This window comes from Bacillus rossius, chromosome 3, assembly GCF_032445375.1.
Source record: "Bacillus rossius redtenbacheri isolate Brsri chromosome 3, Brsri_v3, whole genome shotgun sequence".
NCBI lineage: Eukaryota > Metazoa > Arthropoda > Insecta > Phasmatodea > Bacillidae > Bacillus > Bacillus rossius.
The window spans coordinates 43,097,036-43,169,124 of NC_086332.1; the positions used below are offsets into that span (position 1 = coordinate 43,097,036).

The window sequence follows — 72,089 nt, forward strand, 5'->3', positions numbered from 1 at the left end:
TTTGCACTATTTTTTTCTTATAGGCATTGTTTACACATTTAACTTTGGTCGTATCTACTGCTGCAGACTCCCTACACATAGTTTTGCCAACAAGATTGTTGCGATCCTTAAACCGTTGTAGCCAACCATTGCTGAACTTGAAGTCTGAAATTCCTAACCTCAATGCTAGGTAGTCTGCCTCCTTCTGAATCATAGGTCCAGAAATAGGCAAGTTTGCTGCACGCATTTCTTCAAACCACTGCAACAAGGTAGCTTCCATTTCTTGTTGATAATTTGCACGAACTCGCAAAAGCCGATTCAATCTTTTCACGATTTTTTAGTATTGAAGACAACGAAGATTGCGGGATGTTAAATTCTCTCGCAATTTCAGTTTTCGTTCTCTTTCCATTGTCTACTTCTTCGATAATTTTAACTTTAACTTGCAATGTAAAGTCGTTGCGTTTACGTTTCGCAGTCATATTACAAAACAACTCACTCAAAATTGAGGTTAAGAGACATGTGAGTGAATACAGGAAAATATCAAAAATTTTTTCCATAGACTGTTTAAACTTCTACGTATGTACACTTCCAACGACTAATCTTAAGGTATAGAGTACTTGCCTTTTCGTTTTCCGTTTACAACATGGCATCTTTTCTAAGTTTAGTTACTAACATCGTCACTAGAGTTGAACTTTTCATCTTGTTTTTCGACCATTTTGCGCTGTAGGATACATACATGTATCTTTGGAGAAACGTTTGTTTACATGACGGTTATGAAGACGTGATTTACTTTAGACTTCAGCTGTGAAATTCGTATTAACCGTTTACTTATACACGTTAACAGCTACTTGAGGGATCAAAACAACTTCGTAATTCATATTAACCGTATTTCGTATTAAAAGTACTGAATAACATAGGAAAGCATAACTTATTTCCTGGGACTGTGAAAGTACTTCGCATAGATGGGAATTTCGTACTAAGCTGATTCGTATTAATGAGGTTTGACTGTATTTTGTATCTTAAGCTGGCTTTGAGCTATTTATGCATCTTGAGCATTGGCTTGAGCTTTGTACAGTTGTCCTAAATACATCATAATTACTTTTGCCCATATAAAATCATTTGGCCCAAACTACTTCCATGGGAACTACAGCGAAACCCCTTATTTACGTTACCGTTATTTACGTTTTCCCGTTATTTGCACTATCTTCTTCAGGTCCCGTTTAGTTCCCATTTAGTCCAATACAATACTTTCCCGCGAATTACGTCTCAAAAATCTAATCCATCCTGCTATTTACGTCACGTAACAACCATAAACAACCAAAAAATACAGTGGAGCTAGTAGGCCTAAAAACATAGTGAAAAACTTAATGTTTATAGTCGGCAATGAACATTTTAAATTCGCAAAAATACATATTTTATAACATGAAAAGTTGCTTTTATTTCTAAACATGTAATAATTTAAGCCTAGGCGTGTAAAAGTACGAGTAATTATAGCAGGAGACAATCTAAAATGCACGAGGGAAAAACGTAAACTCACGAATGTATAAACGTGGCTGCGTGTAAGTTCTGATACTGTATTTATGTCACAACTTAGCCAAAATACTGGTACGAGACATAAACTTCACAAGATAAAATGAGCGGAGTCTTGGTAACTGTTTTATACGTCTTTTATAATTTCGGAAGTATTGTACAGTTGACGCATATTTTTTAAACTAACCATTTATTTCTGGGGATCGTAAATAATTAATTATTGGTATCAAGACATCACGATAAACGTAAACTTAAACATGTCACAGCAGCGAGAAAACTGGTGCGTATACCAATAAACTGGTATTAGAACTGGATAAAATTGGTACACGGGAGGTGGAGATTATTTTTTTTCCGCTAAGCTCGCGTCTATTGGCTGGCTGCTGATGGCAGGTCATGAGTCTGGGCGGAGCATAGAGTGAGTTACACTGCGCATGCGCCGCGGCGTTGTTACAGCAGCTGACCGAGTACAATGACTTTTCTCAGCATACGGCGCGCTATTGACAGTAAATTTCAATCTATTTGCGGCTTTTTTCTCTTTTTTTTTTTTTTTTTTAAATATTACTGTGAGCACTGTGTATGTAGCCCGTATTTGTTATAAACCCTGCCGGTTGCAACTGTATTTATAATTTGGAGAGGCAAATAATCTCCTTGAACAGCCAAAAAGCAAGCTGAGAAAATTTCAAATTTTTTTGTTAGGAAGTAATCAGAAAAACATTTTGGCTTTCATTCTTTTTTTTATTTTTGTCAAATGTGGTAAATTAATAATTGATTAAATACTAAAGTAAAATTTGTTGTTAGTGTGTTTGTACCTGCATTATAGTATGTGCTATTAAACAAAAGGAAGAAAAAAAATTCTAAATAAGGTAAAGTGTACTCCTTTTTATACTTTTCCCTTTATTTACACTTTCCCGCTTTTTACACTTTTTTACTTTGTCCCCATGAAAAGTGCAAATAAGGGGTTTTGCTGTAGTTTGAACATGCTGAACCAATTAATAATCTGCTTCTGAAGAGGAATGTTATATTTCTCAAAATAATGATCTGAGTAAATAAATAGTTTTATTGTACTATCTTTAAACATGATTATTCTTTATAATTATATCTTTTACGTTGCAAGACTTTGCAAACTTTAAAGAATTATAAATGAAATAATTTTTGAATGTGATTTTACCCAAATTCACAGTGGATTACTACGACTAAATTAAAATAAGTTTAAAAGCAACATAACCAAATTGCTGTAAATCAGCGTTCTTGTGCGTGTTTAGCGATGCTTGTTTTACATTAGAAATATTTTGGAAAGGCAGTTGGCAAATCTGAATTTCCAAACATTGCTGCTGAAACGTTTGTAAATTTTTATTACTAAACATAAACAATCTTTTGAAATAGTTGTGTTTAACAGAATTTTTTCCGATAAATTTTTGAAATGAATTAAATGTTAAAACACTCAATTATTTGAAGAGTTTAAATATTTTGTGTAAGAAAATCTCACCATAAAATGTGGACATTTTGATGCTTAAACATGCACAGATCTTTCTTACTCAAGAACAAAAAATTTATTTTCTCTTTAACGGTTGTGAAGAACTGCAAGACTGGTTGGATTTATTCTTTTCACCAAGTGAGATAATAAAGTTCTAGTTAATATATTAAAAAGTAAGTATCTCTGAAATTTTATTTTAGTGTGGTGCACATTTGTTTCCATCATAATGAGATAGTAAAGTTTTAATTTTTTTTTGCCCTGGTCCCTTGAAATATGTATAAATGAGGTTATATTTTCATTTTATTTGGATCATTATTTAGGTAGTTGTGCTTGAAAATAAAATTCTTAACCTAACAGTACAAACCCTCTTTTTTTTTTTTTACAATAAATTGAGTTGATAATGTAAGGTATCTAAAGTTGGTTAAGTTATATCATTATTTACAATTTGTCATAAGACATCTTTGATTATTGGCAGTGTTTGACACTTGTTTAGTCTAACTATATGCACACTTAAAGGCCAAATTGTGCTAGAAATTCAAGGTAGCGTTACTTTGTTACGGTGCCACTCGTGGCGGCACCTCTTGATACGGGGGCTGTAGTCTCTGATATTTACTGACTGAATTTTACTGCGTGCTCGGGTTTTATGGGCGCCACCGTGCCACATGCACGGACCAATGTGAGAATCTTTCCCAGGGTCGTGACGTCGCCCATGTGAGGCGTGATTTTAATTTCCCCCTGAATACACTTAGCACGGATCCTGGCCTGCTCTCAGCATCTGGCACGCTATCACCTACGCAGTGGGCTCTCGGGCGTCCCACACGCCGTCATACTCACGTGGTCGAACAGACATAAATAAGAAAATAATACATTTGATTTACACACCTGATTTATTCGGCAAATGCAACTTTCACACGTACACGATTGAAGCTGTTTAAAATGCCCGCGGCATGAATCGGTTTAGGTGTGAAGACCCCCAGGTGGTCACATCTCACATTACATAGTATAAAGGAGAAAAGACTGTTACTGGTCGTAAGACAATTATTTATGCAGTCCCCCGACCGAGAGGAGCTCAGAGGACGAAAAGAAAACTATTTATACGGAATTAAATTGAAACAGAATTACTTGGCGGTGAAACAAGCGGTGAGGTCCCCGGAGTGCTGAAGCGTCTACTCTCGGTCGTTGATGGCGGCTGACTGGGATGAGATCATGGCTCGACTAGACTAACATGGCGTCCTCCCGCCGAAACAATTGCAGTTAGATATTAATGAATTTGTGCTACGGGAAACTAAATTAACATGACAAAAATGAATTAAAAATTACGTGACATTTTTTGAATAAAGAGAGGATTGTACAAATTATAATTATTAAGATTTAAATTTAATTATTGTCTGGCTTCGGGTTTCCTCGGGAATGTCCGGAAACGCTATTCTATTTTGTTACCTTATTTTAATTAAAAGTACATAAAACCCTCCCGGCCGATCTGCTGTCACGTTGCACTTGGGGAATATAAAAACAAATAACACAATTATATTTACTTAGTTTTAGGGGTGCTGCGCACTGACTCGACAGCGCCCTCTTGCCAGGCAAACACACATGCACACAGTCGTACGCACGGGTAGGCGGGAGGTTTGAATGGAGGGTGGGTGGTGTTTGGGCGGTGGCATATCGGACTTAAAAGGGGCCGCAGGCCTGGATGATGTCAACTCAATGGTAATGAACATGCTTTTTAACATTATATAAGCTGTATATAATGTTAATTTCTGCACAGAAAATGAAACACAATGCTATTACATTTTTAAAATCATAAACAACCTTTTTTTCTGAGTATGTATATTACTCTGTTGAACATTGTCAGATAAAAATTAAGGAATCTGATTTGAAGAATCGACCCAACACTAGTCTATAGAATGCATAAACCCATAAGTTTTGAGAAAATAAACAAGCCAGCTGCACCCAATAATTTGGGATAAGATTTTATGGTTTGGTTTTAAGACAATTGTGTTTTAAATAGATTTCAGTGTTATATTGTCTTTATTCATTAAAAGAAACTATTCAACAAATACAAATTAAAAATATTTCTTAATACTTATTTCACCTAAATATTCTATTTTTATTGACACTTGAAACATACGTTACTGTAATACCATTAGCAATATGCACGTCTAGAACAGAACTACTAAAAAAAATAAAAATAAACCAGCAAATATTTATGTAATTGAATCATGTTATGTCATTAATGTAAAAATATGTTACTAATTCAAGATTAAACAATATAATTTTTTCCAATCCATTTAGGTCATACATTCTGGTACAATATTCATACTGAATAAATTACATTTAATGAATTTACCATGATAAAATATAAGGGTTCTGTAATTTGAGTTACATTTTATTGAATTCCTGAATGATTTTTTTATGTTTCCAGTTACATTTTGATGCTAAATGGTGTATTAACTTACATTTTGTTGCTGTATGTTGTATTCACAAGCTTTATGATGTTACTAGCTCCCCGACCCGGCTTCGCACGGCTATACTAGTGGAAGAAAATTAAGCCACATCTCCCATTTACAGTAATGGTAAATAAAAAAAAAATTCAGTGAAAATTTATTACAATGCTGTATAATGTACCGGAGAGAAAATGAATAGCACCAATGGTTTCCCAACTCGTGCACGCAACGTACAACTGATGTACCCGTACTTCGCTATGGCAGTCTACAGGCAGATCACTCTTGCTCCGCTCATTTTACCTGCCCCTCCTTGTGGGTACGCCACTGCCGCGCGATGCCCGTTGCCATGGAGACGCAGAAGGCATGAACAATGCAAAATCCTGTTCTCATGCAGATGAAGTACCCACTGTTGCCTGGTTTTAACCACCCATGGGATCTAATTTTCGTAAAATGTCATCCTGCGTAACATAAGGAACATTACTGTGAAGTTTCAAGTCTGTAAAATATATATACTTGAAAAAAAAAGGGCAATAAAAAAACAAATTAAACACAGAGAGAGGAAAAAAACAATAGTTATGAGGGTACTGATTGCTTCGATGTTAATATCACACGGGTGTTTTTTACTTGTATGGGAAAATTAAGAATGATCAGGCATCTAGTGCGTGGCAACAATGTTAATAGGCAATAGGAAAAAAAAACTTGTAGCGCCTGCGGCATTGTCGACACGCTGCGTATGTGTACTGCATGTTGTATCTAACCCCCTCCAATGCATTTGATTCTAAATTGGACTTTGAGTAAGGATCCCTAATGTTATTGATAATATAATATAGCCTTCCTTGATAAATGTACTATCCAACACTGAAAGAATTTTTCAAATCGGACCAGTGGTTCCTGAGATTAGCGCGTTCATACAAACAAACTCTTCAGCTTTATACATAATATTAGTATAGAAGTATAGATAACATCTGTTATTAGAAACTCATTTTTACATTATGATGTCTGTGCATTTCTCAAACAATACCTGTAGATTAATTTTTATTGTTCCTAGTGCATTAACTGTCTGTTACTGTTTTGGTGAAATATGTATCATAAAACATTTGTGTTGAATAATATACTATCTTTATGAATAAACAGAATATAATAAATAAATAAAAATGTAAACACAAAAATCTCCTGTTTTAAAAATGAATATTGTTTAAATATAAAACCATAAAATCTTAAATGTACTAATAAGTCAATTGTGTTTGAGTGACCAGATCACTCCCCTACCACGAAGGAGATCTATCTGGGTCAGACATGTACCGTATTTTCTCGCATAATCGTCACACGTGCGACGATTATGCGGAAAAAATATTTTTGTTAGGTAAAGTTATTCATAAAAACAAAACCTGTTCATGGAAAGTACGTTTATTTTAAAAAAAAGTGGAGTATACAAGAGCACGCCAAACAATTTATATTAATAATTCATTAAACAAAAACCTTTCTTCAACTTTAAATAGAACAACCAAAACTAACGCGAACGCAAGCCACTTGAATCTGACGTGAACTAACGTGTCGTAGTACACACTTGCCACGAAAGAATGCGGGCTATCAAATGTAGTTAACTTGGCACCTGACAGAGAGCGCGTGTTGCATCCAATCTGAGAGATATTGATATTCGACTACGTGAGCGCGCGCTATACAGGAAACAACTTAACCAAACATGAATGATGTGCTGGCTACATTTTTATAAGCGCTACGCCGCGGCAACGCAGACAATCGGATAAAGGAAATAATGTTTAAAAAGTCTTTAAAATAAAATCTACTCATCAGACAACTACGTATTTTTCCGTTAATTAAATAAGTACGTGGTAATGACCGAATAAATATTAGATTTCTACTTTAAAATACATAGTTTTATACGGAAAAGATACCTAAACAAAGCGCTCGGCATCTACTAGCGGGACCAAAAACATCACGCGAGAAGTTTTTTTTATCCCAATTTTGACGGCCTAAAATATGGGTGCGACGATTATGCGATAAAAGAGGGTATGTTTTATGTTTTGCCACAGGTAAGTGTGACTGGTACCAGTATTGTTGTGAGCTGGAGCACTCTATTATTTTTTTTTTCAATAATGTATCCCGTTGACTGCTCCATCCCGATTCCACCTCACATCCGTTGAATGACTAGTCGTACACTAAATCTGAATTTATGGTTAGGTATCCTAATGTTAAGAGTTCTCTTTTAACATAGCGTAGTTCATTATTATTTTGAAAAACCACACAATCCATGGAGACTGCATATGTATAGGCATCACAAACTTTTGATTTCTTAGCAGCCAAGCAGATTACACAGTATAGCAAGTCCTCTATTAATGGACAGGTTACATTTCTGGAAATTCTCCGCTAAACAAAATGTCAGTTATTTAAATGCTGTTTCTCCATAAGATACAATGTTAATGTTTTCACAAAACTTGTTTTGAAAGTACATTTAATTAAAAAGCAGAGTAGTCAGTCATGCAACAAAAAAATATTAGGTTTAACTTAAAATAGAACTAAAAATGTGAGCCATAATAGCCAAATAGCACAGGCTATCAAATGTACTTGGCACGAGACAGCGTGTGTTGCAACCTGTGAGCTATCTCTAGATATGACTACGTTCACGCACTATATAGGCATCAATGTAACCAAATGTAATTTCCCATTACAACTACCACATTGCCTGGCGGCTACTTGAAAATTACTGTAGCAGGTTCTTTGTCCCGTGATCTTTGTCAAGGTACATCAATCCCTTGGCAAGTCTTCCAATATGGAGTGAAAAGGACCAAATGTTTTTATGTCCGCGCATATGCAGCTGGGCCAAAATGTTGTTGCCTGGCTACATACTGGGCTGTGATGTACTTCAGTCTAGCCATTGGCAGGAAACTTGCACGCTCAAACACAAAGCAATGACTGTCCATTCGTCTGCTGGTACTATACGTTCGCAAGCACCTGCACATGGAATCATATTGGAATCATGGCTTCGAAGTGAGAGTGTAATGCATCGTGTTAAAGTTTGCTAGACAAAATTAGAAGTTTTACGGTGTGCAGAATGTCATGAAGGCTACACTTATGTTGGTCACACTTTAGTTTTAAGCAAGTCAACTGTGAAATGGACTCTTATCAAATGTTATTTACGTTAGCTGGAATATATTTGACTTAGATACGGGAACAAACTGAACAGTTACTTCACATGGAAAAGGTTATTAAATAAAAGGGGTAAAAAAAATCACTAGCTTTATAGGATTGGCATGAAACAAGCAGTGATTCATGAATAAGCAGTTTAATTTTTGATAGTTAAAATGTAATTATACAGACAGTAATATTGGTTTCACTGCCAGTAAAGGATGATTTGGAGATTTCGTGGAAAAACTATATAACGTGAATTAAAAGGTCGTGCCCAGCGGGCTAGCCAACCAGCCGACTGATAAGTACATATAAATATGTAACTACAATCTTACCTTACGCAATGTCATATTTGTCATACAAAGTATTTGATGGTAGGCTTATAAAGATAAATGTTGTGACTTATTTATCATGTTATTCTACGTGTTTATATTATGTAAAGAATATTTCCCTACACATTTTGGAACACATTTAATATGCCTTGCTATTTATGGAGACTAATGCTTCAGAATACGCAACTTCGAATAACACTAAAACAATTTTAGAAATGCTTTAGTTGTGCTAAGTGAGGGATTGGTGTATTGTTAACTATCTACACAAAGTGCTTGGAACCTAACGGCAGGATCAAAAACATCATGTAACGTTTATGCGAGAATTTTTCTCTTCAAATTTTGACTCTTAAAATAACTGTGTGATGAAACATTGCTTGAGAAAAGATGTGCACACTTTTGAAACTAGTATATATGCATGTAATAATTATTCATGTGTACGGAGTGCAGCGTTTAAATGTGAGTGCATATACAGTGTATTAAAGTAGTACCTCCAACTATTCGTAAGTGGCAATGCGGAAATGTCCGCAGTAATGAGTTTGAAGCCTGTTAAGTTGTAGGAAACAAAATATAGTGTCCATTAAATAAGCATCCATCAATAGTGTACCGGCATGTAATGTGTAACTTGAACAAATATAGGGCTTTTTCACATGGTATACTATTTAAGGAAGTGTACTTGTACATTTAAATAACATTTCAACTTGATTTTGTCAAATGAGACATAGTCTGAGATAAAACCAACCTTGCAATAGTTAATGAATCTAGTAAAAACCAAACTATGTTAGTGTTATTATAATAAGTGAAGCAAAAAGTATTAAAAAATTTTAATTTAATGATTAATAGTTGATCCTGGGGTTCAGTTCTCAGCATTGTGAAGTACAGTAGAACCCTGTTATGTTCCTGCTTATGTCATATTTTTTAAGTACCAACATTTGGTGAACAATGTATATACTTCCTGCATGTTTCCTTAATAGTGCAATTCCTGCTTATATAAAAGTATGATTTCTAAAATTCAACAAATGCAAAAAAAAGTTATTAGTACCTAACTATTCCACAAAAGCAAAAAAGAAAAAAAAAACTAAAGTGTTTTCTATTGCTGATGAGAGTTAATTTCATTCGTAGGTAGGAATCCCAAAATTACACATTTTCCAGTGGCGAAGGAATTTTAAATAGTCATTCCCACTCTAAACATCACCATGAATCATGAAGACAATTTTACTGAACTGTGGTGGCGTGTCTTTAAAGACAAAATAGAAGTTGGAAGCATGAGAAATTTGAAAAATTCTTGGCTTGGCTAAGCAAATTTGAGAATTGAGTGTACCCATCAGTGGTTTTAACATTACGTAAATTTTTTTCCATAGCTCGAGTCTCGTGGTAAAACATTCAAGTGCTTAATTTATATTTCCTGATTGTAATGTTTTTTCTTTATGCCCCAATGAAAAAGTTATCACAGAGTTCCACTGTAATGCCTGAAATCAATGAAAAAACATTCTTTGTGCTGTCCCAACCCTTTTTTAATATCACGACCATACCGAAATAAGAGTTTTAGCCCAAATACAGCAAAAAAATTTGTTTAGGTTTACTTTAATTTGAAACAGCTGCTATTTACCAAGGTAATTATTCATATAAGTTAAAAGAGTCTACAGTAATTTAAGATTAATGCTCTGAAAGCACAGAGAAAAATGATCTGTGAACTGGGAACACTTCAATATGAAAACCATTGTTTCAATAAATAAGTAATACATGAATCTTCAACATAATCATTCATTTAGGTACTACATACAAGTATAACACATTCTGTGACAATGCTCAACAAATGCCAACTACGCAGATGCATGCGGCAGTTGAACCTTGGCCAGGTTGGACCGGACGACGAGGATGCTGTCCAACACGGCAGTGACGATGCCCGTGGCCACGGTCATGCGGTTCTCCCTGATGGTGAAGCTCTGGCCAGATGTCATGACCATGCCACGCAGCAAGGTGAGGTAGAGGTGGGTATGCTCCCCAGGCATCGCCATCTTGGACGCATCCTGCAGGTCCACGCGGCACGGGATGTTCCAGGTGCGACTGAACAGCTGCTGGATGTAGCCGGAGGTGACCGGCTTGGCCCGCCCCCCCTCGGAGCGCGACAGGAAGTACACGCTCGCCTCGTAGTGGTTGCTGAGGCGCATGCTGGCCCGCGCGCACAGCAGCATGCCTCGCTGCACGTCGTGTATCTTGACTCCGCGCAGGAGCGCACCTAGGTTCTCTCCAGCACACGCCTCCGGCACGGCCTGCCTGAACACCTGCACCTCGGTGACGGTGGTGCGCGCGCTAGCGTCGAAGCCCAGCAGGTCCGCCTCGACGCCCCGGCGTAAGACGCCCCTGGAGAGGGTGCCCACCACCACCGTGCCACGGCCCGGCACCGTGAAGGCATTGTCGATGGGCAGCAAGAAGGGCGCTGCCAGGTCGCGGGTGGGTACGGCCACCGTGTCGTCCAGGGCATCCAGAAGTCGCCGCACCGAGGGCTCCCCCAGGGGCGAGGCATCCCCCCGTAGCGCCAACAGCGCCGAGCCGAACAACACGGGCGCGCCCGCCCCGTCGTAGCCGAAGTCGGTGAGCAGCTCCCGCAGCTCTATCTCCACCAGCTCTAGCACGTCCTGCTCCACGAGCTCAGCCTTGTTCACGAACACCACCACGCTAGTCACGCCCACCTGCTTGGCCAGCAGCAGGTGCTCGCGCGTCTGCGGCATCTGTCCATCCGTCGCCGCCACCACCAGGATCGCGCCGTCCATCTGCGACGCCCCGGAGATCATGTTCTTCACAAAGTCTACGTGCCCGGGGCAGTCCGTGTGCGCGTAGTGGCGTCTCCGCGTGCTGTACTCCACGTGCGTGGCGTTGATCGTGATGCCGCGCGCCTTCTCCTCTGGCGCCCTGTCGATCTGCTCGTAAGAGACATACTTCGATAAACCGTCTCTCTCCAAAACCTTTGTGATCGCAGCTGTCAGTGTTGTTTTGCCATGGTCTACGTGCCCAATAGTTCCTACATTACAGTGTTTTCGCACTTCGTCGGTGTTCCTTTCATGTCTTGAAGACCATCGCTTGCCTAAACATTTGTTAACGCACCAAGACGGACGCGTCAGTTTTTGGAATGAATAGTTAAATTTAGAAATATGTAAAAGTGATTCATGCCTACATTCATTGATGTTTTTCTTGGAGTAAGAATTTATTATAGAAAACAATAGTTGCCGTCTGCAGCAAGCCATTTTTGTAAACTTCAGTAGCACCAATATTTGAACATTAAAATTATTTATTTGTAGGTTTTGATTATTTACAATTTAAGTTAAAGATACAGATTTATTTAAGATACCTGAAAAGCGTATTAATATAGTTAAAAACGCTTTGATATGTTTGTATTTGGCTATTTGTTTTTACTATTTTCTTAGATTTACGTGGAGTCCTTGTTAAATCTCAGATAAACGGCTGTGAAAAAAAAAAATGAGCCATTAGCAGAAACCCGGAGCTAGCAATGGCCGACGAAAGATGTTTATTTTTGTATAACCATAGTCCATTCGTAATCTCAAATCCAACATGACATTAAAACACTTTTAAATCGTTTACTTATAAACTATTCTACGTTTTAAGCCAAGTATGAGTAGGCAATGGAAATATTTCCTTGTGTTGTTGTGGTTCTCTTACATCTTCGTTAGCGGTGTTGTACTGTTCATGCGAGGTTTCTTGCTGCACAAGAAAGTCTACCTGGACAAATCCACGTGCGAGTCGCAGGCGGGAAGCACCTGCAGCAAGGAGCACGGCTGGTGCCGGGACGAGGCGGCCGCGTGCCGGGAGACGAGCACGAGAGTCGTGCTGCTGCTGGTGGACGCGCTGAGGTACGATTTCGCCGAGTGGCAGGGCGACGATGAGACGGACGCGCCGCCGTACCACAACAAGCTGCGCGTTCTGCGCGAGCTGCTGGCCCGCGAGCCGGGCCACGCGCGGCTGTGGCGCTTCCTCGCCGACCCGCCCACCACGACGGCGCAGCGCCTCAAGGCGCTCGCCACCGGCAGCCTGCCCACCTTCGTGGACGCCGGTGCCAACTTCGCGGCCCCCGAGCTGCGCGAGGACAACGTGGTGGACCAGCTGGTGGCGCACGGCCGCCCCGTCGTGCTGATGGGCGACGACACGTGGACGGGCCTGCTGCCCGGGCGCTTCGTGCGCCAGTACCCTTTCCCGTCGTTCGACGTGCGTGACCTGGACTCGGTGGACGAGGGCGTGCGCCGGCACCTGGGCGCCGAGCTGGCGCGGCGCGACTGGGCGCTGCTGGTGGCGCACCTGCTGGGCGTGGACCACTGTGGCCACCGCTACGGGCCGCACCACCCCGAGATGGCGCGCAAGCTGCGCGAGGTGGACCAGCTCGTCAGGTGCGCTCTCGTGAAACACAATTAATAAAATATAAACATTATCAAAGTGTCATTAAATTGTAAACAGGCTTCTGTTATAACGTCGTGTGAGAAAATGAAAAAAATTTCTCCCTCTATATTTGAGACACACATTGAGCTGTAACAACTTACTCTCTTACAAAAATCTATCCTCTGAAACATATATATTAATGAAATATAATATGTAACACCCGATACTATGAAATTTGAAGAAAAATAGTGACTCACACCTTTGCAACAACTTGCAATTGCTCAATACATGCAAACGTCCTGTTTCAAATCAATTTAACATGATATAAACCATATCCTGTGAAAAATAATTCTGTCCCAGGTAATAAAATTATATGGCTGTGCAGTTCGACAGAATAATTAGAAATAGGTCAGGTATTAAAATAGGCAGTTTCAGATATCTATTTGCCTTTTTTAGGATGTGTTTGGATGTGATACCACATTCTGTACTGCATCACCTATCAAGCTGCTCATGTTCAAATTTTTTCGGGTGGTTTTTAGGTGTCTGTTAAGCCGAATGCAATGTGATATTAGAAAATTTTTTTTGTAGCAATAGCGATCATATGCCATATAGCAGAATTACATAATTTTTTTTTTGTACTTGGGGAGCATACACAGAATTCCATTCCTTGCTTACATTCCTGATTGTAATGAGTCCCAGTTTATCAGTTCAAGTATTGACACCAACCTTGTTGAGTCGAATTACCAGCATTGTTTTCCTACTTATGAGATTTTCTTCACAAACCATATATTGTACTGTATAATCTGGCAAAATCAGTAATTCCAGCAATGCCATGGTTCTGAAGGTTCTGTATTAAAGAGTCTTACTGTGTACATACCTAACACTATGAATGTTCCCGCGAGGGGCCATGTCGAGTGACCAGATTACGCAAATCCCAGCAAAGTAATTCAGGTTCCATTGCTAGAAAGGTGAAAACAGAATATTTTGGTAGTGAGAAATTTGGCCACAAACTAGTGGGATTTCTCTTTGACTGCTTACAGCAACATTTTGTGTCTCAAATTTTAAAGAGTTACCTAGCAGATGTGTTGTCACGAATGACAGTTTACAGTGTGGAAAAACCCGAGGCAAGACTTTGCATTCAGTAAAGCCTAGGCTACATTCGTGATAGCATGCAAACAGCATATAAATAACACAAAAGTCGAAGCAACATTCATACACAACACAGCAGTTCGAATCATCCTAACAGATTTTTCCCTTATTTACTCCTGCCAAAATTTTCATTTCCAAACGTTTGAATTTTGACAGCTATTACTTACAGAAGCAGTTGTTTATCTAAATCCAAGTATTTAATTTCACAGTTTTGTTTTTTACATTTAGGAATAATAAACTACAAAGAATTTCCTGGTAAATTAATACATATATTCAAATTTATTTCACTCTTTATCTTTGAAATGCAGTCATCAAAACAAGTTAGTTATTCTATGCCACTGACGTAGTCTACTTTGACCGCAAACAGAAATTGGCACACATCACACAAAAAGTTAAAAGTTTGACAACTTTATGTGTGCCCTGCGCGTGCTGTTTTGCTGTGTGTGTGCTATTTTCCAATGTGTCAGCTGCTATCTGTTTGTGTACATTCAACTTACCTGCGACTGTGCTGTGCGTGTACGTTTGCTGATGCAAAATTTTTCTTTTGAGTTAATATTTTTAACAGTACAGTAATGTATATTTTTGCAGTTTATTTTTATGTTTATTTTTAGTACAATATTTATTAGTTAAATAATTGTAGGTTGTTCTGATTGCAGGGAGGTTGCTGAAGCCATGGACAACAACACTCTACTGTTTGTGGTGGGAGACCACGGCATGACAAGCACAGGTTAGTTCTGTGTGTTTTTGACACTTTTGGATGTGCAAGTACTCTCCATTTTACCAATTAGTCATTTCATAGCTTATAGTAAATACTTAGTCCACTTCTTGTATTTAGTAAATTTTTAAAATTTTACATACTTAATCATACTTGTGTTCCCATGGATCGACTTGTTGGGTTGTACATATTTTTTAAATTTTATAATAAAATTAAGTGTTCTGATGATACATTTTTTGTCTTTGCAACCCTGCAATAAAAACCATAAAAATTCAGATTTATATGTAATTTTACCTTAATATTTATTACTCATTTTTGAGATATGTAGGTACTTAAAATAACAGTAGAAAAATTTATTTTATATCATTTCTAAATAAGTAAATACACAGTTTTTAAATGATTCTTTATGTGTTAATTATACTAATAATCAAACCCACTTTTCTGTGATCAGCTCAATTGAAAAATTCGTCATTATAATGATACATATGTGGAAATACTTGAATTGTGATAATTTGAAACTACTTTACATCCTGAATTGAGATAAAGCATCTTATGTTAAATTTTGTAGTTACTAAGCTACTGCTATGGTATAGGTGAGCTGTGAAGTGTCACATACTAGCTGTCCTGGAAAAAAGCAGCATAGTGTAGTGCCTCTTGTATTAAAGCTGGCCTCGGCTGCTCGCAGGGGACCACGGAGGCGACAGCGAGGCAGAAGTGACCTCCGCCATGTTCGTGTACTCCAAGAGGCCACTACTCAGCGAGGAGCTAGAGGGGCCACTGGAGTCCATCAACCAGGTGGATCTGGTGCCGACCCTGGCCGCCGCTCTCGGCGTGCCGATCCCGTTCTCGAGTCTGGGGCGGCTGGTGCTGGCGGCCCTGCCCTCGTCGGGGGATGCCGCCCGGGACCGCAGGCTGGCGGCCTCTGCGATGCGCAGCAACGTGGAGCAGGTGGCACGGTTCGTGGCGGTGCATGCGGAGCGGTCGGGCCAGTTCCCGGAGGACCAGCTGCATGCCCTGGCTGACCAGCTCGCTCTCCTGGAGAGGAATGGGGACAGCCCGGAGGGGCTAGTGCACGAGGCACGGACATACGTGCGACTGGCCAAGAAGATGTGCGAAGAGGTGTGGGTTCAGTTCGACACGTGGCTGATGTCCCGCGGGCTGCTGATAGTGCTGCTCGCCCTCCTGCTGGTGTACTGGGTGGGTGTGGGCCTGCCCCAGGAGCAGCTAGGGCGAGCACTGGACGGCCGACCGGGCGTGGCAGGCGCCGGGGCGGTGGTGCTGGCCGCGGTGTGCGGGGCCCTGTGGAGCCCGGGCGACCGCGTGACGGTGGCTTGCTCCTGGTCGGGGCTGGCATCCCTGCTGGTGTTGGCAGGCGTGGGCTGGCAGCATCGCCGGGAGATAGCGGCGCACCACGAGGCACGTCGGGGCCTCTCGGACAGCCTGGTGCTGGCGGCCAGCCTGTGCGTGTCGCTGTCCAACAGCTACGTGCAAGAGGAGGCGGGCGTGCTGAGCTACTTGCTGCTGACGGTGGTGTGGCTGCAGCTGTGGCGCGGGCGAGCGAGCCCGGTCGCGGCCGCGCTGGTGCTGGGGCTGAGCGTCGCGGTGCGGCTGTCGCACGCCTTCTGGGCCGGCCGGGACGGCCAGCGCAAGCCGCGGCCCTCCGCCGTGCTGGTGGCTCCCGTGGCTCTGGGACTGGTGGTGACCGTGGCTCGCATGTGGATGCGCAGCTGTGGCAACCTGGTGGGGTTCTCGCCCACCGTGGTGGTGGCGCGCTACCTGCCCAGCGTGGTGGTGGTGTGCACGGGTGGCTACTGGGCCCTGCAAGGCCTGCCTCGTCGCCTGCTGCTGCCTTGGCACCTGCAGCTGCTGCCCTGGGTGGCTTACGCCCTGGTGGCGATCGCGCTGGTGTGCCTGTGTGCGCGCCCCCTGTGCGTGTTCTGCGCGCCCCAGCGAGAGGTGACCTACGGGCAGGAGGACGCAGTGCCACGCCTGTTCCAGCACGTGAAGGAGCTGATGCAGGAGGGGGACGAGCGGAGTACGCCGGTGGTGTACGGCCTGGCAACTGCGTACAGTGCTGCCTTCGGGGTGGCAGGCTTGTTTGTGTGCCTGTTGGCAGCCCTGCTGTTGGGCAGCGTGTATGCCCAGGGCCTGGTGCTGTTCGTGGCGGCAGAGGTGCTACTGCTGGTCGTGATGACGGAGCTCCGGCCAGAGGCTAAACTCTCAGTCGGTGAGTGTAGTTGTATCGTCGAGGTAACGGCTGCTTTTGCTATAGGCAATTGTAATATATGGTTTAGAGTACTTGGTTGTACCTACATTGTAGGGATCTCTGAGTAGCTGACCACATTAAAGTCTAAAAACTTGAAAATAGTATTTCAAATTATGGAAAAAATTCTTAAGCAAGGCTTTTGCACAAAACAACATTTTTCCTGTTGAAGAAAGAATGTTTTCATAGCTGTAACATTGACCATAATTTTGACTTATAGGATGAGATAGCATATAACATGAGGACAGGTTTTTAGTAATAAAAATTGGAATCATATTTACACTTTCATATAAAATGTGAGGTTACTTGTTCTACCCTATAGCCAAAATATGAAGATTCCTGGAACTTATTGTTATTGACCAGCAGTTAGAAAAAAGGAAAGATGAAACATCAGCTAACTATGTACTTGGTTTTTTTTTTTTTTTTTTTTTAATTCTGCAGAATATAACAAAAACACCATGTAAATAAAATCCTGATAGCTACAGATCTCCAACACACAGAGGTTGTAAAATACAGGCTCATGCTATGTTCAGTCATTCTAAAAGTACTAGCGCTTTCCCATTTTATTTTTACCCTACTGTCCCTCTGTAACAGACTCACTGAGTGCAGACTCCATTAAATGATGACATAAATACAGTCACATAAGGTAATCTGTCATGTAAGATGATTAGCAGCTTTAAAATTTTCATGCTCATCATCTAACTTCTGGAAAACACTGTGAATTTTCATTAATAAAGGACAGAATGTTATTAAAAAGGAATTATCTTATTTCAAATTTTACTCATTTGACTGAGATAATGTTGTTTTAAGAAATTATGTATTGGGAACAATTCTGTTTTTATTGGGTGTAGTGGTGTTTGTCACATCTACTGGTCATTATTACAGTGTAGGTATTGGAAATAAACCACCAGTTATTCTGTTAGGATTTAGTTATGTGTGTAAAGTTTCAATAATTTTACATATTATATGAAAAACATTTTTTTGTTTCAATTACTAATGAATATGTTATGTAATACCGTGTTTACTCAAATCTAAACCTAAAGTTTTTCTGAAACAAACTTGTGGATGTACTTCACTTTAAGTGACACTTTTATTTGAAACAGGTGAATGGTAGCAATGGTGCATAGTTTTTCTAAGTATTTGCTAACACCACAGCACTGTCCTAGCAGTTTTTGTGCACAGGTTGGTTTTTTTTTCTTTTAATTTAATTACGTAGTTACTTCAAGCTTAAGTAAGGAGAGGTTGTTCTTTGACTTGTAAAGTGCTCGGTGTCTTTATGAAATCAACACGACCCTCACTTACATAGTGCTTCTGTTATTATTGGAATTTTTACTTAAATGTAGGGATGGGCCGGTCGAATCCTCGAATCCCACCGAATCTCTGGTATTCGAAAGATTCGAAATTCGAGGGAAAAGATTCTGGATTCTAGGAAAAATGTTGATGTAAATTTAGTACTTTAAAAACTTAAATGCTTACAATTTAGTTGGCCTGTTTACGTTTTCCTTGGAACACATCCTATTGAGGTACAGTAGAACCTCGTTAATACGTGATGGTCAGGGCCGAGATAATCACGGATTATAGAATTTCACGGACTAGCGATTAAAAGCCCGGAAGCTCTTGTCAAGCTTCTGACACCGGCGTGAAGCTGGGTTAAGGCCGTTCACGGTAAGGGCCGGCCGTCTTCGAATTAGTGTCTCGGCTTAAAAAAATACAGCACTGCCTAGCCATTAGTTCACGGTCATTTACAACAGCCGAAGAGAGAAAGATAAGATCGTGCTGGCCTTGCACCCCCCCCCCCCCCCCCCCCCCGCCTCCTTGTACAGCCGAATGCCAGCCAGACACGTCACTCGCCAGGCGCCTGCCGTGCGTTGGCGGGTGGAAACAAACAAAGGGAGACGGGAAGCAGAAGTCAGGACATCCCCCTCAAGTTTAAAGAGTGACAAATGTGACAGCTGAAAGGGGGGTGACACAAAGGGTCGGTACAAACAGCGTTGCAGAGTTTGGCGGCCCACGCGATGGCTTGTAGTGTTTGCCAGCCGCCGGCCCGCGTGACGTTAATTTTAAGCGCTGACAATTTTTACTTCTTTTTTTTCTTCTCTTTTAAATCGTCCCGGATTATCCGATCCCCGAATTAGCGCATCACGGATTAACGAGGTTCTACTGTATTGTACTTTTAATTCGTTATTAAATAAAAAAAAATTATGAAGCATGTACTGATTTGGGAAACTTACTTTATATTCATGAACATTGATGCATTGTCGCTACATTGGCATTAAATAAGGCATAAATCACATATGTATTCTCAGAATATGCTAAAAAATAAAATAAAGCACATTTAGGATCTAGACTAAATATGAATCTTGTTTTTTTTTTTAAATAACTTTACTGAGAAATCTGTTACTTAGTAATACAACAATAATGCCGACTTTCATCACAAGTTACGGTCGCACATGTAGTAATAACAATGAAATAATTAATGACAAAAATTAATACATTATACAATTATTATTTTAATCGCAATTCAATTTTAAATATTCTGATACACGTTCTATTTATGAAGCCCCCTCCAAAAGCATCTGGGTCCACTATTGTTTTAGTGTTTGCCTTGATAAAGCCTAGCCTCAGCTGGGTCAAGCCCCTCCCAAACCAAAATCCTGGATCCTTCACTGATCTGAGAATTCCATGATGGCCAACCAATGAATTTGTTAGCCAATCATTTTGAGCAACGTAAAAAATAACTAATATTAATATAAAAAACTTTAATGGGTAAACTAGAGAAAACACCCCGTCACTTTTAACTTCGGGCATATTAATCACTATGCTTTATTGAGGCTTAATTTTAAAAGACGCACAACAATATTTCTTATGGCCTAAAACCATTCAAGCCAAGATGGCGCCTTTCAGTTTCCATTAAATATTTCAGGAAAGCGTTTACCTTCATTTGGGACTTTAAACAAATGTCAAGTTGGTAACTACAAAATATTGTTCCGTCGGATGTTGAATTTCGTTTTCCGATTTCCGTGGATACATGAATCACTGTACTCACAGATAATGCCTGAATGCCTTAAATCCACCAAGTCGGATTCTACAGCAATTGATGAAGTGACCAGATTCTTACGTGATCTACAGTTAACCCAGAAATAAACATTCTCGAATACTGGAAAACTGTCTGCGTGTTCACCCAAGCTACATAAACTGTCCAAAAAATATTTGTGTTCACCACCTGCGGCAGTGTTCTCTGAACGTTTGTTCAGCACTGCAGGAAACATATGTGACCAAAATCGGAATCGTCTTGATCCAGACCGTGTCAAAATCCTTGTTTTTTTAAATAAAAATTTAAAGGGTTAAATAATTCTGCATAATGTTTAATTATTTTCTCTTAACTTATAAATTATTTTATAATTAACCCTTGAGAACTGGATTCGGATTCGAGGGGTGGATTCGAGGTACTGTTTGGGATTCGGATTCGAGATTCGGATTCGAGAAAAATGGGATTCGAACCATCACTACTTAAATGTGACTATCTTTCCCTGTTTCTTGTACCACATCCTGTAATACCATCTAGATATGTAACTTTCCGTATTCTGCACTTACACAAATGTTGATGAGTTTGCTTGAAAATGTAAGCAGCCATCAATATTGTAAGCTGCGCCTCATTTTCAAATTTCAAATAGTTGCAACTTAAATAAGAATATAATCTGCAGTTAAGAATTGCTATTGCATTGTTTGATGCACCCTATCTTCTGGCTTGAAGAATTTTCAAAGGTGTGCACTACAATCAATTAAATTTAGTAAGTATTGATTGACATTGTCCCGAGCTGCACCCTTCTGAGCCTGATGTGCCACCACCTCTCCCCTTACATGCTGCGAGCCCCCTCCTTCCACCACCACCACCACCCTCTACAACCGCCTGCCGAAGTGTGTGTGTGTGTGTGTGTGTGCGTGCGTGTGTGTGTCGGCCCGCGCCCGCCAATGTGACGTCAGTGCTCCGCTCCTGAGAGTTGCCGAGCGAGGACGAACGGTCAGTGAGTCGCGAGCGCTGCGAGAGGAAGGAGCTTCATGCACCTGTCATCGTATTTCTTTAACATGTCTATAGGTTTTAGCTCTTAAAATATGATTTAATGTTACCCAAGTGGTTAGTATGACAGAGGTTAAGTTACCCAATAAACTAAGTATTATTATTTTATCTATTAATGAATTGCTCAGTTATCATGGCCAATTGTTTGTATACCGTGTTTTCTCGCATAATCGTCGCACATTTTATTCTAAAATCAAGTTTGAAAAGTAGGGGTGCGTCAATTATGGGGAAAAAAAAATTTTTGTTACGAAAAGTTATTCATGAAAACAAAACCTATTCATGGAAAGTACGTTTATTTAAAAAGGGAAGTTTAAAAGAGCACGCCAAACAATTTAAATTAATAATTCATACAACAAAAACCTTTCTTCAACTTTAAATAGAAAAACAAAATCTGTGATGCGAACGCAAGCCACTTGAATCTGTGTCGTGAACTAACACGTAACTTGCCACGAAAGAGTGCGGGTCGTCAAATGTAGTTAACTTGGCACCTGACAGAGAGCGCGCGTTGCATGCAGTTGGCAAGATATTGATATTCGACTACATGCGCACGCTCTATACGGACAGCAACATAACCAAACACGAATGATGCCAACTAGCGCTGGCTAAATGTTTATAAGCGGTACACCGTGGCGACGCAGACGATCAGATAAAGGTTATAACATTTAAAAACTTCTTTAAAAGAAAATTTACATGCCAGACAATTTGTTTTTCCGTTAATTAAATAAGTAAGTGATAATGTCCGAATAAATATTAGATTTCTACATTAAAATACATTGTTTTATACGGAAAAGATACCTACACAAAGCGCTCGGCATCTAATATCGGGACCAAAAACATCATGCAACGTTTATGCGATAAGTTTTTTTATCCCAATTTTGACGCCCTAAAATTTGGGTGCGATGATTATGTGATAAAAGAGGGTATTTCTTTCTTTTGAGTATCACTGTTGTCATTGAAAATTAGGTATTGTTACTTTGATGTCTTCACTTTTTACTGTACGACATTTATGTAGTGACTCAGTTGAATGCCTTAATATTTTGTAATCTATTATGTGGCAAAAAAAAAAAATACTGTTTTGTGTGACTATTGGATTGTATCCTATTTGTGTGCTGATCATGCAAAATTTAAATTGTTTATAATAAATATACAGAGGTCATCAGAGTGGAAATATTTTCTTGTCTGTTGGCCATACATAATAAACTGGTTAAAGAGGCCTCACTGTGTGAAATTTAAGGGTGGCTGCAGTGGTTAATCGGACATACCACATGCCTTCCCACCATGTTGATCCAGGTTTAATTTTCACTGGGGTGACAACTGGATATTTCGCATGTGGGTCACATGGCGGACAATTTCGTGATCTGGCGGGTATTCTTGGAGCGTACAGCCGTTTCCCCCACCATTGCATTCCGATGGATGTTCCACGCTCGCCTCATCATTCCACCACCTTGCGCATTCTTCAGGTTAGCTAGTAGGACCAGTAGCGGATCCAGAGGGGGGGCAAAGGGGCTCAAGCCCCCTCCAAAAGCATCTGGATCCACTATGGTTTTAGTGTTTGCCTTGATAAAGCCTAGCGTCAGCTGGGTCAAGCCCCTCCCAAACCAAAATCCTGGATCCGCCACTGAGTAGGACAGCTGGCTACATGCAGACCCTGCCTTTGGTGGGATGCTGCATGAGGACGTTCAGTTTCTTGGAATGTAAGGCAGGGGAGTAGTTGGATCGAAGCGTAGCGTCCAGGGCTAAGGGTATATCCGGAAGTTTGTCAGTGAAGTGAACTGCAGTGCGACACGAGGGACCCGATGCGCAGGCAAGGCGGTGGAGGTGCCCTGGGGATGGGTGCTGTGCCAGTCGCTGCTCTCCGCCTACTTCTTCTACGGCACGGGTCACCAGCCCTGCTTCCCGGCCATCCAGTGGGAGGCGGCCTTCGCGGGCGGGGCAGGGGCGCCCCTGGGCCTCCAGGCGCTCCTCGTGGTGGTCAACACCTTCTGCTCGCAGCTGGTGGCGGGCCTGGGGCTGCCCCTGCTGCTGGTGGCCCCGCTCTCCGCGCTGGCCTCCCGGGGCCACGGGGAGCTGGCGCTGCTGCGGCACCGCGACCTGCTGTTCGCGGGGCTGTTCCGCCTCTGCTGCAAGTACCTGCTGCTGGCCGCCGCCAGGGTGAGTCACGCCCGCTCCAACCTCCCACTGCAGTTCCTCGACTTCACAGTCATGGCTCCTGATAGTTGTCTAGTTTCGTTCATCTGCATCACAAAAGGTTTTAGCTCAAAGTATGCCTGTTGGTCTTGACTGAAAGTAGATACAGTAAGTCCTCTATTTACGTCGTACCGATTTACGTCGTTTCGGATTAACGTCGCTAATGTTTGAGTACTCATGTTTCAATTTAAGTTGTCGCCGATTCACAATAACGTCGTTTACAATGACCGTAAATCTTTATTTTAACCAAAACACCGTAAATAATTCGTTTATAATTATTTGTTTCCTTCGGTAGTTAATTTATGCTATGTAGCGTAAGCTACACGTTTACCGCCTTATCTTATCATACATCATGAGGGACGCTTCCTGCTCTCCGCTGCTCTCCGCGCGGTGATGCAATACTACCAGCCCGCCCGCTCGGCCACCCACGTATCTCGCACGTAGAAGTGTTATCTACTTCCCGCAACGACACAGCATTTTCTCCTACCCCTTTTCGTCCAACTCCTTGGCACTTCAGTAGAGGTGTAAAAGTAACTAAAAAAAGTGTACCCGTTTGTATTCGTTACTATAACAATTAGTACTCGTTACTTTCGTATCGTTACTCATTATTTCTGATACCGCATAACATGCTATGTTATGTAACAGCAACGAATCGAGTCGTATTTCGTACGCGTACAGTATGACGTCACGTAAATAATAATAAATTGAATATAAACAATTAAAAGTATTTGATAATTAACAGCTTTTGTTAACCAAGAAACAATAAAAGCTCATTAGAGCAGCTTTATTATAATATCTCTTTTAAGATAACAAAAAACGTGAAAATACGCGATAATAAAAAACAAAAACATACACATTTATAATTTGTAAAAAATACTTTCTTACGTTGTTTCTGTTCCAATCTCAAACTTTGTCTACACACACAATACCTTTAATAAACAGTAAAAAACTTGGACGACGAAGTTCCAAATTATACTTTTCTTAATAAACAAACATCGTTCTTTGTAACGAATAAGTGCGCGCATGCGTAAAACATACGAAAAATGCGAGTAACGAAATGCATTCGTGTGTAACGTTTCGTTACTCGTTACTAGATGCCGCACCCGTTACTCAGTAACGAATACATACGGTTTGCTACAGCTCTACACTTCAGTCGCTATGATATCATTGAGTTGGCCGGAGTTTGAAACGTGCCGTTGTTAACTTTATCGTGATTAAATGCGTTTGTAGTAGGCCTACAGTATCAGCTCACTGCAATTTATGATTTTTTCTTCATAAGATGTCTTCCAAACGACTATATATCTGTTTTTATATTTCAATCAATAAAGGTAATAAAGCAGCTGGTTATATAACCATTCTGTAAAGCTGAGAAGTACTAGTTGGACTTGTTTCCCACGCTGTCGGTTGTAATTTGCTGATAAAATTGCCCGTTGTCACGTCTGTATGCCAGCGCTTCCGGCCGACCTTGGGCCGTGGCCGGCCGGTGGCATGAAACATGGCTCATTTTGCGTCGTTTCTATTTACGTCGCGGTTTTCAGGAACGTAACCCCGACGTAAACCGAGGACTTACTGTACATATTAAACAGGGCTCCTGAAAAAGTTCATTTATGCGTGAACGAACTTTAACCATCTGGGCTAGGCTCATTGAATTCCTTTCTGCCTTAAGTCACATTCAGCACTCACTATCCATGAGATTTTATTATAACTTAAAATATAGTTGTTTTTTTAAGTCCATTTCATTTTTTAAGAAATGAGTTTTAAATGCTATTTTTTTTTGATGAATTAGTTTTTTTCTTCATAAGAATAATACATATTTCATTAAAATAGTGTGATTTAACTGATTCTTAATGCATTTTAGTTAACAATAAATAATTTGTAATAGCATGTCTATGACAGAAGTACTTTGGATGGTAAAAATTAAAAAATAAGATTTCATCTGTGTTTTTTGAAAAAAAATATACTTCCATCAGTAAGTTAGAAATGAATTAATACCAAATAACGAATAAGCGATGCTATGCAAAATCAAACACAGTAAAATCATTATTTTGTATAATTTTGTTCTATACATTGTATTTTAATACAAACTTCATGCTAATTAAAGTAGATATATTTATTTATTTATTTATTTATTATGGCCTTCTATACAACCCAAGCAGATGGGAAGAAGTTGTCAATTTGCAGAACCACATTTCACATACATATATCATTAGTTAACCGCAATAAAATACTACATAAGTATTACATATAAAACAAATACATATTTAAACAAATTCAAACAGATAGAAGTTGTCCGTTTTAAAAGCACAATATATATAACAAACATCATTAAAAAACAACAATGAAACATATATATATATGTTACACATATGATCATAGACAAATAAACAATTTATAAAAACACATTACATATAGCAAACATCACTAAAATACAACAATACAGAAATACATATTTACATGATACAAAAATAAAATAAAATACTATTTATCAAAGAATTCTTCTAATGAGTAGTAAGCTTTTTGTAGTAAAAAGGTTTTAAGTTGAGATGCAAATGTATGGTTATTACTATTTTCCATAATACTTTTTGGGAGTTTGTTAATTAATTTCATGCCCATATAAAATGGATTTAGTGTATATTTTTTGGTTCTATGCTGTACATTATGTATTTTATCAGCGTTTCTTGTTAAATATTTATGTATATCACTATTTTTTACTAATTGTATATTATTGTTATAAAACAATATTGTTTTATATATATATATATGCTTACCACAGTCATTATTTTATTTGTTTTAAAAATTTGTCTACAGTGACTTCTGTGTTCCTTACCACATATAATTCTCACAATTCTTTTTTGTAAAATAAATATTTTTTTCCAATTTGAGGAATTCCCCCAGAATATAATACCATAGCTAATAACAGATTGTATATTTGAATAATAATAAGATAAGACAGCACTACTGGAGCACAATTTTGTTAATGTATATATACCAAAGCATGTTGAACTTAATTTTTTTCCGGTTTTTTTCAACATGTGCAGTCCAGGAGAGAGTGTTATCTATAGTAAGACCAAGGAATTTATTACTTTTTACATAGTAAAAAATATCATCACCTATCCTAATGTTATTTTGTATTAATGAATTGCTTCTCCGCAATGCGAATTGCATAATAACAGTTTTATTAGAGTTTAAGGTAAGATTATTTGTAGAGAACCATCGCAATGTATCAGTAAATGTTTGCCTGGTTTTTGTTTCTAATGTATGTCTATTTGGGTCCATAATTAATATACTTGTATCGTCGGCAAACAATATTGGATAACCTAATTTTAAGCTTGTTGGGAAATCATTTACATAAATGTTAAATAAGATGGGACCCAAAATAGAGCCTTGCGGCACACCTTGTGTAACATTTTTTGGCTCAGAAAAACATGCTGTCGTATAATTATTTTCAGTAAATATGATTGACGTAACTTGTTTTCTATTATTAAGATATGATTTAAATAAGTCATGAACCACACCTCTTATACCACAGTTTTCTAGCTTAATCAAAAGTAGATCATGGTTAACACAGTCAAATGCTTTTGAAAGATCGGCAAAGATGCAATTAGTAAAACATTTTTTATCACAAGATGTTAGAGTATTATTAATAAAACGAAAAATTGCTTGCTCTGTTGATTTTCCTACCATGAAACCAAACTGATGGTTAGTTATTAGTCTTTGGTTATTTAGAAATTTAGTCAAAGAATTTGCTATAACCTTTTCTAGAATTTTTGAAAAGGAGGAAAGAAGAGCAATAGGCCTGTAATTATCCATCTGTTTTTTGTCACCTTTTTTATAGATTGGTACAATTTTTGCAAACTTAAGTCTATCAGGAAATATACCTTGTGATAGACATTCATTAAATATGTATGTTAATGGGGATTTAATCCAATTGGAGCATTTTTTTAAGATTGTGACTGGAATACCATCTAATCCAAAGGAATTTTTATTTTTTAGGCTATTTATAACATTGACAATATCATCTGTAGTAATAGGTTTTATGAATAACGACTTATGATGCATATGCATAGGTTTATGATGGTCAATATCTTGATTAGAGTCCTTGTATTTAAGGTTTGTTTCCATTTGTATCTTTTGTGGGATTTCAATAAAAAAATTATTAAATTTATTCGCTATTATTGTACTGTCAGTCACTTCTACACCGGAGATATTAATACTTAAGTTATCACAACTTTTACCAGGTTTTATTTCATTATTAATCATATTCCACATCTGTTTTGTTTTATTAACAGCAGAAGTTATTTTCTCTGTATTGTACTTTTTTTTTGCCAGTAATAGCAGTTTACTATAAATACTTTCATATTTTTTATAGTATGCCTTTTGGGCAGGGTTAGATTGCGACCTTAAATTTAATCTAAGTGATTTAATTTTTTTATCTGAAATAAGTAGACCTTTTGTCATCCATTTCATGTTATTTCGACTGCTACATTTTACATATTTCTGTGGGAAAGCATGGTTAAAATGAAGTTGGAAGATATCACTGAAAGTGCTCCACGCTTTATTAGGGTTAATGTGATTATAAATTGCCTGCCACTTTTCCTTAGATAAAATTTGAAGAAAGAGATTTATGTTATCACTCGAGAACTTTCTTTTGTAAACATACCTATCTTTAACTATGGGTTGTTTCTTATTTCCTAAACAATTCACATTGATAGCTATAATCTGAGCGAGATGGTCAGATAGAGCAGTTTCATTATTGAATGATAAATAGTGATTCAATGGAATGTTGGTAATTATGTTATCTATAGTTTTGAAGCAGTTTTTCGAAATTCTTGTATTACCAAATATTGTGTAATGTAAGTTGTACAATTTTAAAATTGTTTTTAGACGATTGCAATTTACATTTTCTTCAGCAAAATTGATATTGAAGTCACCACAGAGAACTAAGTATCCTTTTAGTGTAAAAGTTTTTTTTTAATAATTTATCTAGCTTTGTGAAGAATTCTTCAATATTACAACTATTTGGTGGACGATACAACACAATCAAACACAAATTATAAGTTGGGATTGTAATTCCACATGTTTCTAGGGTTTTTTCATTACAGAAGGGCTTTAAATCGATTTCACAGGTTTTTATGTGAGTCTTTACATAAATGCACGTTCCCCCACCCCTAGCTTTACTTCTACTAAAATTTGATGCTAAGTAATAATCCTCAAGCTGACACTGTTCAATGTCATCTGTTTTTAGCCAATGTTCAGACACACAACAGATATCAATGTGGTTTGTATGTAACACATTACTTAGGTTTAACCTTTTATTAGCAAGACTACAAATATTCTGATGTAATATTTTTATATTACCCAATCCTACATCATGTGTATATATTATGTAATATTTTAAAAGATTACATTTTAGTCATTAATGTCATGAATTAAGTTTCATTTCGGAGAAATATGGTGTATTAATGTGCATTTCATTGTTGCATGATTTATTGGTGAGTTTCTGTGTTGTTTCAGGTTTATCGCAATTCAATGTAAAATATATTCTTTGAATGATTCTTGCAATGGGGAATATTAATTGAAATAATTCTTTTTATGAACATTCGCCGTTGCTAGTTTGCACTGTGTGCCAGTAATTTTAACATAAATTTTAAATACTTTGTTGATATTTGGACTGATTCCTAGTTCTCTGCCAACTTGGGATATGTACATACATATCTATTATTTTACACTGTCAATTATTGATTTTTAATTTTTTTTTCTTTTTTTTTTTTAAAGTTTGTCTTGCGTTAGAGCAAAAAGAGTATACAAGTGCTTTTGTGTTGTAACTGTGCATGAGAAAGGAGGGTTAGGTTGTTATAACAATGGTTATCATCCACTGAGTGACAGATCTTGAAGTGTCTTTACTTCCTGAAGGTTGACACGGAATGATTTAGCAATGATGGAAACAAGGAAATGGGAATTCTCGAAGCAAACCCACTGGCGATGTCCACCTTGTCTCCTTGCAAAATTATGGATTCAGATCCATCATTTATCTAATAGTCTAATCTGTGCCGGGAAGCAATGGTTTTATTCCTTAAAATTTAGCGGTTTGTCTTCCTGGCGTGAAATCCCCTTCGATTTGTAACATTCTTTCTATAATGTTCTGTATTTATGTTGAGAACTGCTTTTTTTTTTTCTGTCTTTCTTATAGATTTTGTTGAGGATTTGGAATGCTACAGATGCTTTGTTTTAATGTTTTAAGAGATCTATTTTTCATCTCCAGTAACTTTATGGTCTACACCATCGATGGACAAACTTTTGTAGGAGAGAGCCAGAGAAAAAAGAAACCTACCTAAGCTATATGCCTATGCTTTTCAATGTTATTTCGGCTTCATCCCAATTAACCATATAATCTTGTCCCTAGTAATTAAATATACATAGTATACCTGAACATTTGTTGTTGTGTAAATTTTCTCAACTCTTATTTATAATTAAACACTTTTTTTTTAAATTATGCCTAATTAATCATTCATTACATCATCAAAGACAAGCTTTGTTTGTCTGCAAATTTCTAAAGACTAAATGTTTTTCGCATTCAAAATCAAAGGACACTTTGCACTATAAAACTGGCAGGATTTTGTGTTGTGACATTGCTTGGAAAAAAAAAAATGTCTGCACAGTCTTGCAGTTTCCCTACGACTGAATGCCTTCTTGGTTTGTTGTGTGTGTTTGTTTGTGTATGTGTGTGTAAAAGGGGGGGGGGGGGGGAAGTTCAGTTAGACTGCAACAGTGGTTTGTGGGACGAGAAATGAGTGCCAGGCCGAGTGTTTAGTTCATGGATATGCCACCATTCAGCACCCATTTCCATCTCACTGTAAAACTGTTGTGCATGATGGTCAGCCCTAAAAATGAAGGTGAACTGACACCATTGAATTATAGAGAAGGATAGAGGGGTGAAGCGAAAGTGACACATTCAGAACCCTCGATTTGTTATACATGGATAACTTAACAATACAATGTGATTATTTTGAGACTTCCTAAACAATGGCTACGACTGAGCAGGGAGTTGCGGCCCTTAGGTTCCCTTGTCTCTGACGTGCTCAAGCCTGCGCAAAATAAACACAGAGTTAACATATTTATCACACAAGAAAACTGTGGTTAAGTTCTGGCACTCCTCGGACCTGCAAATAATGTTCACATGACCTAGGTATCTCCCGTCGCGTCTTATGTCATTATTACATACGCACATCAGTTTTATTCAGCGAGGAACATGACCAGTTAACAATTTTACTGCAAGGAGTTGTCGAGGCTAGAAATAAAAGTGCTGTTTAGCCAAAGTATTTCATTTCTTTGAATTAAATGTTGAACATTTTACAACCCTCCTTCTGGCTTCATAAATCCATGTTGATGAATCCTATGTGAAGTGGAAGGAAAAGCAAAACATGCTGCAACAAACACGACACAAAAATCACAAATAGGTGATAATGTATGAGGTAGCCATGGTCAGTGGCGTGCCCAGGATTTTGCTCTGGGGGGGATCAGGCAGAAGGCTAGGGCCTTTCCGGGGGGCCTGGGCGGTATGGAATACCCCCCAGCTAAGCGGGTCCGGGTGTCCTCCCCCGGGAAAATTTTGAAAAATACGTGTTCAATATTGCTGATTTAGGCTATCTAAAAATACTGGCCGTAACTTCATAAAATTCAGTTTTATAAAGTCAGTTTACTCCAACATTCTTTAATTGTGAGTGTCATTGAATTAATTTTAATATCATACTAAATATTTATTTTTTTTCATTTTATGAATTTAATATTAAAATATTTTTAGCCCTGGGGCGGGGGTCTGGTCCCGCTCGTCCCCCCCCCCCCCTCCTAGGCACGCCCCTGGCCATGGTGATAATATATGGCACGGAGTGGTTGAGGACACGGCCTTGACTCGGTGCCGGTTGTAGCTGTGGCGGTGGCCCGTGGGTGCAGGTGTTTGGGAGCATGATGGCCGCAGCAGTGCACTGCCGCCACCTCATGGTGTGGGCGCTGTTTGCCCCCCGGCTGGTGTTCGAGGCGGTGGGGCTCCTGGTGACGGTACCGAGCGTGCTGCTGGGGTACTTGCTGGTGCTGCGCGTCACCCACTGCCTGGAGCGGCTGCTGCAGCAACTCAGCTGATGGGTGAGCACACGCGTTCGTCCCGGTACAATGCAGCGGGTGGTACAGCACTCACAAGCGTTCTTGTCTCCTGTGTATTGAGGGCTGGCAGCCTTTGCTCTCGGGGAGAGGTGAGCTTTTGCAGGCCTCTCGAGGACCGCTGGTGTGCAAGGACCGTGACATGTTCTTTCGTCAATAGTAACCGTTTTGCAGTTGGCTGTACCACTGAATATGTAGCAAGGTTCAAACCATGCTAACTGCTATTATTTTTGTAGCAGCAAACCACGGTCTGATTACCATCTTTGCCTTGCTGGGTGGATCTTTAGGTTTCACCAGTTTATTAGAAAAGAACAAAAACAAGGTGTGATTCCGTCTGAAATATAATACCCCCATAATACTCCATACTGAGGAAACTTATAACAGATACAAGAAAATATTAACGTACAATATTAATTACATTCTTAAACAGCTCTTAGGTATATTCAGAAAGAGAGAAAAAAAATTTGTGGGTCGACCCATTGTTAAATTATAAAAAGTTATCATTTAAAAAAAATACATAAACCAATAAAAAAAGTACAAATATGTTTAAATAATCCCAGTATATATACTTAAAGTCCAGAAATTATGTTTATCTAATTAACTGTATCTGACGACGTAATTTAAAGAAAGTTCAGAAAAGGGTCAAAAGATACAGAACCACCGGAGGTCGGGGCTTCGTTTCCCGGAGATCACGCAGGTACATGATGCCAGGGCGCTTGTGTCTTGTTGTGGAAGGGAGATGAAAATGCCAATTCGGCGTCCGGATCTCGGACCCTGTCAGACAGGGGAGTTGGCTTCTGTTTACAGATGCGTCGCCAGCCAGGAACTGGATCCCGCGAATACGCGGCTGGGCACGGTCGTTTTTATCATTTCAAAAAAAATTTAAAAGAAAAAAACTATTACATTTTGTACTACGCAGACAGACTAAAATATTTAAAAAAAATTACAGGGATAGCATCCCTTATTTAGGCGACTACATAGTCGGTTGCGGCCGGATGGAAGTCTTGCAGTGTCTCGTCGACTCGCTGATAATCGCGAAAAGGTCCGTCTGCAGTCGCGACGCGAAGTGTCCCGCGGAGAACCGCGTCTCGTAATTAAAAGTAAATCTTGAATCGTTTTGGGGGGGAGGGGGCTGGGAGTCCGGACCGAAAGGTCCCAAAGTTCCCCGAGAGGGCGTCATAAAAAAACTCTGATTGATGTCTCGAAGTTGGTAGCACTGGCCGACTTTAGCGCTACCTGTTGAGGGCTGTCTGAAATAAAAAAAGAATCGACTCGCCCAAGGCATCTGCTTAAACCAAGGGTTAAAGGGCGCAGTCTAGTGCAGCGCTCTGGCGGCCGACAGGATAAGTTGGCTGGGAGGTTCGCGAATTTGCCGCTAGGTATCGTGTGCGGTCCATCTTGGCACACACAATTTTTTATGCAAGGCGTCCTTGGAGACGGTCGCTGTCTGCTGGGGTTTCTGACCTGTCATTGGCCTTAGGCGAATTATTAGAACTGAGGTGGAAGAGGGGTGGAGTAAGGGGGGGGAGAAAACGCAACGACGCTGGGAACAAGCATCCATGACGTGCTTCCAGGGGAGTGAACCTAATACGTATTCGTGACAGTAAAGGCTATGGTCAGCTTGCCTCTGAGAAATGGTAACAGCTCGTCCAGAGCTGCTGTAGGCGGTTTTAGTCATGAAGTGAAGTAATGTTACAGGCCTGGGACGTGCCTGTAAGCGAGGGAAATTTTAAGCTGGCTGCCAGCAAAGTATTAGATCTGCAAAATATCAGATACATCTCTGGGAAAGGTGCTTCAGACTACTGGCACAAAGTTTAACTTAGGGGAGTACATCAGACTAACAAAGTGTAAATCGCCCTTTAGTAACCAAATTATAGAGCAAATAAAATTTCCAAAAATAATTTAAAATTATAATAAAATTAGAAAAAAAACGTGTCGAAATTCCTAATTTCCGGCACAAATAGTAAACTGTTTTAGAACAGCAAAACTTTGAGATGAACCAACAGTCCTGACAGTGATCTCAGAACGACACAGCACGAGCCGACATGTCCAGCTTTCTTCAGTTGGGCATATTCCGTAGTCTAGCACCGATTGAGCTGTGCACGTTTTTGACATTTTCAGGAGAATTTGAGAGTTTATCGACGGACTCAAGCAAATATATCAGAGAATTTTTTTAAGCAGTAATGCTCGTATGTATTTTTTTTCTTGCCACAGATGAGCATTTTTCAAATTTTTTAAATATCATTGTATGTACTGTTTGTATTAATTTTTTTTGGCATCCCATTAAAACTATATTGATGTTTGATGATCCGGCAAAATCTTCAATAAGATAATAACATGGTCACAACCATGCTGGATTACAGAAACTTTACTGTATCAAGGTAAAAGTGTAACCGCAAAGTATGTACTGACTTTCTCAAAAATGGGTGATTAATAATTTTAATCAAATATATGTAATAGTTGTGTGGAATAATGTTGTTTTATTATAAATTTATTTATTCTAAAAAAAATGCAATAGTACACTTTTTATGCTCTATAGTAATATGAATATCAAAAAAGGAGGTGTTTCGGTATAAACACAACAGTTAAAAAATCATGCCATAGAGATATCAATAAAATAGAAGTGCCAAATTAGTTAATAACGCCCATTTTCATTGAAGCTTCTAATTTTGTATTATTGTAAAGAAAGTTTCTTCTCCACAGAATGAAGCTTGGTTATACAGATACTAATGCAATCAAAATGAGTGCAGTATTAAATCTATGAAATAGTAAATTTAATTTATTTTTTAAATAAAGTTCTTTTAAAAAATTATCAAAGAAAAAAAATGTTTTCTCAGTAGGGCCAAATGTTTATGGTTTTAATAGCTTGTACGTACTTTCTCTGTGCAGATAAGACGCTGTGGAGACACTTGCTGTGCCCTCAAGTGGGCAGACATCGGTAGAGTAGGTGCGGTAGGCTCTGGTTGTAGCTGAGCATTTTCCCTTTGACCAACTACCACTTAGAAGTAAGTGCTTGTGTGTGCGTGTGCAGAACTCTGCTTCCATAGAGCTGCGCTTGAAGAGATGGGGTAGCAGTGCCTGCTTACCAACACTGCCATTCTTCTTACTACTCTAGTGTACTAGGCTACATATAATGGTGCTGTGATTGGGTAACAGCCCATTATAATAGTGTCTCCTCTGATATGGCTACCTGTGTCGAATGTTTGTGAGAGTTTATCAAGTAGATTTCATTTGTCTACATATTTTTTTGTTTTTAGTCATAAAAAAATATATGGAATTTCCTTTTGCCAGTAGATTCTTGAGAGGTAAAAAAGTAAATGTGTTAGTTGTGTTTTCTGGGAAATAAGTAGTGTGATAACTAAGTGAAAGGTTGGTTAGTACTTAAAATCTTTAAAATCATAATTTTTGCTTGATTAATTTAGCAGACACATAACAAGTCATAATTGTGCCCGGGTAAGACAACGACTGTTCCTTGCACAAACAAAAACACTTGAGAATCACTCTACGACTATTGCAGGTAGTGGGGTGTACAATTATATTGATGATTTAAATATTATTTATTTATTTATTTATTTACAGTTGTACATATATTTATAACTTTCGGTAATTGAACTTAAATAAAAGAGTTTAGAATTAAACTTTTAACCGACGAAAATTTAAATCGCTGAGCTACTGAGACGGTGCGACCTCTCGGCCCAGCCCTCAAACAAAGATAAACGAAACAAAGCACATTACAAAGCTTACAGAAAAATTTGCATAGCTGGGGACTTCTTCCCCAAAATTCTGCTTTCCTATTGGCTACAACACTTATTCTTACAATTACTGTTCAGTGGTTCCCCGTTCAGCAGTCTTTCCCCCTGTTCTGTCACTTGCCTCTGTCTTTCTCTTTATTGTCTATCATTTCGGCGCTGCTGTGTCGCAGCATGGCTATCTTTCTTTATTTTTACCCACTGTCTTACGTTCTAGACACATCACAAACACATCATGAATCATATACAAAAATTATTTATAAAATGATCATTTAATTGAAATAAAACTTTGAAATCACACTTACATAAATAATAACCTAGCCAGCGAAGTTAAAACCAGTAAAAAATATAGTTCACAGGCTTTTCTCAATAAAATAATTAAATATCACCATTATGTTACGGGGCCACTCGTGGCGGCACCTCTTAATACGGGGGCCATAGTCTCTGATATTTACTGATTAAATTGTAATGCGTGCTTGGGTTTTATGGGCGCCACCGTGCCACGTGCACGGACCGATGTGAGACTCTTTCTCAGGGTCGTGACGTCGCCCATGTGAGGCGTGATTTTAATTTCCCCCTGAATACACCTAGCATGAATCCCTGCCCGCTCTCAGCGTTGGGCACGCTATTATTTACGCAGTGGGCTCTCAGGCGTCCCACACGCCTTCACACTCCACGTGGTCGAACAGATATAACTAAGAAAATAATACATTTGATTTACACACCTGATTTATTCTGCGAATGCAACTTACACGATTGAAACTGTTTAAAACGCCCGCGGCACGAATCGGTTTAGGTGCGAAGACCCCCACGTTGTCACATCTTACATTACGTATTACCAAAGAGAAAAGACCGTTGCTGGTCGTAAGACAATTAGTTATACAGTCCCCCGACCGAGAGGAGCTCCGAGGACGAAAAGAAAACGATTTATACGGAATTAAATTGAAACAGAATTACTTGGCGGTGAAACAAGCGGTGAGGTCCCCGGAGTGCTGAAGCGTCTACTCTCGGTCGTTGATGGCGGCGGACTGTGATGAGATCATGGCTCGCTCGACTAACATGGCGTCCTCCCGCAGAAACAATTGCAGTTAGATATTAATGAATTTGTGCCACGGGAAACTAAATTAACATGACAAGAATGAATTAAAAATTATGTGAGAATTTTTGAATAAAGAGAAAAGATTGTACAAATTATAATTATTAAGATTTAAATTTAATTATTGTCTGACTTCAGGTTTCCTCGGGAATGTCCGGAAACGCTATGATATTTTAATACATTATTTTAAAATAAAAGTACATAAAACCCTCCCGGCCAATCTGCCGTCACGTTGCACTTAGGGAATATAAAAACAAATAACACAATTATATATACTTATGTTTTAGGGGTGCGGCGCACTGGCTCGACAGCGCCCTCTTGCCGGGCGAGCACACACGCACGCACACGTACGCACGGGTAGGCGGGAGGTTTGAATGGAGTGTGGGTGGTGTTTGGGCGGTGGCATATCGGGCTTAAAAGGGGCCGCAGGCCCGGACGATGTCAATTAATTATCAGAATGTACTGATGACAGGTCTTGCAATGTTACAAACTTACCAACCTTTCACTTTAGTTACTATTAACCTTATTTTCCAGAAGCAGTGTGAAATTTTGGAGTTGTGAGAAAACCAAAAAATGGGATTCAAGGAAAATTTGTCCAGCAATGTTTAGACCTGAAGGCTGAAGGTAGTGAAATGCTTCAGTACACTTTAGTGTATGGAGCTCTGGCTCACCTGCCATGTTGGATTTTGGTTTTTATTTTGTCAGGTTTAAATTTTTTATGAAGAAATATGTAAAAACTCAGACTTTCGAGCTTAAGATGTATGCATTCCCTTGCTTAAAATAAACCGAAAATTAACTTATACTATCTTTATTATAAACACTTGCCTGCTATTTTACAGTAATATAGTACTGGTAAAATATTAGCAAAACATAAAATGCAATATTATAGTGATAACTTGATGTAAGTTTTTGGACATACGCCATTGCTAAGAGCAATGGCGTATGTCCAAAAACTTACATCAAGTCATGCACTCCCATTGCACAAATCTTTTAAAGATAACATTATAGTGATAAATACATAGGATTATAAAAATTGCTCTAAAACAGAAATATAAACATGAAACAAGAAATTCAAAATGGTGAGTGATACAGAGCCGTAAGTTAATAATATTGAATGCTGATTCAGCTACTTTTGTCACAATTTTCACTTTAGTTTCACCGTTTTTGTGGATTTATTCCTGTTTATCAACAGGAGAGTCACGACTAACATATATTGAGTAGTGGGCAGTGAATTATTGCAGCATCCTCTTCCCCTTTGCACCATTACAGGAAGCTCAGATATATTTTTAGTACAGTAGACTACCCATTATCCGTGCCAATCAAGGAGATGCTAGTTAACATGCTTGACCTAATAAAGCTTTCAACGTGCACTTTTGTAAGATTTACTATGGTCGTTTAGTTGGTAGGTGGACGTCATACTTTGAAAGAGCAAATAAAACCACCTCTGGTGTATAAAAAAACTGAAATACAAAACTGTGTCTGTGTGTGGCATAGCAATTTGATCATACTTCATACAGTTATCTGTAACTCAATTAGACTCACTTGTGGGAGTGGAGAGATGGGTAGACGAGATGAACAATTATGAGACTGCCGATAGTCAGGTACTCTCTATTGGCAAAGGTAAGAAAGAGAGTGAACTGTCTTCTAGCTGAGCGCCAGCATGAGTAGTGTTACTGGAGTCATTATGAACCACCCTAATTGCATTAAAACAATTTTTTTTTCATAGAACACTTATGCGAATTGGTTAACATTAGTGACGATGAAACTTCTGTATTTAATCACATATTGATATTTTATATTTTATACACACACTCACACTCACACTCACTCTCTCTTTGCATTGCTCTTTTTTTCCATTTTGGCTTGGGATTTCTTGGTTACCAAATAAGCGTAAGCTATGGTTCTGCAGGAGATGCGAATAAGCCACAAAGTGGTTAATCCACCTATGGATAATCAAGAGTTGACCGTAGCTATTTATAGCAAAACACTCATACTTATCAACACTTAAATATTGTGCACTGTCTAGCAAACAGATCTTATCCAGGCACATTATCATCTAACTAAGAACGTGCTGTAATTTAATAAATTATGTACATTGGGCATTTTACTGTGGTATCAAGACTTGTAATTTTCTGTGGTATTAAATATGTAAATACACACATTAAAAAAAGGTCTCCGCCCAAGCCAGGTCTTTCCTACACATGCTAAATTCTAAATTTTGGTGTTAGTTCTATGTTCCTCCCTCCCCCACACTCCTTCACAACTTTTCATTTATCTGTGTGGTCACTCATTATGTAGGTTACAACTGGGAAGGTGTTCAGGTGTGCTTAACTCGTGAGTTTGTTGTGGAGGTCATGACACTTTTTGCTGCTACACTTTTAATATTTCAAATCATAGATTAGCTGATTATTTTCGTCACATTTTGCTTGTTTTTCTAACTTGTTAAATATACCTATAAATGTTTATCATTGTTAATGTTAAATTAATTAATCACATGTGGGACTGATTTTCTAGAATGCTGTTAAAGTTGTTACAGATTGGCCTAACTGTATAATCATATTTTGTTGAAAACGTTGGCCATTTTTTGAAAGAATGATGTCTGCTAAAATATAAGGATTTTTTTTTTCTAACAAATCATAAATATAATTTTGTTGTTAATAAGCTACTGAGCTGCTTTCAAGAAGCAACATTTTGCACTGTATAACTTACCCTAAACATCCCTTAGGTATCTACTGCTTGCCCTATTTGAATGGGTTAATGTTGAATATGTGTACAGACTACATGACCACTGTTATTATACGTAGACTTCAAAGATACCTGACAATACATTGTTTTCAGTATTTATGAGAAATGTTTGGTAATGCAAAGTTATTATTGAAAGTAGGTGTGTTCCATAAACAATAGCATGTGCATGACTAACTAACTGCACAGGCAGAGAGAAAACAAAAAATGGTAAGTCAGGTGCATCTGCATGATTTTTAAAATTTATTTAGTTGCAGTTTTTTTTATTTCCAGAGTTTTGTTTTGTAGGTGCATCTGCATAATATTTTCGTAGCACTTCCAGATGTCATACATATTTAGGGCAGAATTATGTTTTCGACAGATATGTTACTTTGTGTATTTGAACGAACCACTGAGACATATTTAAAAATTTATAGAATTGTTGTTTTGTTCTTTATATTTTGATAGTATTTGAATTAGTAGTCAGTGAACTTTTTTGTGTTTTTGAGATGATGCATGCATTGTGCTTATCTTATATACTAAAGTTTAAAATATTTTGAACAAATTGTATTACTTCAAACAAATTCTTTAAAATATTTTATTGAATTTGTTTGAAGTAATCACAGTTCACAGAATAAAAATAGCAAGGGTGTCTATTTTGTAAAATTTTAATAAATTACCTTTTAAATGAAAAAAATATATAAGTTCTAATGAAAAACTTTAAATTTTTCATGATGTGGCAAAAAAGTTATGAGAATTTTCTTAGACTTAACATTGTTTAACAAACAAAGAAATTACTTCCATCATTTGTAGCACATCTGGAACCTGTCAGGTGAATTAAAATAAAACTGCTATCTTATTCTGTGTTCTCTCCATTCCATTGCTGCCACTCTCATAGTCTCTTTTTGTACTCCTCTTCTGTATATTGTTCCTTTCTCTTTCTTGGCCTACTTGAGATCTTCTACATTTTAATTGTACAATACTTTGTTTCGTTTATTTGCATTTCATGGATTAAGACTAATTACCGAGAAGTGTCAGAAAATTTTTGTAAACTGAAAGTATTTATAAATTTCAGGGTTTAAAAGTAGTAATTATGTTAATGATTAAACTTTAATTTACACTCAAATAATTTAAATTATCCTGCATTTGGTGGTCACAAGAATATAAGTTGTTTAGTAGTGTAATAGTATAAATTTCACTCTCTTTTTTTTTTTTAAATTTTGGTTCATTTTGTATCAGTTTTTGACATTGCCCCTTGAAAAGTAAAAAGAAAAAAGTTTTCACTGTACATAAAAAGGTATTTTTCTGTTTTCCTCATAACTTAAAATACTTAAATGCTTAAATCCCAAGATTAACGATAATCAATTTAATCATTTTACACAAATAAAAATCAGCCTATGCATTCATAGTGCAATATTGAAACAAAGTTCCATTCGGGCAACTGGAGAAAAATGTGCAGGATATGAAATTGAACTATTTGTGTTTCAAATTGAAAATAATATTGATACCTATAGTAGCACACTTAAAAGAGTGATAAATTACGACATTTTTTAGCTGTTTAAAAGGGTTGGTGCGGATCATCTATGAAAAACTTATAGACATGGAAGAACGAAACTGTTGCATATTGCTAAGGAAAACTAGAAAGCTGAATTACCGTTCTTACAAAATCATAAGCATTATTGTAAAACTTTTATCTGCACACGATTCATGACTTTCATCTTGCACGTTCCTGTAGTAGCATCTAACTGATAAACCTGGAATCATGTGATCTTGGAAGGCTTGTTAGAGGTTTTTGCTGTTTATCATAGTCTTGATTTTTGTGTGACTAATAATAGGACAGTTAAAAGAGACAGCACCTGGAAAAGCATTCACAGACACACCTCTTATTTTACTGTAATTTATGCACTTCAGGTATTAAAAAAAAAAAGTGTTGGCTTTAAATGGGATGTAGCCAAAGATGTTTGACAAAAAATAAATTCTTGGGAATTTTCCAATGACAAAAAGGTTGGTAACTCGTATAAAGGATGAGAAGTGAAAATATTGTTTTTATCATATGAAATTGTTTAGCTGTCATTTTAAATGTTAATTCTCTACTTAATTCTATGTATTAGAAAATGTTTCATATTAGACTACTTAAAATAAAGAAATCATCACATAATAATTCATGAATCAAATTTAAATTAATTGCATACACTTGGCAGCATTATTTATTTATTTTTTTTACTAATCAGTAATTATACTTTTTTCTTTTGCTTTTATTGTTTTATTTTTTTCCTTAATTAAATGTTCTGAAATTTTCTAGAGTTTTTAGTGTTAAAATTCCAAGTTTGACTGTATTTCATCATTCTGGGGAGTTAAATGTTACATGAAGATAAACATCAAGGGTTCTGATATGATATAATTTATTTTGTTAATAAAAAAAGTACAAAAATTTTGATATTTTTTATTTATATTGGAAATGAAACAGTTAATTAGCAGGTGAATTAGTATGGCACATCATACAACGATATGTTTCACAAGGGTTTTAATCTGTCTTTGAAGAAAGGTGGTGCACTGCTTCAAATATTTTATTTTTTCAGTGTGAGTTTTCATTAGGGATTTTTCATGAAAGTAAAAGTTAATGTATTTTTTATTGGTCCTATTTTGTCTCAAATATTTGTAATAAGTTGTGCTTTGGTATTGGTGTTTGTTTTTTTACGCAGGGCTTTAATAAAAATTGTTTGTGTGAGTGATGTCTTGTGTGAAATGCTTTACTAATGTGGTTGGTTAAGGTTGTTACAATTTCAATATTTGTTGTCATGCACCAATACCTATTTTCCCAGTGCCTATGCAGTATTTTAATTTGTAACTACCAGAAGTGTAATTCTGAAGTCTGTTGTTGTACATGTTAGTTAATAAAGTCCCAATTTTTACAACAGTGTTTTTTTTTGTCCTGTTCATCTGCATGAACTACATGCATGATGACATATTTGTTGTATGATCAGCCAGGGGGGAGATTCAAGGAGAATTTATGCTAATTGTGATTGCACAGATCATAACAAGGGTGTTGTGAGTACATGGGTGACGACTTCTGTGGTCACGGTTGTGACATGGCTTCGACTCGGTGTTTATTGGGACAATATCTGCGATGCTGTCTTCAGGAGCACTGTTGATCACAGACGAGTTGTGAGCATCATCTGACGTTTAGTGATCTACGAGATAAATCGCAGGTGGTCACAGATTGCAGCAAGTCTTGACCTAAACAGGTTGGTGCACAGGCAGATGAAGAACTACGTCTTCGATGCTGCCTGCTTATAGCTCGAGTGTCTCCGAAGCAGAATGCCTGCTGTGCTAGTTATACCTGGTAATTCGTGTTTCATTGTTTCCTGTCTATGGCATCACATTGTACTCTATGGTAGGGTGTTTATAACTGACGAATTAAATACTGTTTTTCACCTTTGCTTTAATTTGAGCATTATATTGATTTGAGTAAACATTCACTTGTAAAGTATTTTGATTGATATTTTCTCGTTACGGAGCTGAATGCAAATGAATTAATATCCCTAGTGCAGGAAGGCCTATTTTATGTTACCCATTTTTGAAGGAGTATCTCAGCAACCATTTGATTGTAAGGATATGAAAAAAATAACGGGTGTGGTGTTGCGTCATGTCGCATCACGTCTTGACTGATTCTGTGTGTGCCCACATACATAATTATTTCCTCCCAGCAAATACAGGCATGAGCTGTTAATTAATTAATAGTTATACTGTAACAAAAAAAAAAACACACTATTTATTAGTGTCATACAAAAAATATGGATACTTAAAATTGAAATCATTGCAGAAAAAAAAAGGAGCAGTTTAAAACTGATAAATCCTTATTAAACAAGCGCTCCACATTCAGCTTTGTGATGGAGCGAGGCGGTGCAGTAAGACGCTGTACTCCCATTCCAGGTGAGCCAGGTTCGAGTCCAGGTCCGACCATCCGGATCTCGGCTTGTCATGGTTTTCCTGAAATCACAACATGCTGAGATGGTTCCTCGCCATTCACCATGACCGATTCTTTACACAATTTAATTTTTTTCCCCTCTCATAACTAAGACTTAAGTTTATTTGTTTTTGTTAGGCCGGGGGGGGGGGGGGGGGAGTTCGGTTAGGGAAGACTCTAGGTGCATCCCAGGCCGAAGCTTTTACACATAATCATGCTGGGTTTTAGCCGTGCATATAGGATAGCATTCATTGCGTGCTTTGTTTGGGTATTGGCCAGACATGACCGCAATTAATACCATGATTAACTCCTCTATCTTAGATCTAGACTTTAATAACTAACCAGGTGAAACCTGCACAGACGCACTGAAAACCCTCGGCTAATTCATGAGGATTAAATTATTGGAAGCATTAAACAGGCAGGTTCAGGAAGAAGTGTTGTTCATGGGTAGATAGCTTCAACCATGCTGGGGTCGGGAGCTTGGACCTTGTGACCCGCATTGGTGTTTGTGCACGTCTGGGTCTCCTTAACTTGAGACTTTTATTGCACACGTCACTAATGACGTTGCATATAGACGAGACGTTGAACTCCTGCGGGGAAAAAAACCTGCTTCAGGCAGACTACCAAACATAAATCCATCCAACGATGATTCCAGCTCCATCGTTGGCGACGCGACTAGGCTACGCTCTTCGCCTTACTGCGCAGGCGCACTTTGCATTGCTAACCACGTCTGCTGAGCGAATCGCGTGATGCGGAACAGATGCGCAGCGGTTGGCGTTTCATGCATGAAGGTGTGTTGCGATATGCTTGTGACTTCCAGGTTTGTCGACGTCAAGTCACTTCCCGGAAGTAGTTTCACCTCGCTGGTGCTTCTAGCGCAAGGCTCTGGACTGGCGCGCAGTCTTCTCGTCGTGCATGGGACAACTATGATTCTGAGAGGTATCCATAATATTATACGGCGGGTAAATGAAAATAACGGAGTCATGTATGTCCCTTGAGTGTTTTCAAGACTCTGTACCGGGTGTTTCATGCTTAAAAATTATTCTGAAAACACGCATTTAAGTTCTTTTTACTCTTCAAAAAATACAGTTTAAAAAAGAAATACGGAAATAGAACTAATCATCCGTCCTCGGCTTAAACGGGCAACACTCTGATATCTTGAGCTGTTTTCAAATCGCGTGGTTTCTTCTGTAGCTCTTAACACCATAGGTATGTGTGCCCAGGTAAGACATCCGAATTGAACTCCCAATACGCGCAAATTAATTATGGCTTAACATCATCATGGTTAGCGTGTTAGCATTCCTCGATGTGACTTAGACTAAAAACAGACTTAGTTTTATGATATTGCTGTTTGGCAGCCCTTAAAAATATAAAAATTATTTTAAGTTACGGATGTTTTACCTTTGCTCATGCATGGGCAATTATTTTCTTTTTATTCACTACATATTGATTTTCATTGACGGAGTTTTAACCAACTTAAACGCTCTAAGGCTCTAAAATGTTAAGTGAATAAATTCATCTTCCATAACATTTATTGAAATCACAATATATTATCGGCAACAAGCTTATAAACTACGATAGAAATGCAAGAACGCTATAAACGCGAGAACGAAAGAAACGCAATAAGCAAAAACTTTAAATAAAGACGTTTTCAGATAGGTACCCATTTATAAATTATTTAAGATGCATACAAGCTTCATTTAGCATCAGCCAACGATCAACTCCTAGCGTTTCGGCCTTCCATGTTACAGTGAAGTGGCCAGTAGATAGGTTTGGTATGTTCTGGCACACCGGGTCCCGGGTCGGGATCCTTGGATCAGCGGCGGTCATCTTGGATGACGTCACTTCCGGCGGCTATCTTGGGTGACCTTGACCCCGGCAGCCATATTGCATCCGCCATCTTTAAATCGAGTGCCCCACTCACTCATGATGAAATTATCGCCATGGCCGCCATATTGATTTTTTTCTGTTCCGATGGAGGCCGCCATCTTGGATACAGTCGACTTTGTTTCTGCTGTTTTTTCCTAGAGAGTGCCAGCATCGCTCTTGATTTTTTTCTGTTCCACTGGAGGCCGCCATCTTGGATACCGTCGACTTTGTTTCTGCTGTTTGTTCCTAGAGAGCACCAGCGTCGCTCTGTCTCATCACATAAGGTAGATGTTCCATTACCTACCAGAGCTATTATAGTCCTTATAGAAATATTACATCTAATTTTTTATGCAAAATACTTTGGAAGCTCTGTGATTTGAACCATCGCAGCTCTGACCTATAGGTTGGAAAACATACACCTTTAACCGCACCGCCATCGAGACATTTACTAGACTGAGAATTAAATAAGGTATAATAAAAATAACATGCATATTTGGACTTTAATTTTTTAATTTTAAGTAATAATAGCATAACTTGCTCGAGACAGAACCGCCATCTTGTATTAAGTCACAACTGTTGCAATTCGCGTTACGGCCGCCATCTTGAAAATCCGTAATTTCAATGCTAAAAATTCCAAAAAATATTTTAAAAATTGCGTACTTCAAATGCTTAGTTATTTAAACGATTTCGGTCCTCGGTTCGATTTCCGGCGAGAGTAAACTTTTAACAAAATCATTCTCATGACGTCTAGCATTCCTTCCCATGACTAAATCCTTGCTACAGTATCTACAGCGGCTTCCTTCCGATTCAGCTGCAGATAACAAACCATGATCCATGGCAGCTTCTGTGACTAATGTTAGATGCAAATTGATAGTTTTCCAATTGGAACCTTTACTGAAATAATTTTTTTTTAATATTTAATCAGCGAGAGTTAAGTTATCTTATTCAAAGCAACTTGTAAGTAGTTCTGCTTGTCAACAACAGCTGCCGGGAATTGATCTAATCAATCAGTATTCTAATAAGTTAATTTTTTGGTGAATTTTGAACTTTTTTCATTGAAATCGGATAATAAATAAATATTTTCAAGATGGCGTCTTTAACGATAATTGATACAAGTGGTGACAATTCAAAATGTCTGGTGTGGTGTAAGATGTTTTTATTACTTTTTATAGATAATTTTTTATATATTAATAAACTTCTGGTTTACTCTCGCCGGAAGTCAAACCGAGGACCGAAATCGTTTAAATAACTAAGCACTTGAAGTACGCAATTTTTAAAATATTTTTTGGAATTTTTTTGGAATTTGTAGCATTGAAATTACAGATTTTCAAGATGGCGGCCGTAAGGTGCAACAGTTGTGACTTAATACAAGATGGCGGTTCTGTCTCGAGCAAGTTATGCTATTATTACTTACTTAAAATTAAAAAAATTACAAGTCCGAATATGCATGTTATTTCTATATATGGGTTATTCTCTGGGAAAGGTTCAATTTGGTGTCACTCTCTGTAATACCAAACAATTTGCATAAAATAATATTTTTTTTAATTGTAAGTATGATTAAGTTTTTAGATAAACATATTGATGTAAAATTTTTGGTTACATTTTTATAATACTACTTAAATATTTAGCATGCAATAGCTATACAGTCTCCTCCGTGGACGTCCCCAATCACATTTTATATGACACTGGCCATTGTTACTCTTTAAATTCTTTTTTTAATTTTTACTCTTGTTACAATAAGTAATTGTTAGAAGCATCACAAACTCATGGCTATGCGATTTAACTTTCAATGGGCAAATGTAATTGAATAACAATATTTTAAACATTGTCCATAATCTAAAGAATCTACCTCTATGGCCAAATAATAATGCACTAAAAATTATTTAAAAAGTACAGCAACTGTTATTTCTCCATGGAATTGGAGGGAAAGGAAGCCATTTTTATTGAGCTGTTTGTGTTGATGTTCTTATTTATATGTGGTGCTCTGATATTTATAACTGAGATATAAATTTGTGCTTCGCAAAGTTCTATTCGTATCCTCCGTGGTCATCATAAACAAGGTAGGGAACTCTTGTGTATTTGTGTTAAACTCAGTGTATAAATGTATATTGGTGTAGGTTAAGCAACTGAGTTGTAGAATTTCCTAACCTCAAAATTAAAATCATAAAAAATAAAAAACCTTACTTTTATCCCCTCCGTGGACATCCCCTCCGAGGACTATGTTGGTCCACGGAGGGGATACTTATTCTCCACGGAGGAGAATTTATGTTCTGCAAAGAATACATATATAAAAATATTAGCTTGATGTGCAGTCAACCTAACTGCTGAGATATTTTCTTGTTTTCAAGATGGCACCCACAAAAAAGAAGAAAAAGAACCAGTCAGATGCGCAGATTCAGAAAAGAAGAGAGCAGAAAAAACTTAGCATGAGACGATCGAGACAGAAGTTACTTGAAAAGTCTGTTTTGTATCAAGAGTCTAAGAGAAAAGAAAGAGAACGTTATCACCAGAGAACAGCATCTGGAAAAATAATGAGTGACCGTGAAAAAAGAGCAGCAAGAAAAATTTGGAAGGATAAAGCAAAAAGATATCGAAAACAGAAAAAACAGCAGCAAAATATGGAGCAAAAAAAAACAGAAGAATGCACATCAACAAATAATCCTACCACACAGATTAATAGCAATCGTGATAAAAGGGAAAAACTTAAGTGTGGAACTCAAAGAGGAAGGAAAATGATTAGAAGAAATGGATACAAGCTACAACAAAAGATCAAGGTACTGGAAAATGAAAACAAAAAACCAAGTCAACGTTAGAAAAGTACAAAAAAAGACTAAGTAGGTTAAAAAAAAGCAGCAAATAGAAGACGATAGCCCAAGAAAGAGGTCTCGAAAACTCCTAAAAAGTCGAGACAAAAACAATGAAAATGTAGCATACAAAAAACTGCTGTTTGGAGAAGTTATTAGCAAACAAATACAGCACAACTTTCAGAAACTTAAGTCATCCAAAGTTAAAAGAGCCATGGTAAAAGTTTTAAGTAGAAAAATAGTTCGAAAATATAGGTACTTGAACTATTTGAGTACACTTACTTCAAAAAAAATGTTTCAGAGTGGTCAAGCCCATAAGAAAGTTTTGAAAGGAAGATTTATCTTGGAGAAGGTAAGATCTGACGTAACTACATTTTTAGAGACAGATAAAGCGAGTCGCTTGTGCTCAGGAAAGAAGGAAACTATAACCAGAAACAACATGAAGAAGCAAAAGCGTTTCTTAAATGACACACTTCAGAACCTGCACAAGATCTTCAAAGAAGAAAGTCCCGAGTATCAGAATTTGAGTTATCAGACGTTTTGCAGACTTAGACCTTTTTGGGTTGTGTTTCCAAAGGTATCTGAAAGAGAAACATGTTTATGCAAAACACACGAAAATATGGTTCTCTTAGTAAGAAAGCTGAATTCTTTGAACCTTGTTGATGAAAAAACACCATTTGAAGTTCTTAGAACACTGTGCTGTGACCCAAGAAATGAAGCATGCCTAGAACGACAGTGCAATGACTGTAAATCAAAATGTATACAGATTAAAGAAGATTCTGACGATAGTCCCGTGTTTTTCCAGAAGTGGACCACAAAGAAAGACCCTGTACAGTTTAAAGATAAAATTAAATTGTGTTCTAAAACTGTGAAAGTTTTAGAAGAATTTTCTAAAACGCAGCTCATATGCATTTTCTCAAGAGAAATTGTACCTTTCATGGCACATGTGTCAAACATAAGCCACCAATATGAGGAAATTTCAAAACCCAAGAAAAATATTTTACAGAATGAAGTGTTGGTATGTACATGTTGACTTTTCTGAAAACTATACCTGCAAATATTCAAAAGAAATCCAAGCAGCACATTTTGGGGGATCAAAACCCCAAGTGACTATCCATACATGTGTTCTGTACTGTCATACGGATGTTGCACCATCACCTCTCTGTTATGGAACAGTCAGCTCGTGCAACAGACATGATCCTGCAGCAATAGTTGCCCATTTACTGCCTATTATTCAGGATATAAAGTCACGTATACCTCAGTTGGAAAAGGCTCACTTCCTTAGTGATGGACCCTGTACCCAGTACAAAAACCGGAAAATGTTTCAGCTAATGGGTGGCTTTTTATCAAGAGAATTGAATGTGGAAGAAATTCACTGGCATTTCAGCGAAAGTGCTCATGGAAAGGGTGCTCCAGATGGAGTTGGGGCAGCTCTAAAAAGAACAGCTGATGGCTTGGTAGCACATCAAATTGATATTCCAGACTGTGACACGTTAGTTCCTTTTCTACAAGACCATTGCAAGTGTATATCAGTGAAACAAATTCAGGAATCAGTCATAACCAGTATTGATAAGCACATACCAAATAATATTCAAGTGTTCAAAGGCACAATGAAGATACATGAAGTTGTATTCAAAAAGGGATCTCAAAGTCTGCATGTTAGACGACTATCATGCAATAGCTGTGAAGCTGGTCCATGTCATCATTATGGAATGGGACTGATAATTAATTATGCAATAGCAACAGGGAGCCAACTTCCGTTTTTGTTAAAATAAGTAATTTTTTTGTGTGTTGAAAATGAGAGTAAATCTATGATCTCATTTTACAACAATTTGCCAAAATTATTTTTTACATAACTAACATTATGTACTTTCCTGACTTTAAATATACAAATTCACATTCTAAACATTAGGTAATGTGGCACTTGTATCCCTAATACATAATTACATACTTTAATCTGTGACTTGGAAGTATTATCTCCCCTCCGTGGACATACATGTCCACTCCGTGGACATAGCATAAAGAATAACATTTAATATTGTAGTAAATAACTGTTGAAAAACTTGACCAGTTGCTTAGCAGAGTTTAGTAACTTCAATAAAAAATATGAGAGAATTTATTTGCTTCAGTTTATAATTTTCTAGAAAAAAAATTTTCTTCTTGATTTTCTATCTTTTTCAGAGAATGACCCATATACCTTATTTAATTCTCAGTCTAGTTGATGTCTCGATGGCGGTGCGGTTAAAGGCGTATGTTTTCTAACCTATAGGTCAGAGCTGTGATGGTTCGAATCACAGCGCTTCCAAAGTATTTTGCATAAAAAATTAGATTTAATATTTCTATAAGGACTATAATAGCTGTGGTAGGTAATGGAACATTTACCTTATGTGATGAGACAGAGCGACGCTGGTGCTCTCTAGGAACAAACAGCAGAAACAAAGTTGACGGTATCCAAGATGACGGCGTCCAGTGTAAGAGAAAAAAATATCAAGAACGATGCTGGCGTTCTCTAGGAACAAACAGCAGAAACAAAGTCGACTGTATCCAAGATGGCGATCTCCAGCGGATGTAGCCCCGGACTACAGTTCGACTTCACACAAAACTACCGGGGATCTACAAAAAACTTTCCACACTCCACTGTTACAGGAAAGCCAAAAAAATATATATCCAAAACGTCGCCCTTCCCTGTTGGGTGGGTGTAGGATCCAGCAACAAACAAAAGTATATAATAAAGTGGCATGGGAGGCCATGGGGCTCGAGATTAGCAAAAACTAAAATAAAATATTCTTTACTAACTCATGTAAATTTAATAAACCTCTTTTGTTACGAACTATGACTCTATCCAAGAACAACCATATTAACATGTACATAGGTAATACTATACAGCCAAGTAGTAACACAAACATTTAAAAAATATATATTTAATAAGTCCATATGGCCAACGTACAATTACCAAACCACACTACTTCGTTGTAATTACCAAACGTTATGTCTTATTTATGTTACGAAAAAGTTATTATCCATTGTCTTTCATCAAGCTTAAAAGCGTATTAGCCAAAATCGTGACTGAGTGCACACGAGTCTCAAAATACTTCGTCCAATTCAACTCCCGGTATGTCTTGCAACTGGGGAAAACTCATTGTGGGGAATAATGCAGTTTTTTGCCTTACTTTGCTATCCGCCGTGATGAAACGCCGCTACCTCGGCGCTCGCCCGGGCCCGCGGGAACTCGCCGACGCTCCTGGCGTCGCGTCGTCCAATCCAGCACTCCTTCCGCGGTGCTCGCCGCACACGCGCTCGTGGCTCCTCACTCGGGAATCTTCGTCTCCACCGAAAAGCCACTAAGGGGTTAGTCACAATGTTACCAACTTCACAACTTGTCCGCACGTTCAGACCGCACAAACACGGGAAAGTTCGGAAGAAGAAATAAAAAAAAAATTACCATCTACTAGAAATAAACAAATCTAGATTAATTAATCATAGCAAATAAATTCCGTTAACAAAAAAAAAGGTAAACGAATGACGCCGTTACCAACCCAGTGGTAACACGGAACAGAAAATAAATCAATATGATGGCCATGGCGAAAATTTCATCATGAGTGAGTGGGGCATTCGATTTAAAGATGGCGTATCCAATATGGCGGATACAAGATGGCGGATCTAATATGGCCGCCGGGGTCAAGGTCATGGTCAATCTCTAAGGTCGTCAATCTCAAAGATTAAGGTCAAATTTCACGGTCAAATTTCAAGGTCAAGGTCAAAAGTCACGGTCACGGTCATCAAAGATGGCTGCCGGAAGTGACGTCATCCAAGATGACCGCCGCTGACCCGGTGTGCCAGAACATACCGAACCTATCTACTGTGGCCCGAAAACTTTTAAAGATGCAACCATAATGTGCAGAGAAAGATACCTACTATTTTCGTTTTTTTTTTCTCACACGCATAGCATCTTCACTTATCAAACTATCGCTCTCTTTTAAATCAAATTATTCAGAATTGCATACGTTTTCGTGGAAAACATTATTTATGCAAAGAAACCTAAAGATGGATTTCTTTTCTACAGTTTTGTATTTTCAAGTTGTAGGGCAGGGTATATCTTGCGATTTGCTGGTTATATAAATCATCGTATTTTTCTTGCGTTTTTTGCGTGTTTCGTCTTCACGCTCTTGCATTCTGCGTAGTTTATAAACGTAGTCTCAGCCGATAACCAGTAACTTAAGTGTTAGAAATAATAGTAAATTTACAAACTTTTCAACGAATAATTTAACTCAAATAAACGAAGTGTTCTTCGTAAATTTAAATAACTTAAACTTCGTAGAAACGTAGAAACTAAGCCGTATTTCGACTTCCGTGTTGGATGTTCCGTTCTAAACAAAGGTAAACACACACATTAAAAAAAATAAGGCGTTATTACTGTAGACTTAACCATTTTTTTTAATGTTTTGTTAATATACCAAGAATATTTATTTGGACTCATGTTAAAAGTAAGTGAAATCAGTGGCGGTAAATTCAATTAGATAGCTGCAAATGTATGAAGATCCCTTGATAATTTGAACAGCGTTCTTCGTAAATTTAAGGTAAACATTTTTAACATTGTGACTTGGTTTCAAACATGGAGCAAATTGCACTTGCATACCTCCAGTTATTAGTTCATGCTCGAGAAATTATAACTTTTCTTTTATCCCTGTGGCCGTCGTATCAATGACATTTAAGGAACATCCTGTGTTTGTGGTGCCTTCTCGTTACGGCTGAAATACTACCCGTTTGGAAGTATTTTAAATGCCAAATCAAGCATTCTAGGAATTGATACTGTCATATTAATTGATTGCGGTAAGTACCAGTGTGGTACCTTCAGTTGTCACTTAAATTGTTTCAAGTAAAACCCAAAGTCTGTGGACGTCCATGTCGTTGATCCGTAAGGCTGAATGTGCATGTGGTATTTAAATTAATCTCGGCCTTAACGCTTCGGCTCACTTCACAAGCTACTCTTTCGTTTGCAGTTATTATTTATGCGGTTCTAAACTTGCATAAAATCACAATAGGTTTGCAAGGGTGTAGCCCAGATTTTAACTTCATTATACTTACTAAGACATATTTTTGTTGTTGTAACTTCACTTTTCAATGAACAGTATTGAAAGTGCGGATACAAAGGCATTTCGGAGAGGCACTCTTTACTTCTGGCTGCAACCTTGTTGGATTCAAACAAACCTGTATCGTTTTAATGTTCGCGCCTGAGTGCATGGAAACATTTTGAAAAATAACCGAAATATACTCCAACGTAGTGTGTGCGGTTGAGAATCATCTACTTAATAAAACTCTAACACTGATTGGCATACAACGCACAGCTTAAATCTGTGGATCAAGAAGCATGGAGTTTTATATAAATGTTCCTTATACGAGGGCTGCTTTTTTTTTTAACCTCCGATGTGCTATAAAATGACAAATTTACATAACATCATAATTTTATTACCAAACGTTCAGAGGGGTCTTGCTTATTTGTCTAAATAATCGTCAAAACGATCGAGGCACTTGTCATATCGTGATACAAGCCTTCTTCGATGCCTTCTTCGAAGAAGTTAGCCGCCAATGAATAGAGACACAGGGCCAGCGCCTGGATCGCCCTCTCCCTCACGACGTCGCTGTGAGGCGGCTGGACTAATCACCCGGCGCATTGTGCCGCACTATTCGCATCTCTTGCGATAATTCTTGACGCGGGAGACAGTGCGCCGTGCGATTAGTCCATCCGACTAACAGCGACGTCGTGAGAAAGAGGGAGATCCAGGCGCTGGCCTTGTATCTCTCAGAATTAAGTAAATATGCTAATAGCCATTAACCAAACAAAAGCTAAAACAACCACTTTTTTCTTCTTTTTACTGCAAATGTGAATATCAAATTTATAATAAAAAATTTAATTAGTTTAAATTTAACATGCCAATACTGATTTAATGGATTATATGTATTTTTTTAAATAATTTAACCCCTGTTAAAAATAAGAGGTGATATTTTTTGGAGAACGTCGAATAAGAAAATATAGGAGTAAAAATGTTTATTTTTCATTTCAAATATCTTAAATTAAGTTTCATTTGACGAGAAGATATTATTTTTATTGTTAAAATTGTATTTTACAATTTTTCACCTTTTATAAAGTAGAAATTCAGCAAATTGTAAAAAAAAGAGTTGGTAGATTTTGCATGTTTCTCAATAATAAAACATAACTTATAGCCTGCTTGATTTGCTTCAGAGATACGATTTTTATAATGACAAAAATTTACCAACTTTTCACCCCTTTTGCGGTCGAATATGTTAAAATTGTAAAGGTTAAAACATGATTTAAATCATAATTTTGTACTTTATTCTTGTCCAGTTTCCTACCTGCATCTTAATTTGCTTGTATGTATTATTTATTGCTATAAAAACTAATGTGCCCCTGTTTCACTGCTTTTGGGGTCGAATATCGAAAAAATTGTAAAATTACTTTACGTAATTAATTATTTACGTTATTTATGCAATAATTTTTATACCCAGCTTTGTTTACTATGGCTATATGTATATTTTATGATAAATCATAACTTACTACCTTTTCACACCCTCTGTAACTCTATATGCATAATGCTCATTCTTCATTAGATCTAATAGATTTGGAAATATGCATTATTTCTTTAAACCGAACTTAACCCCTTTAAAGGCATAATCTTGTAAATAAATTAGATAATAATTAAATAGCTTATTATTTTTACCATTATTTACGTCTTACTTAATTTATTAGTAATCGGAGATACGATTTTTTTTAAAATAAATGAATTCATCCCCCTTAAAAGCCGAATTTTAATAAACGCAAAAAATAAGAAATACGTAACTCTAGATGCAAGTTTTTTTTAATATTTAACTTCTCATTATCATTGAATTTAAAAACACACCTACCCCTTTTACCAACCTTAAGGGTTTTAATTTCACAAAATGGTAAAATTGTGGTTGGTAGTTTTCATATGTTTATTGTTGGTCCCTTGTATATTTTGTTATGCTTTTATGGCTTAGGAAATATAATTAATTATCTTAAATCCATATTTAAATTCTTTTTCACCCCTTAGGAGTGAAAAATGGGTAAAATTTACAAAATGGTAAAATTGTGCTTGGTATTTTTTATGTTTATTATTGGTAAGTACCCAATATCACTTATTATAATTAGTTAAATCCGGATAAATAATAATTATTCTTAAAACATACCTACCCCTTTTTCACCCATTAGGGGTTGAATTTCGCAAAATATTAAAATTTTGGTTGTTTGTATTCGAATGTTTATTATTGGCAATATTATTTATTACACTTAATTGAATTTGGAGATATAATTATTCATTTTTTTAACATACCACTTTTTCACCCCTTAGGGGCTGTTTTTCACGTATAATTTAAATTTTTTGGCAGGCTGGTTTTTTATGTCCGTTATTAGCACCGAATATATTTAATTTAGCTTGATTAGTTTCAAAGATATTGCTACAATTTTAATAATTGTTGAGTGGGAAGAACTGGGTTCATATAGGGTTAGCCCAAGTATTTTTTTATTTTCACAGTTTTATTAACTGCTAATATTTACAACACTAATAAATAATCTTACTTAAAAAGCATACTAATCAATTACTCGCAAGTTCTTACACACCGCACACCTCACACAACTCTCGCCGCAGCACTCCTCGTGGACCTCTGTCGCTGAACTCTCGTCGCACTCCGTCGCCGTCGTCGCCGCCGTCGCACCTCTCATCGCCGAGGAGCTCACGCCAACTCGCCGAGCAGCTCACTCCAACTCGCCGAGCAACTGTCGCGAAGGGTGGCGTCCAGGCTTATATAGACCTTGGTGCCCTTCTAGAAGTGACTAGCACGGCTGGGGCCAGTCGCGTCATCCTGCGCCGACCCGACGCCAAAATCTTAAATTAAGTACTAAATCTATGATAGTGTTGGAGATGTCAAATTAAAAGATACATTTTCATACTGACATCGCCGGTATTTCAGGTAACGATAGTACTGACCTTAAATCGATCAGTTTGTGGAGACTAAGAATTTGGATGACACTAGTTTTGTGAGATAGGCTTTCTTAATTAGAAATATTCACATTATTTGAATACAATTATGTTTTATTGGAACTTGCAGTACTCCTGAGTACAGAATTCTTGTTTAGCAGGAGCAAAAATGTTTTATTTCAATTATTTCATACAATGAAACCCTCAGAAACTTAATTAAATCATCGGAATTATTAAACCTGTACTTCTTTGAGTACCTAACCACATTTTTGTTTAATATTTATGCACATCGCAGAGACACCGGTATTTAATTATTTGTGTTTTTAATTATAACAAAAGTTGGAATACAGTGTTTTAAATATTTGGTTGTGTAATATTTCTACGTGTAATAGTATAAAACATGTATTATGTTTTAACCGTTACTGTATCAAAAGTTCAGTTAAAGGTTGTAAATGTTTACTTCCGTCCAAAAAAAAAAAAAATATTTTGTACAAAGTAAAATATCCTTCAACAAGAGATTTCACTTTTCTTATAATTTTTTTTTTTTTTGGTTAATTATTGTATTCGAACCTTCCATTCAGTTTAACAACTTAAGTATATATAATAATTTCGCTATGAAATTAAATAGTGTATACATAGTACACTTTATATTTGAGATTATTACGAAAAAATATGTAATTTTATTTTAAATACTTTATTACAATTGTACGGGTTTCAAATACAAAATAAAACATTAATTGTTCATTTTTTTAATGGTCCTTGCAATTGGGGAGATTTATTATATATAGTTTAGGAAATACACCATTGCTGATTACAATGTATGTCATAAGAAACCTCAATAACACACAAGAAAGTTAAATATACAAACACACAGAAAACAGCGAAAATCAGAGAACATTACAACATTTAAAACACAGACAGCATAGAAAATAACATAGAAAGAATTGGTAAAAAAAAAAATAATACAGCACAGACGGACAAAGTGGGCTAACAACGACGAGACAGTAGCAACTAGAACAGTAAATAAAGACGAAAAATACTTTGGACAACTCACAGAATTGAATTTTCAATACTTTTACAAAAGATTCCATTGGAAACCAGTTGACAAGGAATTGTTTGCAATACGAAAATAAATATAATATAACTTTGTACATCGGCTTTGGTTATTTTTGCATATATGAAAAACGGTTTATCGCGGCATAACTGAGTATTTCTTACAAAAATTAACTAATAAATGTATACTTTAATTGATATGTACAATTTTTTAAACCATGGAAAAGATAAGCGATCGAATATTCAACAATTAGGTTATCATTTCTTTACCGTGCTTAATATGCGCAGCTAATACTGGAAAACTATTCAAACAACGGTTTGAAAATAACTTTAAATATTGAATGTACTGGGGCAACACAAAGCATAAACGGTGACACTATTTGGTATTGATACAGTTATTTTCATGTAAGTGTACAAATAAACAAATATGTAAGTTTACATGAATATTTCTGTTCCAGTTACAAAGAAAATTTACGGTGCGCAACGGCAGACAGAAAAACCCAACGATGAAACTTAAAAGATAAAAAGTGAAAACACAACGGCTATACAGAGACGAACAGGCGAACCCAGTGTCAAAACAGTGACGACAGCACAGACGAACACCGTAAGCAACAGTTGAGTGAAAAAAAAACCCAGATATTTTGAAACCCACAACGATGATAGCGCAGACTAACATAGTGTATGTTTCCTAAGACAGCAGTTGCGACGTTTCGGGAGGCACAAACAAAATGAGGTTTCTCATGACATACAGTTTAATGAATAAACTGTATGTCATGCTCATGAGACATATACATCTACATCTTGAATTAATTTACCTATAATTTAAAATGTACTTTGTCAGTAGAAATTTTATTCAATGAACTACACTGTTTTTGAAATTCACTTAGATATTGACTTTATTTAAACAGATTTGTGTTTTGTTTGTTTTATGTGTATATTTGTTTACAATTGCAGTCTTCTTAACACTGACATGATGTTATTCCATGAGTTTACTGTAGTTTCGTGTGTCATTAACACGTGCAGTAACATCTAACCTCAGTAACGAACAAATTTATGTGTTCTTATGTTGTTCGTTCAGCATGAATTATGTAATTTCATAATAGTGAAATATAATTTGTATAACTAGTCTGGCAATTTTTTAGTAACTTTCCTGCAAACAAACTTGCAATCCCGCTACAATAATTATATAGAAATATAGACTAGTAAAAACATATGTAAGAGCTTGCACTGTCGAGGGTAAAGTTATTTTGAAATAAATGTTAGATACTAAAAGAGTGTGTTTCGTTAAAATATGCATGTGCTTACAAGCATGAATTTATTGTATAAACATTTTATTTATTTGGTTTTAAAGCCACAGAAAAGTTAATTTTTTTATATTACTTTTGGCTTTCCTTTGTTTTACTGTGCTTTACATGCACAGCTAATTCCTGCAAAGCTATCAAACAACTGTTTGCAAATAACTAAATATTGGAGGTACTGGGGCAACACTAAGCATAAATGGTAACACTATTTTGTAGTGATACAGTTATTTTCATGTAAATGAACAAATTATCAAATAGTTAAGGCTACATGAATATTTCTGTTCCATTTACAAAGAAAATTTACGGTGCACAACGGCAAACAGAATAAATCAACGATGAAACTTAACAGATAAAAATTGAAAAAACAACGGCTATACAGAGATGCACAGGTGAACCCAGCGATGTGAAGAAACAGTGATGACAGCACAGACAAACACCGTAAGCAACGGCTGAGCGAAAAAACCGATACTTTGAAAACCACAACGATGATAGCGCAGACTAACACAGTATATGATTCCTAAGAGAACAGTTGCGACGTTTCGGGAAAGAGATCTATTCCGTTCTTAAGGCACAAACAGACTGATTGATGTTTGTCATGACATACAGTTTAATTAGTAATGGCGTTTGTTCGAAACTACATCTTGAATTGATTAAAATATTATTTAAAATGTTGTTAGTCAGTGGAAATTTTATTTAATAAACTATACTGAATTACTGTTGATATTCACATAGATACAGACTTTCTTTAAACATATTTGTATTTTGTTTGTTTTATGTGTATATTTGTTTACACTTCTGTTAACAAGGCACAGGTATTAGTGCAGAGAAGTTTATTCAAAAGAGGAACCTGTTTCTGTAACAATAAGTGTCAAGAGCGTAGTAAAAAAAAGGGGGAAAGTAGGGTTGCCAGATTTATTTAGACAAAGAAATATATATTACAAAAATTACAATGGCTGGATATCAAAAAGTACTTAAGGGATCGTCAACTAACCTAAAAATGTATTTTCAAGCATTATCTTTGTAAAAGAGTTTGCGGAGGAGGGACTGACTTCTGCCCTCCCCTTCCACAAATACTGCCTACACCCATGGTAAATGTGTAAACAAAATCACATGTAGTTACACGTACTAGTACATGATGTACTCAAAAGACGTGAATTAAAATTTAGGAGACCGTAATATTTGATAGTTGTACTTATAATATTATATGTCAATAATTTTTCAAGACATGTGATGATAGCCTACATGGAGTACTATAGTCTGAAACTATGTATTTGTACTGTTATGCAATGATTGTACACTCACACTTGTAGCATGAGGCATCACTACAAGGCAATCTGAAGATGAGAAAAGATGCATTATCTAAATTTATAGACCGAGTCGTAAGACACTAGATTCGTATTCCAGAGAACACAGGTTTAAATCCCGGCTCACCATTGTCATATCGTTTTGGCATGAAACGACTTAAAAATAAAAGCGATCTTACGGGTACCAGAACAGACGAAAAGGTCTATATCATCTTGCTTTAGCATTTTCCTAACTATATAAGCTTCGGCCTGAGACGCATTAAAGAGTCTTCCCTACTTAGACCTCTCAAATACACTTAGTTTTAATTAAGGTTAGGGAAAAAAAATATGTTCAGTGTAGCTCATGACTCAGACGTGATATCGTGATGATTCGTGTGTTTGTGTATAGGGAACTGACAACACTGGACAATACAGATTGTACGTTCACCAAAAAACATTAATTTTAATAATATGCCTTCGGTATTTCATTTATCATATTGCAGGCCAATGTTAAACAAAATTTTCGTCGAATATTAATTGAAATTGTCTGTTTTGAATTAAAATTTTTAGTACGTAGTCAATGTCTCGTTTTTGTTGTTTTTATTTTAAACTATTACACTAAAAGCGACTCGCTGACATAGAATTTTCAAGTGAAACCAACGACCCTGAGTCTCGATTCAGCCCCACCGATTTTTTCTAGAAATTTGGTGGATGGTTCCTTACTGTAGGTCATGGCTAATTCCTTTCACATTGTCGCTCTATGTGGCATTGTGTTTTGCCGTTGGCATTGACCTCGCTATCAATCTTTTTACGGACAAGCAAGCATTTCAGAATAAGAAGAAAAATAATATCGGAAATAGGCTATGCCCCTGGTAAACATACATTAAAAAGGATTTCAAGGGCTTTTATAAATTAATATTCTGAAATTTTTTCACTAAACCAGCTCATTACAGTATTTCTAAATGATTCAACATTATTATTATATTATAATGTTTTAAAAAAGTAAAAAAAGAAGAATATTCCAGTGACAAGATTTGAACCACTCCTTTTGTTTGTGTGTACGCAATTGCGCAAATGTGCAAATATGCTTTAATGCAAAAATACCATCGACTGTTTCTGTCCTCAGTCCCTTCCCAATTTAAGCCATCGAATGCCCGGCTCCTCATAGTTTTACCTTTCTTCGCTCTCTGAGCTTTACTTCGTTATGCTGTGACAACGCCATCGCCTCGACTTACCGTACCAAGGTCCAAGGTGTACAGAAGTTTCACATAAAAAATTTGTTACTCCCTTAGTAGACACGCGTTCATATTTTTATGTAACTCTTTTTTAATGGTGTGGTTTTTGCAGCGACGAACATACCCTATCTACCTGCGTCAGACTAATGTCATTCTCATTGAATTGCGCCTTTCGCCCGAGTTGAAACGGATTCCTTATATACTGTAATGGAATTGTACTGCATTTTGTCAAAAGACAATTTAATAAGTGTAATTTTTTTATAACACCAGTTATACTCTTTTATTATAAATAACAGCATTACTCTATGCTTGTACATAAAATCTCTGTGGAAACTTGTATGTTAAATACTCTTTGTAATCAAATGTTAGTTTTAAAACAAGAACAGGGAAAAAGAAATGAAAGTGACTATTAAGAACATTGAACATATTGTTACGATTTACCGCGGGTTCGTAAAGGATAGCCCAATTAAAGATTTTTATCACACACACACAGTTTTATTTATTACCACTACTTGTCACTTACAAATAATCTTCTAAATTGGCAGATAATTAATTACACGTAAAGAAATGTCAATTCCCCAGTCACTCGTTTCACACACCTCGCTGGGCCGCACTTCCGGTGCAACTCTCGCCGCAGCACCCCTCGTGGGTCTCCGCCGCGGGACTCCATCGCCACACTCCGCCGCCGCCGTAACACCCTTCGCCGAGATCCCACACGACGACTCACTCGCAACCTCACTCGGGACTCCGCCGCGCCCGCGACTCTATCGCCCGGAAACTCCACCGCGGGAAAACTCCCGACTCCACTGAACTCTCTCACTCCCTGCCCTGGAACCTTCGTCCAAGGACTTCGCCACTCTGCCGCACCCGCGGCACTATCGCCCGGAAACTCCGCTGCGGGAGAACTCCCCACTGAACTCTCTACTGAACTCTCTCACTCCCTGCCCTGGAACATTCGTCCAAGGACTTCGCCACTCTGCCGCATCCGCGGCACTATCGCCCGGAAACTCCGCTGCGGGAGAACTCCCCACTGATCTCTCTACTGAACTCCACTCGAAGGTCGGCCCAACCTCCTTATATAGCCCTTGGGTTCCCGTCCAGAATAATCGGGCATGTCTCCGAGATATCGCGTGACCTTCGCCGTCGAAATGCCCAGAAACGCGTCGTGAGTCCTCGAAGGACGCGGCGGCTGCTCAAAGAACGCCGATAAACGCAACAAGCATCGGGTTCCCACAAAACGCGCCGATAAACATGTCTGAGTCCTTTTATGCCGCAGTGCGGCCTCTTTTACGTAACTCGATCTGAGGCAGGGGCGCGCTGCGAAGGTCAGGATGTCGCGAGATAGTATGACACGAGATACCAGGGAGAGGATGCGGGTGGAAGGGGGCGCAGACAGGCCGAACGAGCGTGGCGACGCCAAGCACTGCAGCCAAGCGCGATCGTAACAATATATTGAATTTAGAAGGCTGAAAAGGACAATCATTTTTAATGTGATAATATATTTATTAATTAAAATCCTACACCGAATTTAAAGGGATATCTACAGAGCAAGATTGAAGAATGTGAATTTAACACTTGTAAAAAAAACATTAATAGACGATTAGCTAGATGAAGATTCACTGCTTTTAAAATAACTCTAACGTATGATACTACAAGACTGAATCATCATTCTTCAAGTTCATCAACTTCTGTTCACTGCTATGAAAGACTACAGAAATTAATATTTTGAAGATTTTGTATTGATTGGATATTTCTACAATTGTATGTATGGTGATGTGTTGTTGCTTCAGGTATATGTGTGTTTAGTTAGTAATAGATTAATATTGAGAAATAGGTTAGTTGTTACCAAAATTCTTCATATTATCATTGATTTCTGTTAAAGTTTGTATAATTCCTAATTTAAATTTAAATTTGATTGACTATTGCACAACTATTCCTAATAAACTTAGTATTATCCCTCAGAAGTCCTGACAAATTTTGTTTAATTAGTCTTAGTGCTATTTTTAATGAGCTAGTTTTGTTTACTGAGGTTAATTACTGTTTTGCAAATTTTTTTTTTGATTTTCATATTATTTAAGTATCAACCATTAATTTTGGATACAATTATTTAATTAGTTGTAAATTTCTTAACATTTAATTATTTTTCTTGAAATATTTTACTTTTAATATTGTATTATTCATTTGAAAGATTTCGGTAGATACAACTAAATTAATTTTGCGCTCATTTCAGTTAAGTGATTAAATTGCCTGAACAGTAATGTTAGATCAGTAATATTTTACCTTACCGGCCATTTTGGTTATTGAGACACGTACAGACAGATATCTCATAGTTATTAAAGTGTATTTTAAATTTCAATGATAAATATATATAGTATATTATTAAAAATAAAAATAATTTCAATACTAGTCACGAAATAATAATTAACTCTAGCTGCACGTAAACTTAAATATTCAAAGTGATACGAGAATGTATAACCACAACGTGCCCACTGCATCCGCCGTGACACGCATTTTTCGACACTTTCACTGGCTAACCAGCTGTGTGGTGTTGAGGCCACAAATTAATGATCGACCGCGCAGCTTACGTACGGTCGAGTTCTTACGCTGTTTCCAAACACCTCGTTAAAGGACCCCATGGCCTTAAGAATCCTTGAAAAGTGCTTCTTGAGGGAGTTGCGAGGATCGCTACAAAATCGCTGGCGCAGTCTTCCGTGAAGGGGCCATTCGCTCGCGTATTTTCATGCATCATTGAAGCCTTTGAGGGTTTGTTGTGTTATCTTTAAAAAAAAAAAATGTAACGATAGTCTTTCCCTTCGCCAGCCAACAGCTGTATATACCTTTTTTTTTTAGTTCATCTTTTAAAGTGAACTGATAAACTTTATCGTGTAAAAATGTAATATTTGCCTCAAAATAGAATGTGAAAATTTTTTAAACTCAAACAAATGACTAGGGAAATAATGTTTATTTATTGACAAGCCAGGTTGTGTTAGCTTCGAAAGAATGCCGATACCCTTTCACGGCTAGTATTTCACTATTGTTCGAATGTTTCTTGCCATTGGGAAGATTGATTTGAATTTTTTTTTGTGACATACTCCATTGTTGGTTACACTGTAGGCCTATCCCATAGAGAAACCTCAAAAACGAACGAAAAAAGATGAATACGGAAACACACAGAAAAAGAGTCAAAATCAGCCGACGGCAAAAATTAAATGCATAGACATCACAGCAGACATCGGTTAATTTTGGCTGTGTTTGCGTATTCATAGTTTTTGTTTTTGTCCGTTGTTGAGGTTTTTCTATGAGATACTGCAGTGGCATATGTTAAAAAAAATTAATCAATCTTTTACGAAGTCATACTTATGCTTCTAACATAATTTTTTGGGAAAGATTCGCCATATTTATAATGACTTGTAGACATGTGAGCGAGTGCATTAATATTCTGAACTACAGCTAATGCTCGGAATGTGTTGCAATGCCTCAGTCAATTGTTTTGTAATTTGTTTCAAGAAGGTACATACAAATACAAAGTATCTCTCTATTTCTCTCTAATGCTCTATATATTTATCTACATGTACATCTAGTTCTCTATTCTCTTTATACATATATCTCCACATATCTTTACATCTATATCTCTCTATCTTTCTCCGCTATATATCTCTATATGTCTATATATGTCACTCTATAGCAGTGAAAATATTAAGAAGCTATGTTTTACCTAGCTATATTTTATCTATATTTTTACCTGTCACAGTTGTGACATAGGTGTATAAAAACACGTGCGTATTCTAATGCAACATTGTGTAAAAAATTCAAAGCAATCGGTGAAGAACTTTCGGAGATTTAAGATTTTGAACGAACGAACTTTTACATTTTTATTTATATATATTTGAAATCACGTTTTGTTGAAATATGCATCTTTATAATGACTTGTAGACACGAGTGCATGACTGCGTGGTGCGTAACAATATTTAGAGAGGGATTCGCCACTGATTGGGGCTGCCCCGGCAATTGGCGCCTCCTCTCCGCTCGGGAACGGCTCCAGTCAGGCGGGGAGCGACCGACGCGCCGGGACGATCTCGGCCGGCAGCGACGAGCCACTTTCTTCGCCGGCTTCTTGCCCCGACTTTCCTCCCGCGCGGCTCGCTCCACCGCGCCGCCCGAGTCTATATAAGCGCCAGCCCGGGTAGACGGCTTTCAGACCGTTCGCGGAACTTCAGCGCGGTGGTGCGGGGAAATCGCGAGTCGCGGCGGGCGATCTTCACATCTCCCAGAAGAACGGATCCGACGTAGAAGTGCTTCTTTTTCTTGTTTTAAAAAAATAAACCCCCGTCGGTGCACGCCGGGATGTTGAACCAGTGACGCTCGTAACGCGTAACCACGACGACGACATGCACGCAAGGGTGGACGCGTGCTAGTTTTTTTTTTTTGCAGTTCGGCCATGAGCATCGGTAAAAACTGAGAGTGATTCCGGGACTTTGGCGAGATGTTGGGAAGGAGCGCGCGGCGACTGCCAGTGATACTCGTGGCTTTGCTCGCGCCAGTTTTCGTGACGCCGGCCTCGTCTGCGGAGCTGGCGCGGGGGGGTCGGGGCGTCGAGCAGGCCGGAGCCCTGGTGTCGCCGGCGGAGGAACACGCACCGCGCGGCGGGGGCAACCCCGCCTCGTCGTCAACACGAGCTGGAAGCGGCAGCCCGGGGTCCGAGGAACACAACTCGACTGCCGTCAGCGTTCCGCCAAGCACACTCCATTCTACTGCCGCTGCGCACACGGCCATCAATAACCTGAACCAACCATTTCTCCTTTTTTGGAGTCGCGTTCTACCTATAAATACTGCGTATACACTACGCATACGCAGCGACGGCAGTAAAAATAACAACTATTTAGTTGAACCAAAGACTAGTTTTTTGTTGGATCAGCGATATCCAGCTATCTCAGAGACAACTTTAGAGAATGGTAAAAGAGATGCTTTGGATACAAAAAGTAATTTTACATATCCGGTGACTGGCTTGAATTCCATACAAAAGACACAAAGTTTCACAATAAATAACACGGGAGCAAGAGTTTCGAATACAAACAAACAATTAAAAACTGTGTTCAATAGAAATACTTTTGCTTCAGCCCCTACAAACGGATACATATTTCTGCACCCCAAACTAAATCGAGGAACAGTAAATAATTTCGAGAGAGCACTTTTGCCAAAATTTTTCAAACCACGTATAATGGAATATCCAGTAATTATGAAACAAAACAAAAATAACGAACTCAATATATTTTCAACTAGGTTACGTATACCATTTGTAAAATCTGAAAATAAAAATTTCAATCTGCCAAAGGTCTCACTGGCGAAAGAACATATGCGTGTCACTACTGAAGCACGTATGGGACAAATTGAAGGAAAAAAGCCATCGTTTCCAAAGGAATTTTCAATCGGAGTTCTCAACACTCTACCTGTCTCGGGTGCACGAAGCTACAAGGAGAGCGTTTCGGAACCGACTGTGTCGCACTCACGCGACAGTTCGAGTACATTAAAAGAACCATCTGTAATGTCTGAACAAGAACATTCCAGAGAACAGATCAAAGTTAACGTTCCTGACAATTTCAAAGCATCTCTAGAGTCAAGAAACACAACTGAAAATAATAATTCGAGTGAAATGATCGGTACACTGCCCAGCTCAACCGAAAGAGTTTCTTATGATGAAAATAAGAATCGTCAACTTGAAAACGCAAGTTTAACTGCAAATTATCATACATATTACATTTTAAAAGTTTTCAACACTAAAGCTGCTGACATTCCTCTCAAGGAAAACAGCACAATAAAACCTGAAATAATGTCCGCATGGTCGCAGAATGTTGAAATGAAAGTTGTTCCGTCAACAAGCAATAATGATTTTGATGTTGGTGAAAGTGAAAAAAACTTTCTTTCTGCCTTCCAAAATATTTTCGGGAGTCCTAAAGAAAGCTTACAGGTCGGCTCAGAAGAGCCAAAAGTGTCATCACGTAACACAACCGAGACAGTTGTTGCAAATAAAACAGCTGTGCCCATTACAACTGCAAGACAAGCACTTCCCATCCAACATAATATTTTAAGTCTTTTTCCTGAAAACAACACGGTAAAAAGTAACTACAGTAATAAAGATGTGATCAACAGAAAATACGAAGCAAGAAATCAAGGCGAAAAAAACGGAATTCCACCACAACATTTGATTGTTCCAAGTGCTAGTACACTTGTTCTGTTAGATTCCAAAAGTAATACATCTTACTCGTCATTACTACCTACAGCCAAAGCAGAAAGCTTGCCTAGTAGTTATCTTACAGAATCGACTACGAAACTGCATGAAATAGGAAGCGAGTTGAAATTTTATGTTGGCAAAGAAGACCACGAAGAATCTCAAAAAACAGAAGTTATTCCTGTAAACCAGCAATCTGACACCTGGAACAATTCATTTAGGCTACATGCTCCACACTTGAATTCAGGTATGGCTAATAAGACTGATCTCGTACACACAGAATATTTAGTTTTGAACAAACGACTGTTTCAAGAAGATGCAAATAATGTTACCAAGGAAAATATTAAAAACAATAACAATGGTAGTAAAATAATTAAGTTTTTTCAAAGTAACAATGCAGTTTTAATGCAAATTGGAGGTGAAAATTCCAACAATATGCAAGAGAAATACATTATAAAAAACCACAAGGGAAGAGAAACTCCTTACAATCTGTCATTGAATGGAACTATACACGATACTGAAGGTTTAAACGAATATACAAAACTTAACAGGAATAAAAGGCAAGCAGTAAAATATAATCTTAATGAACAACACTTAAAACGGCCTGGAAACAACTTTAAACAAATAGATGAAATGGTAAATAGCCTTGCACGCAGAAGGGTCGTCCGCTGGGAAACCGATCCTCGTTTAAGGAAAGAGCAATCAGAAAATAAATCCTTCATTAATAGAGGCACGCAGAGAATCATTCCAGAGCACTTGAAATTAAATAAATCGAAACCGAGGGTTTTTAAAAATAAAAGAGTTGTGAGAAATAAAAATGTTGACACAAATGTAACGGAGTCAAGAAAGGTGAAACACGACCGTAAATCTGAGGAAGGGAAGAGCGACGAAGAGAAATATATTTGCCGAGAAAACGAAGCTGAAGAAAACGAGTCTCTTATTTCAGACCGGAGGAGAAACGAACCAAGGTATGATGTTGGCTGCAGTAAGAAGCGGGTCTCCATACGAAGAGCTAGCAAGAAACCACTCAAATCGTCGCTACTAAGTAAAGAACTTAAAAACATCGATAACCAGGAATCGCGTGTTAGCAATGTGAGCACGAATCATTCTTTTGAAATGGAAGAAAATGATGATTATGACACGTTAGATTACCCCGAAACGGTCTCAACAGATGTTCCCGATCTAAACGACTATTCGACGCTTGATTTCACACTGCCTAGCCCTGAGAATTACAATAAGCTTCAGACTGACAGTAAACACAGAGTTTTGGATAAACCTAGTGGAAGATCGAAAAATAGTTTTAGTACCAGCGATAGGCATGTGAGCAAAAACTTGCTAGCTAAAAGTACTAACAAAGCAATAGCGATTTCTCCACAGGAAATTAACAGAATATTGGGTGGTATCATGACCAAGAACAAACTAAAATCAACTAGCAGGCAAGTATCTCCTGAAGGTATACTCCATTCTAGCACGCAGAGTTACAAATCTTTAGCAAAAGGAAATTCAAAAGCATTTCGTGAGAATGCATCAAATTCGGATGATTCTGTAGAACTCACTAAACAACGTAACTTTACAAAACATTTTGGTCACAATGAAGATCCTGATCTGATAAATAATACTGCCCCTCTGCTCAAAGTGACAAAAATTCGTAGAACCAAACCATTTAAGAAAAGTGATAAAACGAGTAACACGGAAACGGAATTACTCTCTGTGCAAAAAACACAAAAAGTTGGGAAGCCAAGAAGTAAACATAGAAAAGCTAAAGAAGGGAAACGAAACAATGTAAACAGTAAGAGAAGAATTAAAAATGACAGAACAATATCTCCGGACACTGTATCTCGCGGGGCGGATGAAAGTGACATAAAAGTACCGGAAGGAAAAATAACGAGAAGAAAGGTTATCAACAGAAAAAGCGATAATACAGTTTCATTAAATTCTGCGAAAATAGAAACACAAAAGAAGTCAAACACTGTTTCGACAAATGTGAGAATTCAAGCAAAAAAACATGCAGGAAATATGGATACGCCTGTCACCAGAAATTCAGAAAGAACATTTCCTGTAGCAAAAGATGTAACTACGAAAGCTATAAATGTTTCAGAAAATTTTGGAACGCTTATAGAGCCAAGAAATTCTCCTGTAAATAATAACGTAAGTGAAATTATCGGCACAACCACAACCGAAACGACGATATCACCTCAACATTTTCAAAAATCATCTTCTCACAGAAGCCACGTCATTCCGCAGACAGAAAATAAGTCAAAATTGGCTTTAAAAAATGCGAGAACTCAAACAAAAAATCATTCAGGAAATAAAAACTCGGATACGCCTATCACCAGGAATTCAGAGAAAAAAAAATCTGGAGCAAAAGATGTAAGTAGGAGAGCTAAAAAACTAGATGGCGCACATTCAAGGTCTTCTCCAACAACCAGAGAGGATATCGGAACAACTGAAACACCGCACCCAATCACTTCGACGGCATCGTCTAGGTCAGTTGCCGTGGAACACAGGAGGATTACAAAAGAAGAATTCTTTACCAGAACTTACATCCCACGAGATGACTTGGTGGATGAGCTGGTGAAGGAAGGAGAAGAGGACGCGGAGTTATTGTCTCGCGAACTGGAAGAAACGGGAAATGAATTCCCTTCGGATGATGAAAGTTATCACCTTGATTATACGGTTTCGAATCCTAAATATGAGTCAGACGATGACACGAATTCCACCATTTCATTAGGCAATACGGATGAATTTATAGAAAAATGGCAGATAGAAATGTCCAAAAGTAATGTGCCCACACAAGAAAATAATTTCGGACCAAAAACAGGAACTAAAAAAACAAGCGACACCGTCATAAATGAAAGAAAATTCAACAGAAAATTTTCTCCTCCTTATGAATATTTTAACTCTGCAGCTGACGAATTCATGCAACTACGTGCAATGTCTACACCAGAGTTGACAGAGAAAATGAACCACGAAAAAATAAACGTATCAAGAGAGGATGGTAAATCACCAAATTTTATGAATTCGTCAGAAACTCTACCAGAAAATCGTCATCAAAACAAGACCAAAGAGAAATATAATTTCGGTGATGAATCTGAGGCGCAATCATTAGTATATTTTGTTGATCATGAAACTGGAACTGGTAAATGGATAGAAGAAAACGAAATGATTAAAGAAACTAATAGGTTCTCTGGAAAGAAAAACCGGCCACATAGTAAAAAGCGAACTTCAATAAAAGAAACAGAAGAAGAAAATGGGCGCACATCAAAAATATCCAGCCATAACGAAGAGGAAACAACCGAAAATAATGCAAGCAGCTCTGTCGTAAACTCTTTAGGTAAAAGCATTCCGAAAATGGTTCTTCAAGAACATCCTAGAAATAAGCTTAGCAGCCAGACACAGGTTACATCAGAGTCACCAGACATTTCTTCTACAAAAACGCCGGATGGCTCAGTAAACGACGGAAACAAAGACCACGTCTCACGAAGAACCTCGAGAAACAGGGGGAAACTAAGATTTTGCAGTACTTCACTCACTAGCAAAAATGGCTCCGGCAGTCACTGCGTCCCACTCAAAGACAGAAAAAACACGATCACACACGGTTCAAGCGAAGGAGAGCCACACGATCGGCGGTCTTCTCCAACGATGACAGCACCTCATCGTTTTCAAAAATCAGCTGCTCGTAGAAGCCGGGTCATGTCACAGACGGAAAAAACAGCTAGTAGTTCGCAAACGTCGATGACACAAAAGTCAACGAGAAGAATAAATAAACCAACGTATAATACAAAAGAAAATTCTGAAGAAACGAAAGGCAATGTAAACCAATACGAAACTACCAATGACTCTACAGAAGTACCTACATCTGGAAATACGGATCATCAAAAATCAAGAAACTCAACATTGACAAGAGTAACGAAACGTAAAAGGAAGAATTGGACTTGAATACCAAAATTCTGAACAGAACACTAGCTGAAAACATTTATGTTGTTTATTATCCTAGTTAGTGGTCTAGAGCTAAGACAATTTGTTTTTAAGTTCTTAATTTTATCAATAGTGCGGTCATTTTAACTAAACGCCATTTTTGTATTGACTAATGTTAAAGTTAGTGGATAAAATTGTCATCTGTTGAAATGCTTATCAAAATAATTGTACAAAATTGTATTTAGTGTGGTTTAATTTCTCATGAACATTTGTTACCAAGACTGTACATTCATGTAATACTTTCAAGAGTTAAAGTGGACAAAAGTGTTAACGAATGTGAAACTTAATGAGTGACAAACTGACAAACTATTTTTGGAAACTCTGAAGGTAACTGAAGGTAAATAAAGTTCTTATATAATTTTTTTGAACAAAATTCCCGCCTTGAGATTACTGTATTAAAATCAGATATGCCTATGTCTTTTCTCAGAGATAATTTTTTCCTGTTGCCTTTTATAATGTTTTATTTTTCATTATAACCTCGATACGGAGTGAACTTTTTCGTCCCACGCAGGGTTTGTTAGGATTTAAACCATTCTAATTAGGCATGATTAAGAAATAATTAATTTATTCATAATTTGATCAGAGATACTTCAAAGATTTTATGCAAGGCTTTTTTTAACATAGATGATCCAGATAAAATTAACACTACAGTAACTGTATCTTTTTTTACTACATTTTATAAAAGACATTGACAAAATAAATTTAACGTTACCGTGTTCTATCTAATTTCACAAAAAAATTAATAATCATCCAGAACGATATGTTAATAGTTTTCTTAGAATTTTTTATATTATATTTTTGTACGATAACTGACTACTTACCGACAATGCTTACTTTACCCAAAAATAACTATATACGGAAGTAATTTTCTAATTTCGAATAGAAGCCGCGGTGATCGAGTGCCTCCCATCAGGGCATTTTGCGGGAATCGTTGCGGAGGTGGCCGTAAGACGACGT

At 37.7% G+C, this 72,089-nt stretch overlaps 2 protein-coding genes across 3 annotated transcripts; one reads left to right on the forward strand and one right to left on the reverse strand.

Annotated features, from left to right (window-relative positions):
• Positions 1-10,651: 10,651 nt before the first annotated feature.
• Positions 10,652-12,148, reverse strand: LOC134530591 (elongation factor Tu). Its single transcript, XM_063365564.1, has one exon. It carries the CDS (start codon positions 12,146-12,148, stop codon positions 10,727-10,729), a length of 1,422 nt encoding a protein of 473 aa, XP_063221634.1. The 3' UTR covers positions 10,652-10,726.
• A 385-nt stretch (positions 12,149-12,533) lies between these two features.
• Positions 12,534-42,319, forward strand: LOC134530588 (GPI ethanolamine phosphate transferase 3). 2 transcript variants are annotated; one of them, XM_063365561.1, is made up of 6 exons: positions 12,534-13,303; positions 15,098-15,168; positions 15,842-17,383; positions 23,302-23,648; positions 31,635-31,823; positions 34,728-42,319. In XM_063365561.1, the coding sequence occupies exons 1-5, from the start codon at positions 12,534-12,536 to the stop codon at positions 31,818-31,820; spliced, it is 2,916 nt and encodes a 971-aa protein (XP_063221631.1). In that variant the 3' UTR covers positions 31,821-31,823; positions 34,728-42,319. The 2 variants fall into 2 exon arrangements, with proteins under 2 accessions (XP_063221631.1, XP_063221632.1); XM_063365562.1 differs by having other exon boundaries at positions 23,490-23,648.
• Positions 42,320-72,089: the final 29,770 nt, after the last annotated feature.

Bases quoted from the DNA above. Each gene is read 5' to 3' on its own strand.
- LOC134530591 (XM_063365564.1), bottom strand. From the start codon at position 12,148: ATGGCTTGCTGCAGACGGCAACTATTGTTTTCTATAATAAATTCTTAC.
- LOC134530588 (XM_063365561.1), top strand. From the start codon at position 12,534: ATGAGTAGGCAATGGAAATATTTCCTTGTGTTGTTGTGGTTCTCTTAC. The intron at 15,169-15,841 runs GTTAGTTCTGTG...GGCTGCTCGCAG, and splicing joins CCACGGCATGACAAGCACAG to GGGACCACGGAGGCGACAGC. The intron at 17,384-23,301 runs GTGAGTGTAGTT...CCCGATGCGCAG, and splicing joins AGAGGCTAAACTCTCAGTCG to GCAAGGCGGTGGAGGTGCCC.